The sequence below is a fragment of the Trachurus trachurus genome, assembly GCF_905171665.1.
Source record: "Trachurus trachurus genome assembly, chromosome: 23".
Taxonomy (NCBI): Eukaryota; Metazoa; Chordata; class Actinopteri; order Carangiformes; family Carangidae; genus Trachurus; species Trachurus trachurus.
The window spans coordinates 23,160,056-23,232,144 of NC_139912.1; the positions used below are offsets into that span (position 1 = coordinate 23,160,056).

The 72,089-nt window shown below is 43.1% G+C and overlaps 2 protein-coding genes across 5 annotated transcripts; both read left to right on the plus strand.

Annotated features, from left to right (window-relative positions):
* Positions 1–487: 487 nt before the first annotated feature.
* Positions 488–19,047, plus strand: caprin2 (caprin family member 2). The gene is made up of 22 exons (XM_083999448.1): positions 488–568; positions 981–1,048; positions 1,267–1,522; positions 2,251–2,313; positions 2,416–2,502; positions 5,887–6,125; positions 8,957–9,039; positions 10,229–10,342; positions 11,080–11,120; positions 11,205–11,432; positions 12,736–12,774; positions 12,866–12,994; positions 13,148–13,245; positions 13,982–14,045; positions 14,145–14,252; positions 14,346–14,447; positions 14,531–14,671; positions 16,007–16,151; positions 16,245–16,421; positions 16,589–16,650; positions 17,066–17,120; positions 17,865–19,047. The coding sequence occupies exons 2-22, from the start codon at positions 999–1,001 to the stop codon at positions 18,431–18,433; spliced, it is 2,850 nt and encodes a 949-aa protein (XP_083855574.1). The 5' UTR covers positions 488–568; positions 981–998; the 3' UTR covers positions 18,434–19,047.
* A 2,130-nt stretch (positions 19,048–21,177) lies between these two features.
* Positions 21,178–55,543, plus strand: ipo8 (importin 8; the record flags this gene model as incomplete). Of its 4 annotated transcripts, XM_083999162.1 has the most annotated exons (26): positions 21,178–21,492; positions 22,825–22,906; positions 23,931–24,087; positions 24,289–24,447; positions 25,409–25,565; positions 26,796–26,885; positions 28,641–28,735; positions 28,847–28,931; positions 29,021–29,155; positions 30,598–30,697; positions 30,959–31,035; positions 32,629–32,745; positions 32,879–32,968; positions 34,200–34,226; positions 34,926–35,091; positions 35,777–35,937; positions 36,094–36,219; positions 36,334–36,400; positions 39,282–39,407; positions 43,807–43,904; positions 44,042–44,137; positions 45,686–45,906; positions 47,479–47,684; positions 50,813–51,034; positions 54,123–54,252; positions 54,861–55,543. In XM_083999162.1, coding segments are annotated over exons 1-26 (3,075 nt in total). In that variant the 5' UTR covers positions 21,178–21,408. The 4 variants fall into 4 exon arrangements, with proteins under 4 accessions (XP_083855288.1, XP_083855289.1, XP_083855290.1 ...); XM_083999163.1 differs by lacking the exon at positions 34,200–34,226 and having other exon boundaries at positions 36,334–36,409; XM_083999164.1 differs by lacking the exon at positions 34,200–34,226.
* Between the last annotated feature and the right edge of the window lie 16,546 nt (positions 55,544–72,089).

Here is a 72,089-nt window from a genome sequence, read left to right on the forward strand (position 1 = left end):
TGAAATTTGAATTTTGGGTGAACTATCACTTTAATGTATGCTAAGTTTTAATTTGTAATGTGATCACAAACGGATTTACAAATAATTCTTTAGCCTACAAGTTCTTATTAATAATAAGTTCATCACATGATTTTACACAACTTAGCCTATGTATTGATTGATGCCAGAGATTGGTTAAATATGTTAAATCAAGATAGATAGATAGATAGATAGATAGATAGATAGATAGATAGATAGATAGATAGATAGATAATGGGGGTAATTCCCCTCAGACACACTCTGAATATAAAATCAATATTCAGTTATCCATCAATTTATCATCAACCATTGTGGGGTGTGTGTGTGCGCGCGCGCGCGAGTGAGACAGGTGCTAGAACCGGATGTGGTGGCTTGTTGTCGCCCCCGGTGGAGCTTGTGTGTGGGTATATAAAGGTATGAGCTGACACCGGCGTGGCCTCTGCGAGCTAAACATCACGGTCCGAAGGGGGCTCGGTTGGTTTCGGGGCTTTACGGATGTCCAGCGGCCGGCCTGTGAGGATTTAACGCGCACGAGCCAAACAGACACGAGGTGGGTCAGCTGTTTTCTTCATCTTCGTATTTTTTCTTCTAATAATTTGCTGAGGCATGTGGCGATTCAACTCCAAATCAGTAAAATATGGAGCAAAAGTTTGGAGTCAGCCAACATAAACGTGCGTCTTGTCTTGTCACAGGATATTTGAAGCAAAGTTTGGGTGGGTTTTTTTTTTTTTAATCGCCTGCATGACATCAGGGCTTGATTTCAGCATGATTCCTGCCGTGTCAATTCTTCCACTTCTTATTTAACTTGACATTCTGCTGATATTCTAGTCCCCACCCAACCCTCGGGATAAACAGGAGTCGTGGAGAGAGGGGGGATGCATCGTGCAACCAGGGGATATTTGATCCAGGGCAAAAAAAAAGAAAGAAAGAAAATGCGAGGAAATCAGCTGTTTTTCTCGCAGGGTTTTTTGGTGGAGCCGATGCCGTCTGCTTCTCCTGCTTTCATGATTCATCCAGAGAGAGCATGCTGGTCAGTATAGCCGGCATAAATGCAGTGTCACGGGGTTGGCGGCTGCCCAAACTGGGCTGAGTCCCACCTCCATCTCTCTATTCAAAGCGCTCAGCTTGGCACCAGCAGCATCTTTTTTCTCTGTTGCAGCTGCATGGCACAGAAACAGCATGGGCTCGCCGCTTGCATTTTCTTTGACAGCTGAAATGTGAGTGTGTGTGTCTCTCTTTTCTTTTCAGTGTGGAGCTCAACATGGTGCAGCTATCTCCTTCCCCTATCCTGGATGTCACCCTCCCACTGGAGCACTCGGAGGATGGTGGTAAGAGGCAGGAGGACCAGGTGATGGTTGGTAGCCCCAAGGTGGGCTCGCCTGGCGGGCTCAACACCTTCCAGCTCAGCCTGGATGTCTCCACCGCCTACCAAGGCTACGACACCTACATAGAAGACGGCCTCATCTGTCTCAAGCACAAAGTCCGCAACTTGGAGAAGAAGAAGGTAGGATGGGTGGAAAACCTCCATGTCTCTATGTATGAATGAATTTATATTTATTTAAGTGTCATGCACCAATTAAGGCACCCAGCCTATAAGGGCTTACAAGACACATTTCATATTTAGACAACAAACAAAATCATCAGAGCACAGACAAAACAAACAAAAACAAATCACATGGAATTCACATAAATAATTCACTTTTTCTTTTTGACCAGGCACTTTTTATGAAAGTAGCTCTAGTAAAGACTTCTTTTCTGAAGAACCATTCCAACTTTACCTCATCATCAACCCAAAACAACTCAGGTTTCACATTTTGCATTTTCTGAAACAAAAACTGCCTGTTCTGGCTTCGTCATATAACGGACAATGAATCCTCGATTACATTTAGATTACATAATGTGCATAGTCTGAGTTAAACCGACCTACTTCTATTGCCAGAGGGAGAATCCCAGCCCTCAACTGGGCACATAAAGATCTCTTGGATCTATCCAATGGCAAAGTTACATAAGAACATGAACATATACATATACATTTTTCAACTGGCAATAGGTTCTGAGCTTTGGTTTAAACCAGATATCATTAGCCCATTTTTCTTTATACTCGAGAAATAACTTATGCTTCACAAAATTAACATTACAACGCAAACCATAACCAAAATATGCTGTTGATCAGCGTAGCTAAAAATAGCTTTCATGTCTCTATTACATGTGTTGTGTGTTGTGTGTCCACAGCTGAAACTGGAAGACTACAAGAAGAGGCTGAACCAGGGCCAGGCGCTCAACAAGGATCAGATGGTAAGATGTGATGGTGATATATAGATATGATCTCATAAATGTCTTTTATCATGTCACGGGTCTGTGCTTAAGGTTTCTGCCCATACATCTTTGTTTTTCCAGACAGCTGTGGAAAAGTACGACGAGGTGACGCATAACCTGGATTTTGCACGGGAACTCCACAAAACCCTGGACGGCCTGACCGAGAGTGTAAGAGTCTTTGGTGATGGGACAGTTTTTGGTTTTTGTTTGTCTGGGCTGTGGTGACATGTCGTGTATAGTTTGAGGATGTCATGTAGCCAACTTCTTGTCTGTAACAACATCTCTGTCACGTCTGTCCGTCCTGGGTGAGGGATCCCTCCTCTGTTGCTCACCCTGAGGTTTCTCCTGGTTTTCCCTGTTAAAAGGGTTTCCCTGGAGTTTTTCCTCAGTGGATGTGAGGGTCTAAGGACAGAGGATGTTGCTACGATGCCATGTAAAGCCCTTTGAGACAAACTGTTTGTAAAAATGGGCTATACAAATAAAATGGCCTTGCCTTGCCTTTATCTCACAGCTGTCAAAAAGAGAAAATGAAAGTGCATATGTCTCCATTTTGTGGTTGTCACGTGCTTAGTTGGACATGCATGTATAACATCTTTTGAAAGGTAGTATAGTTTTTTTTGTGTGTGTTTTGACTCTAGGTTTGCAGTTAGGGCTTAATTAAAAAAGTCAATTGGTAGCCATTTTGATGAGATGATCACTAAAGCAGACAAATAACTTGTTATTTGGCTAGGAGTTATTTGTCAGGCTTTGCTGTTGTTGCTTTGATGTGATGGTACTGTAAATTGCTTAAATGGATATTTCAACATTTTGGCAAATCCGCCTATTGCCATAATCCCTATAGTTTTAGCAGTCGGTTACCTTTAAATGTCGGCGCATGCTGTTTTGAGATCGGCGGGGCAGAGCCTTGAGCAGTATTTCCACCTTTCCCTCATCAAACTCATCAAATACACAATCCAACCTGGACCTTATTTGTAGCGCTCAGAGATGACATCATCCAGGTCAGAGGTCAGTAGGTCAACCTGCAGACCCCGGATGTTGATAACAGGTCACCCCAGACTCGGAGGGGAATAGCACTAGCCTATCATAACTAAATATTGGTGAAATGAACGAGTTTCGCTGCAGATAATGTGTTATTTAGAGGCTGCATTCCGCTGCCCTGTAGACACGCATTATATGGATATACACGGCTCTTGGCTGGATCTAATTTCATCAAACGACTCGTAATGACACTAAAGTTATCTGGGTGAGTAAATGATTGTATTTTATGCTAGAAATAAGGTCCAGATTGTAAAAAAACGGCAAGTCCCCTTAAAGGTAACAAACCTACTCCTAAGACTATAGGGATTATGGCAATGGGTGAATTTGCCAAAATGTTAAAATATCCCTTTAAGCTCTGAAGTGCACTATGAAAAGATCTTGAGTTGTTGTAGTGCTTGTAAGAACCATTTCCTTGTATATTAGAAACATTTTTTTTTCTTGGCTGAATGGGGCCCAGCTCTTTAAACAGATCTTTGGGCATCTTCAACTTAATGCCCTGACAAATCGGTGCTGATTTAATGTGATGCATGCTGGTTAGAAATTCTGTCCAACTTCTGCTGGTGCTGCAGAACGTCGCCCCGTCACATGACTTTTAAAACCTTGTAAGATTAAGGCGGCTGCACCGGGCTGAGCTACACGTCTGTGATGACATAACTTCATTTTTATTAACTTCAGATTCCTTCTCTGCTTGTCTCTCCCAAGGAGGAATGCAGTTTATTTAATATCCTGCTTATGGTTTGCTTATGTTTCATTTTTTACATATGGCCACTGATACTATTTTCATTTCCAGCAGGGAAGTTGTATAACAGCCAAGTTCAGGAGTTCCTTATTGTAAAGGAAATTCTGTCTCTTATAAGTCATATTTTACCTTTTTTTTTTTTTTTTCTTTTTGTCCCTCTGAGCAGTCATTTTACAAGTACTTATGGCTAAAGTCAGAGGACAATCTGTGTTTGTTGTGGTGGTTTTGTCGGATGTAAAATCAAGATTTTAGCAGCAGCTTTGAATTGCATGAAACATAACCTGTTAAAAACTACAAATGAACCAGCACTGCTTTACTGTTGTCCTGCTCTCTGACTAGAGAAACCAAAACGTGTGTAAATGAGAACAGCTTTACTGGGGATTCAGCTGTATTAAAATACTGTACATGTGAGCACAGAGGGCAGGAGGGAAGCAGACGGATAAAGGGCTGAAACCAGCTGACACCAGGCAGAATGCAAATGGCCTGTGATGTGGTCCAGCCAAGCAGGTTTTGACCTAGTCTCGATTCTCTAATGAGAAACAAGGTCATCATTAGAGTAATCGATAGTAAACATTAGTAGCACCTCCACGTGGGCTGAGGTAAAACATGGATGGATGTAGTCTGAATTCTGTTACGCATGTCTGGATGGTATGTTTTTGATATATGCAGTTACTGCTGAAGGAAAATAAAACAATTTTGAGTGGTGGGGTAGAGGTTGGAGGTGTCACTCCATAGAAAAGGACCGTACAATCCTGTGTTCAGGATGTACAGGTTCCTGTTGGTAGGGAGACTGTGTCGAGCTCATCAAAGTTGCATGCTTGAATACAAAATCATTTCATTGTGGAAGCCTCATTAGCCTCTGCTGCTTCTGTTGGATTGTTCAATTTAAAATGTTGCTGTTGGCCAGCAGGAATTGAAATGTCTAAACTAAACCTCCACTATATCTTAGTGTATATACATGAATATGAACCAGAACACCATTAGAAACTGCCCACTTGAAAATGGTTGTAATTGGAACTAACTCTGCTTTGTCTTTTTTTTTTATTATTATATAAATTTGAATCATGCAATGCACATGAGCTTCTTGATATCAAAATCTTTCCAAGAATATTTGTTTTATTTCTTGTCAAAATGTCTCATTTCTAGTCAAAACTCATCCCTTTCCACTTAATTTTTATTAATTATAATTATTGATTTTTTTCACTTGTTTCAAACACATTCTCACTTGAAATAAGTAGAAAAATCTGCCAGTGCTTGTAATAAAGAAGAAAAACTTGCTCCACTATCGGATTTTTCTACTTATTTCAATTGAAAATATGCTTGAAATAAGTAAAAAGTGTCTAAAAACGAGCTGCTTTTGTTTGCTTTTTAAGTATAATGAGACTTGTTTTGACTAGAAATGACATTTTGACTAGAAATAAGACAAATATTATTGGTAAGATATTTGAGTTTTTGCAGTGTAACTATCTCCAGTCTTTATGGTAAGCTGATCAACTCCATGACTGTATTAGTCCATATCTGATGCACTTACACAAGCCTACATCAAACTACTTAAGGTCCAATTTCCCATAATGAACTATTCCCTTTCTCTTATGTTCATTCAGTACAGAAAATAATGCAAAATATTGATAACTGTAAAAAATGACACTGCAGAAATTTGAAAACTTGCCAGCATCCAACAGCTGATGCTAAGCTTCCAGAACACTGCAATTAGAAGTTGAAGCCTGAAACTAATGATGCCTTCCTGATTTACTCATCGCTCCGTTTCCCTGCAGCTGCTGAGAGCCCAGAAGAAGGCGGTGAAAAAGGAGCAGGTGGCCAAGGTGGAGGTGGAGAGGAGGCGCCTGAGCACGGTGCTCCAGGTCCAGCACCTCCTTCACAGCCTGCAGCAGGAGCACGTCAGGACGGACCTGCTGGCCGGCCACAACCAGGCGCCACACATCCCGGCCCAGCAGCTGCACAGCCTGAGTCAGCTGGCCGCCCTGCTGGGAGTCAAGAGGGACAACCGACTGAGGTGAGCATCATCGGTGTCATGAAGGGTCACGGTGTCGCAGAGTTGTTTTGGAGGCAAATGCAGAGACTGCTTGCCGAAAAGCTGCACCCGATGGGAACGTGCATCAGCAGTTTTGCATGAATTTACCTCTAAAACAACTCTTGTCTCGTAACGTTCTGTTATTATCTCATAGCGTGGTGAATGTGCAAGTCACAACTTGTCCATCAGAGCGTTGTGGAGTTGTTGGATTGTGTATTTGATGAGTTTGATGAGGGAAACCAAGAAATTCCATTACCCTCCATAGCGTAGCTCTGAGCAGCTCGCGGCTCTGCTCCGCTGTTCTAAAACTAGCTTGCACCGACAATTAAAGGTAACGAACCTACTCTTAATTTAGGGATTATGGCAATGGGGCCAATTTGCCAAAATGTTGAACTATCCATTTAAGTCTCTGCTGTGCCCTTCACACCTGGAAACAGATGTGTAGACCCTCAGAAACTTGAAACACTCTGAAGGCAGAACACTCGATGCATCTGGATCCATCAGCCTCCCATCTCTTGTTTTTATGGTGAGGAAGTCAATGATCAATCTCCCTGTTGGCTGTTTCAGTGTTGTCAGTCATTAGTCTTATGATAATGGTGTCATTTTGACAACAGTGTTGAAGTGATTGGTCATCAGTCATGTGTGACGAGGGACAGGGCAGAGGACACGCCCTTTATCTACATTATCAGAGCTGGGATAGTGCATCTTCAACAATCAGTGTTTGTACTCAGGCTGTATGAGAGTCCTTTGCCATGTTGAGGTCCTAGTGAGCAGTGTTGATGTTGTGTGCTTCTGCAACAAGACAGTGGTCCTACCTTTTTAAAGGGATAGTTCATCCTAAATTGAATTTCACTCATTATCTACTCCCCCTCATGTGGACTAAGGGCTGGTAGAAGTTTCAGAGTCCTCCGTGGCTTCTTTGAGTTACAGGGGGTCTCGGCGTAGCAGTGCATGTCCATATAACGGTTGCAAATGGATACCAACTGTCTTTGTAACAAAAAGACACACCAAAAAACATCCAAATACCTCCATGCTGCTCGTATGTAATGTCCGTCTTGTATTGAAGCCCCGAAATGCGAAATTGTCCCGAAAAAAATTAAATAAGTCTATATTTCAAGCTTGTTTTTTTAGCGGAAGCTCCTCTTCCCGGTCCGTCAAATTTGGACGAACCAGGGTCTGTCCTCTTCCCGGTTCATCCAAATTTGACGAACCGGGAAGAGGAGCTTCGAGAAGCTTCCGCTACAAAACAAGCTTGAAATATAGACTTTTTTTCGAGACAATTTCGCATTTCGGGGCTTCAATACAAGACGGACATTGCATACAAGCAGCATGGAGGTATTTGAATAATGAGTGAAATTTCAATTTTGGGTGAACTATCCCTTTAACTTACTGTCTACACTAAAGGTTGAGAAGTGTTACATCTGCTGCTGGTGGACACCTGTATTTTATCAATGTATTGCAAGATTTCTAATTTAATTTACAATGTGACAAGCTTGTACTCTGGTGTGAGGGTCATCAGTTTGTTCTTCCACACAGTGCTGTATCAGCTGGTTATGATACTATCTAATATTGATGGGGCAGTATCTTCATCCAACAGTGGGTCAGTGAGCAGTTCAGGCTTAAATGTCATATTTTGTTTTCATTATAGATAAAAGTCAGACATTATATTGGGTGGTTTGGTGAAAAGAATTGCTTTATTTATTCTGATAGATTAGCTTTCAGACCAACAATGAAAACTGGTAACTGAAAATAATGTTAATAACCTGCAGCAACGTCCTGATGTTTCTGCCTGGTCACATGACGTGTCCCTCACGTCTCCAGTGAGTTCATGGGGTTATTGACGAGTACGGTGACTCAGCACTTGCGTCACCAGGTGCAGATATTTCTGGACAGCCCCTGACTTTTCTTGACCAGTTACTGGGATTTCAGTACATGTCCAACCTTGTCTTCTCCAGCTCTCAGTACCCATACACACTCCACCCATTCATATTAGATAATGGCGGTTGATGCTATGAACAATCAAACTTGCAAAAGCGAAGGCTGAAAGGCCTCCAACTCAGCACAATAGTAAATAACAAAGCAACATTTGTTCTGCGCTAATGTCTCTGTTCTTCTGACTGCTCCATTGGCTGTATCTGGATTCCAAGCTGAGATGGAACAGTAACGGAGGGTGCAGCTAGTGATTTCTTATTTCAATCACCAACAATTTGCATTACCATGTCTTACTGTATATTTATATTGTTTGGCATCTTTTGACTGTAGGTCCTGCATCCTGAGTGATTAAGATGAGGCTAACTAAATGGTTGCTAAGTGGTTTAAGTAAGCATAGTCCTGTGTGCAACAAAGGACAATCAAACATCACAGTAGTAATAAAGTAAAAAAAAAAAAGGCTTACATTTATATAGTGCTTTTATCGATACTCGATACCCAAGCGCATTACAGAAACCATTATTCATTCATACACATTCACACCAGTGGTGGTGCTACATCTGTAGCCACAGCTGCCCTGGGGCAGACTGACATGGATGTGACACATCCAAGCTAACATGCTAAATATAGCATGATAGATGTGTATGGAAACATTAAAGTTTTGTTACATTGTCTACACAGGATGTGTTCTGGCAGATGACTGAAGTGTGGCAAAGGTTTCTGTGTAGTTTCTAGTTTCTGTGTAAGGTTTCTGGTAAGGTTTCTGGTAGTTTAACAAAGTATTTGGTAGTTTAAGTTCAAAAATATCTACACTGTTGGTCTGAGTTGCACTTTAAAGCACAATGTCGGCTCCTTGGTGTCGTCTTCTCTTCACTGTGTTGTAGTTTAGCGGCGCAGATGGAGGAGGCGGCGCTGGTCTACCTGGACCTGCTCGAGGGAAAAGACAAACCAGTGGCTGGATCCACATGTGAGTGTGTTCATGAATTCTTGTTCATATTTGTCTGAATACATGCTTTTATTTTGATGCTTTTATTTTGTGCACAGTCTAAGTGATGAACGTGCATGTTCATATAAAGGCATGAGCCATCAAAACTTGCTCAATATTTAAAGTATAAAGAATGAGCTTATTGTTGGGCCCACACTTTTCAGCTTGTGTGGCTTTCATCAGGAACATTTCCCTTATCTGTGCACCTTTTTTGGGGGGAAGTTGGTGACACTGTGGCAGAAATCCTTACACTAGACTTTAAAGTATGACAGCATTAGTGATGATGCTGATGCGGCACAGTCACACTCAGATTTACCTTTTTTTTATTTTTTTATTGCAGCCGAGCAGTGAATTACATACTGGGAAAATGTTAAAGGGACAACGAGGAGTTTTGGAAAAGCGAAGCGTTTTCACACTACATTTTTGAGCCTCCGCGCGCACCGTAAAATTCTTTTGACCGGCGCAAGACGGACTCGTGTTTTCATTCATCAAGAATTAAAGTCAGAGGTTCAAAGAGGTTCACATACCGTCGTAGTTCCGACCATAAACGGCGATTCAGCTGCGTTATTCTCATGATTCGTTGCGAAACCGAAAGTAAAAAACGCTGGTCGGCTCGACCAGCATCTCCGCCACCACTAATAATAACAAAATAACGATAGAGACAGAACGATATATTTATCGAAAATGGGCCCATTAACAAGTGTGGGTAGCGGAGATTCATCCACATTAACGTGAGACTTTTTTATAACCGAATAGAAACTCCTCGTTGTCCCTTTAAGCAAAATATGTCTTTGCGACCCTGCCAAGGTCTTTAATAAAGTCGTATTACGTACTGTGTGAGGTCTTTCCAGGAGTTCAATCTCAACCTCAATCTCTAAGCCTTAAATTGACAGTTGCTAAGAGACATAAGGCATTTTAATAATCGCATATAAAACTTAAGTTAGAATTATCCCTCTGAAAACTCTTGGAAGTAAATATAATTGCTACATTTCTTGAAGTAAATATAATTGATACATCTAAATGCTGAATTAAATGCCGTAATGGTGCGGTGAGTTCATGCTTATTTGTATTGCATGTAAGTGGATTCATGGAAGTTGAGCTATTTCAGGTGTTTGTGGCTAAAACTGAACTTTTTGATCAGTTGGATGTAATTTTGTCCTTTTTTGTTCAGTTAAGGCGTTAAAAGAGGAGCTCACCAGGCTGTTGAACTGCAAGTACTTCAGTTGTCTTCCACCTCCACCCAACAAGACTCCAGAGGTGCTGCTGACCTCCACTAGCCACAGCAGTAAGACAATAATGCTTACGCTTAAAGGGATAGTTCACCCAAAATTCAAATTTCACTCATTATCTACTCACCCTCATGTCGACTAAGAGCTGTGAGAATTTTCAGAGTCCTCCGTGCCTTCTCTGAGTTACGGGGGGGTCCACGCAGCAGTATTTGTCCATATAATGGTTGTGAATGGATACCACTTTTCTTCGTCCAAAAAGACACCAAAAAACATCCAAATACCTCCATACTGCTCGTCTGTAATGTCCGTCTTGTATTGAAGCCCCGACATGAGAAATTGTTCCGCCGGTCAGTGCAAATCACGAGAGGTTTGCACTGACACAGGAAGAGCAGTGAACCGAGACACTGGGAGCTTCCGCTACAAACAAGCTGAAAATATAGACTTATTTAATTTTTTTTCAGAACAATATCTCATGTCGGGGCTTCAATACAAGAGGGACATTACAGACGAGCAGCATGGAGGTATTTGGATGTTTTTTGGTGTGTCTTTTTGGACGAAGAAAAGTGGTATCCATTCACAACCATTATATGGACAAATACTGCTGCGCGGACCCCCCCGTAACTCAGAGAAGGCACGGAGGACTCTGAAAATTCTCACAGCTCTTAGTCGACATGAGGGTGAGTAGATGAGTGAAATTTGAATTTTGGGTGAACTATCCCTTTAACATTGCGTTCACTTTAATTTACTTCTGAAAATGGTGAATTAAGACTCAATACTTTCTTTCTTGCCACAGCCATATCGAAGTCCAAACCAAATGAACCTTCTAAGAAGGAGGTAAGACCAGCGTACTGTTGAAGTTGTGTGTGAGTGTCGGAGCATGCTTCTAGATCCACTGATGCTCTGTTGGTGATATGGCAGTTTTTCAACAGACTGTACCTGACTGACATGGAGACTCCTCCCACCCAGAACTGGAAGGAGGACTTCCAGGGCATGAGGGAGCGGGAGCCGCCCGACAGCTGGGACACGGAGTTCCCGGATGGACCCGCCTCGCCCCAGGCCGCAGTCCTCAAACCGTGGAGAGGAGCCGCCACGTTCATCCCCAAAGTCCCAGCTGCCGCCAAGAAACAGTCTGCAGGCTGCAAACAGGTGGGTGTCATAAAGGCTTTGCACTGCCTAGCTGTGAATGCACCTTTAATGAATAACACAGTGGTTTTTAGAGTGTGTGTGTATAGATGAATGGGCTTGTTTTTACTTTATCCTTTGGTGACTCCTAGTGGTTGCATTAAAAGAGTAATAAAAGCACTTGCATTGAGTACAACACGTCCTCCTTTTTTAGAGTAAAAATTAATACCACTTTCATTAGTTTACAACAGCTTCACGAGATGAATTACAAAGGAGATGCAATACAATGCAAGTCATAAACTAGAACAGACTTCTCAGGCCGAACGCTCTAAATCAAATTTAACACATCATAATCAAATGTGTATTTTCACATGAAATAAGTTTGACACAAATGTGACAAAGCATTAGTCACAAAAACTTACTACATTATGAGAAATCTCCAAAAAACTTTGCCACATATCAGTGCCGTTTTAGTCTCAAGTGCTGAGAATTTGTGGAATTTAGTCCTGCTCTCAAACTTTCTTAAACTTTCTCAAGTCTAAGAATCACTCCTACTCCAACAGAAATTTAAGAAACCTCAAGAGGTGTCCTTAATGGTTGGGCGTAGCCAGTAGGGGATGGCGCTGAGGCGAGAGAGATGCGTGTGTGAACCTGGAAGGACTTTCTAGCTTTGTGGTAGCGGGAACTGAGGCACTCAGAGTAGACAATAGAGACAAAGACAACTGATACCCATGCAGCACTCCTCCATGCATGTTTTTTATTGACTTTCTAGCTTTGTTTGATGATGAACAGTTGATCAAACGATATCGTTTGGACAGAGAGGGTATCATCCTTGTCACAGATTTAATAAGGGACGTCATCTCACCAACAATGTAATATGAATTAATGAATTGGGAATAAATCAAAAATAAATGTTTCCTAATTATTCCAATGTATTTTATGTTATTTTTGTAGATTATTGTCAAAATACTGTTAAATAGAAATATCCCAGAGAACAGTTAAATGGCCAGTGGGAGTGTATAAGACAGGACACAATAAGACAGGAGCTGGAGTTTAACAGAATATTGAATGGTCTTGTGCCCTATTCGTTAATTTTCTTCAATGCTGCTGTGTTCTCTGATGGATGGCGATGGATGGACCCTGCATGTCTGTAGCCATCAAATACGACCCACTGTGTTTCACTCACTTATTCTAAAGCCCAGTTTTGGCATGCCCCATGTTAGTCTCATGTCTGAAGTAGCCTTTCAACGTCTTGCTTGGTAATGATGTATGTGTCCTCTGGTCCAGTGGTCTCAGTAGAATACTGACCATATGATTGTTTTCCCAGAGAAAGGAGAGAAAAGCCAAAGGAGAGGAAATTGCCCAGGTGAGTGCACAACTGCTGGTTTTGAGATGTTGTGTTGTGTCTGTTGTGAACAATCTGCACAGTCTCTTCCTGTGTCTCCTCCTCCTAACAGGCACTACACATGGACATCCCCGTGGAGGTTACCGACTCCCTGTCCACCTTACCCAAAGACCCCGTCCTGAGGAAGCAGCACCTGGAGGACCTGATGCCAAAATTCCACATCGCCTTCAGTTTCATGCAGGTGGAATTTGGCTGTTTGCAAACCAACGTGCATTATGTAGCATCACACTTTCCTCTCCACCTTCACTCCCATGGTTAAAGCATGGCATCAGGTATTTAATCTGCTGTGCCAGAAGTGACAAACGGAGTTTTCAAATGATCCTGTCCTGTGCAGGACTCTCTTCTTGATGGTGAGAGGTCCCCCACCAACGGCCACCCTGGACTGACGAGGCGGTCCTCTGGATGTCCCTCTCCTCTGGGTAACTTGGCTGAGGGGGATAAAAAAAAAAAAAAAGCAAAACGATCCCAATTTAACGTCCATTGACTGGTTTATACTGTAGCTTTAACTTGTGTTACACTGTTTTCATCAGTGAATGCAGGTTGTTTGTGGAAATTTACACTTAGATCAATCTCTGTGACAATGGGGGAAATGGTAACTGGGTGGCTTGGGATTGCTTTGATGTTAAAGCTTATGAGGTGATTTCAAAATATCCAAAAATGGATAGATGAGTTGCAGGTTTCACTTTTTTATTTTGTAAAATGACAGAAGTCAAACAAATGCACACTTGGCTGTTGGCTCCATGGATGTGGAGACTGTTGTGTGTGTGTGTATAACTTTTGTAATTGATTGTGCAGATATTACCCTCTAAACAGCAACCGTCAAACAGCATTGCTATGAATTCAATCATGAGATGTCCTCCTGGGAAAATCTTAAATGCCAAATTCTAAATTATTTTGGCTGATACAATACCTCATCTCCTTGTCTTGATGGATGGTTCTCTGAAACCGTGTGGCTGCAAAGCCTGAAGAAGTAAATAAAGAATTGCAATACAGAGACAATCTCACAACCCCTCACTGGATATTTTAACACTTAATTTTCCCACAAGGCCACTCATGTCTGGCAGCCAAATGCTGTTGAAAGTTTGACTTTAAGCCAGTATAATTTAGGATTTTTCAAATTTTGTAATGTTTAATTTACAGTGATTACAGTTTGGTGTTTCAGTTTCAGTTGTCTCTCTTCAGCTCAGACTGACCTGAGAAGCCCAGTTGATGTCCTGCCCAAAGTGATGCATGTAAGCATTTTTTTTTTTAAATCTCTAAAGTCAGTTGTCATGTAAATGAAAATCTCTCTGACTTATCATCACTGCCTTCTTCTCCCTCCCCCTTCTCAGTCCACCCCGCTGCCTGCCAGACTGATGGAGCGTAAAGCCAGTCTGAGCGCTGGGGATCAGTGCCTGGAGACCTGTGACCTGGAGCTTTCCTCTAAGGACCTACCTCATGTAAGACGCAGCACACTGACTACTAGAGATGACATGTATTTTTCTAAAATCCCACAGCTTTAAGTGGCTGTTTAAGTTGTCTGCTCTCTGCAGGAGCCACTTCAGTTGGCTGAAAGAAAGGCATTTCCCTCGCCGCCGCTGTACCGCAGGGAGTCGACCATCTCTGTCGGCCTGGAGGAGAAGAGCCGTCCTCGTGTAAATGGACATTCGTTAGCAAAACGAGGCTTCTGCCCAATTCATAGATTTGATTTTTATATAATTATCTTCCTGTCTTCCAGACGCCGGTAAATGAGTCAGGGAAACAGTCGCCATGTAATGGGATGGGATCTTGCACCTCTACCCCCCCTCAGGGACAGTCTTTCGCTCCACCCCCTACCAGGAGAACTCTCACCTCTGCACAGTTCCAGAACATCCAGTCAGTAAGTCTTAACTACACGTCAGTCTTGTAGTGAAGGTTATGGCGATTTGGGCATAAAACCCAACTACAACACTGTCATGAATTAGTTTCCTATCTTAGACTTAGGCTACATGCTATCATTGGTTTGCCTATGCTACATGGCCTTATGGCCTCGATACACTGTGTGATTTTAACAGTCTTATAAGACTATTGCATGACACACTGTGCAACATGGATCTAATAATCTTTGGTACGACGTCAAGTTTGACTTGTGCAGACTGTACGATGACCGTCACCCCCCCCCCCCCCCCTTTTTCTTTTCTTTCTTTTGGACAACTTTTCTGATGAGTCTGTCCATGTTCCTCCTCCTTCTGCGACAGTAAAAGGGAACATTTACACTTTTCCAGACAAGACGACATAAACTATACATTTTTTTTTAATTGAATGACTATTTACTCCGAAATCATTGCTCATCCCTATCATCTGTGCCAGTGCCACCATAGTAAAACTGATAGACGTCCATCAGCTGAGTAGTAGACGTAGGTCGTAGCAGTTTTCTGACACCGTCAGAATTGAATCGCAGGTTGTCGTTGGTTGCAAGACGCTGAACACGGCCGTCCTAGAACCTGCCTCACAGTGAGACGTAAGACGGCAGATTTAGAGCCACGACCAAAGATTTTGCCACAATTCTCCTACGATGGTCGTGTTTTGTCTGCGACGGCCCAAAATCGCACAGTGTGTACTGGGCATTAGGTGCATATGAAAGTAGTTGGGGCCAGTGTTGGAGCTTGCAAAAACTTGCTTAGTGACCACACTTTGGTCATGTGACCCTTGTCTTTAACCTCACAGGCTGTTGCTGAGGAGACCTTAAAGGGGTGGTTCAACAATTCGCCTATTTCCATAATCCCTATGGCAATGGGCCATGTAGGTGAACGTCAACTTCTCCACAAGAGCATTTTGGCATTGTTGGAATGTGTAGTTGATGAGTTTTGAGGGACAGGGGACCTGTACCATTCACCTCTATTGTGTTCGCTGAGTAGCTCACGTCTCTGCCCCGCAGATCTCAAAACAACATGCACCGATAATTAAAGGTAATAATGACCCTACCTCTATGACTAGGGATTATGGCAGTAGGTGAATTTGCCAAAAATGTTTAACTATCCCCTTTTTTTAAAGCAATGCTGGTCTACTGGTTGGACTGTGAACATGCCAGTTTCTCAGTGACATTTTGTGACATTTTGTGGAATTACAGACATCTGTGCTCAATTTTGATAGACTCGAATGACATTCTCTATCAAGATGCATTATAGGACAATGATCTCGATCCAGGTCCAAGACCATTTTCCATTCTCTGCAGGTCTTCAAGGTGAATACGTCCTTACCCCAGAACGGGGACCTCAACTACAAACCAGAATCCCCAGTTTTCTCTGAGCCCAGGTACAGTACTGCCAGTACCCAAACACCACCTGAGTTTGCTCCTTCAGAAGACGAATCTCAACCCGGTATGTTGAACAAATGTTTGTGTTCCTAAACTCTCGACCCTCTGGAGGTGAATGGTCATCAGAGACCCACTTTGTGCTGCATCGTCTCACCAGGGTACCAGTCAGATTACACGGTGGGAAATGGTGGGCAGATCTTCCTTTCCCCCGGCCAGTCAGGTGGAAACGTGAGTCGCTCTGGCCAGCCGTACTACACCAGAGGATCTGTCAGAGGTATGGCACGTGGCGGCAAGGGACTGGCACAACCTTTCCGCTCTTCCGGTTGGCATCGAGGTATCTATCCTCAGCTTTCCTATTTCTTTTGGGTTTTCAGCACTCCTTATTTCCCTTTTTTTTTTTTTTTTTTTTTTTTTTTGCTTGGCACCTTGGGGGTCAGGTGTTGCAGGGTAGTCGCAGGTTGAAGCAGGTCTGAGGCTTAAACACTGATCTCTGCTCCCCAGGAGGACCCTACATCCCCCAGACTCATACCAGGGACGCTGGTGCTCTCCTCTACACGACCAGAGTAAGAAAATCCCTTTCTAGTGGTGTTATTAGCGGCAGGACATAGCTTCATATTCTAGACACAGTATTTCCTGTCATTTTGGATACATTGAGAACATTGCTCACTGTGTAGAAAGACTGGCAATGGAATGTAAATATTTAACTCTATGGGATGATTTGAGACTTGCATTGGGACATGCAACATATCTATAGTTCCCTTAAAGATGATCCAGAGGGGGGCGCCATGATCATCTTTTGTAGACATAACAACCCACACATGGAAACACCTACAAGTTAAACCCATCCAATTAGTTTAGCTGTTTGCTACTTATTGCACCAGTATGGAGTTTTAACCGATTAGACTTTAAGCCAAAAAACTGAATACTTACTTTCATCCTTGTGCTGTTTTTCTGCTTTGACCGCACATGTTTTCTTAGGACTCTGGATACCAACATGGCTACAGACGTGGAGGTGGGAGGCATAACTCCAGTGGTAAGAACACAAGCTCTAATCAAATCACACCAAAAGCGTCGGGAGCATCGGCAGCATGGGCAGCAGGCGCTTTCAACGCTCTGTTCAGCTCCAGTGGCCGGCGGCCAAAGGGGCAGGACTTTCAAGCAGCGCGGAAGATGTGTCCGCTGTGAGACTCCCGGTCTGCAACTGGCTGCCGCCCCCGCCGCGACGCTCCTCATTTGCATAAAGTTGAACTTCTCTCAACTTCTAATTTGACGCTCCTTCGCACGTCGAGGCTCCCGACGCCCCACGACGCCAGTCTCCATTGAAAATGAATGACTTCTGGCCGCCAAAACGCTCCTGACGCTTTTGGTGTGAACGCACAGTAACTCTTAAGAATCCAAACTGTAATCAATCCCTTTTGAGAAGAACTTCAGCCAGCAGCAATGATCTGACTTGAATTCTTCCCCAAGGATGGTCATTGATGGGATGGGTGTCATTTAAAAAATATTGATACGACTACGACTGCTGTCAACTTGCAATTGTTATAGCTCCACCACATCCCGCTCTCCTGGTTATGGTAGACATTCAGGTCAAGCTTGGAGAGTAGGCTACTTCTTGAACTTGTGTTGGATCAAGATCAGGTTTTAATACAATTCCCCCTAGGAATGGTGTGAATATTTTGGGTAGATGCACAGCAAAGGGGTAAACAAACCAAACCCACCTGTAAAACTCCTGTAGTGTATCATTACACCCAACATTTGTTTGGTCTGGACCCTTTAGCAGGCTGGAGTGACTCTTCCCAGGTGAGCAGCCCGGACCGGGAGGGAACCTTCACGATAGTGGACTCTGGAGATTCGCTGTCCGTGTCCACCTTGGAGGTCCCGCTCACCCCCCACGGCCACCACCACACCACCCTGCTTCCCATGCAGCTCTACCCGCTCACCCAGCCCCTGCGAGTGGCCTTCACCGCCTCCCGCACGGCCAACTTCGCCCCGGGCAACCTGGACCAGCCCATCGTGTTCGATCAGATGCACAGCAACCTGGGGGAGATGTACGACACCCACATCGGCCGCTTCACCTGCCCGGCCAGCGGCACCTACGTCTTCATCTTCCACATCCTGAAGCTGGCCATCAACGTGCCGCTCTACATCAACCTCATGCGCAACGAGGACGTGATGGTGTCAGCGTACGCCAACGACGGAGCCCCGGATCACGAGACGGCCAGCAACCACGCCATCCTGCCTCTCTTCCAGGGAGATCAGGTGTGGCTCCGGTTGCATCGGGGCGCCATCTACGGCAGCACCTGGAAGTACAGCACCTTCTCGGGTTTCCTGCTGTACCAGGACTGAGCTGAGGGCCCTCTTCTCCCAGTGTGTGGACTGTTTGCTTTGCACTGACTGGTGATAAAACTGACATTTAAGTGTTGTGGTCAGGCTGCATGCAAGTGTCATTTTCACCATTAAAAAAAAAAGCCCATTCATAACATGAGGTGTATTGGCGGCCAAATGGTATGATCTGTATTCACAACCATCATTTGAAATGGGGATTGTGATTACTCGACAAACGTACCAAAATGTACCAGAATCCCCATCGATGTGTAGTTCGCGATGGTGGTGCTCCATGTGACTGTGATACTAGTACAACCGGGGCCTCGATCACATTATCTTGCTGTAATCATCCTGTAGCACATCAGCTGTTTGGCCCACAGGTCACTGATTTCAGTGAGAATTCTGATGCAATGTTTTGAATTTGTGCCTTTTTGTTTTCTCTGAATGGCTTTGGATGTCTGACCAGATGTTAAATGGCTAATGAACTGAATGAATGGCTGACTTTTGCTGGATGAATTTATAATTGACTATCAGCACTTTGCTTGATGCTGGGTTTCCTATGCATTCAGTCTCGCCTCGCTGTATGTGGATGTGAATCTTGAGGAAGGAAAGATTGTGTTCTGGGTGGTGGGTAAGGTGTCAAACACTTTAAGGCCAAATTGTTGCACTAACAGACTACTGTGGAGACACGGAAGTGGTCCCTTGATGTGCCTAACGTAAAATAAAAAAAATAATAAGCAGTTAAGTTGGGGTGCTACATCTTTATTTGTCCTGTCCTTGCAGATGTAACTTAGATTTTTACATTGACATTAATTGAATGTACTTACTCCATTTGTCTATCCAGTCTTCATGCATGCAACACCATGTGGGGTCCAGCTTTGCAGCCTTAACGGCACATGGGGGAAAAACTAACTCATAATAATGAGCTTTTATTACAGTTTCCCATAAAACAAACAGGACAGACTGTCTCACAGCTACTACCATGGCTGTAGATCTAATGTCAAGTGCTAACATTGCCAAACTCATGAACAGTGTTTATTAATTGGTGTCAAACCATGTTCCCAAGATTATTACCATGAAACTACACAGCCAACAGAAATGGCTGTGAATTCCTGTGATGTGCTGATGTCTATTTTTTTCTTCTTTTTTTAAAACTATGTTCTGCAGATACATCTTAGTTCAGCATGTTAACGTTAAAAACACTGAGCTAATAACATGTGGGATCACTAGCAACAGTTCAGTACCACAGGGGTGGAGGATTAAATTATTTTAAAATTTACAAATCACAGTAGTGCTACATATATTATATCAATTGGATCATCACCACCAATGATGGACAACGATGGGCAGGATCACTGTCTCTGCTGTCAACCTGCACTACAAGGCGTATCAAACACTACAGGTTAAACAACAGATAATTTTACTTGCTGACTACTACTACTACTACTAATAATAAAATTGTATCCAATAAAAAGTAATAATGGATGATCCTCCTACCAGTTCTGTCTCAGTCAGCTCTATATTAGTCTATAATAGTCCATCAAGAACTAAACAATCCAAACAGGTTAAAACTTCCTTCTCTCCTTCATTGCAGCAAGTCTGCCAGCCACTCTGTCTCTGTCAGTGACCATGTCTCAACACTAAGCAGAATGAAGTCTTGTCAATTGCCTGGCCAGACTCGGGGAGAGACATCTCCTTACTGGACATTTGAAAAATTGACCTGCTGTATTGGTCAGGGGGTCACCATAGCCATGCCACCAGGATTTCTCAACTGTTGTGTTCATTTCAGTGCACACAGAAACCTCTTTTATTTTTTTCTAATTGCAATGAATCGGACATAAAATCTGGAAAAGCACACACTAAGTAAGACTGCATTAGATTCCAGCTGCAAATAGGCAACATAGGCAAAAATAAAAGAAAAACTGTATAACCCAGCATGTTGACTGGAGTGGAAAGGGAGTTGGTATGGAGCTGCTTATTGAGAGGTTATTAGCACTGGCGAACTTGTCATTGAGATTTTTTTTTTTTTTTTCAAATTCTTTATTGAAAAACTACAAAAATAAACAATACTGGCATTTTTCATAGTGCATAGTACCATAAGTGTCAAGGGAATGCCAGATGAACATCATTCGACATTAGTGCAAGTTAACTCACAATAGGAACATACACATTAGTGCTTCAATAGAATACATTTAGAGCAAGTGAAATAAAATTAAAATAAATAGTCAAAAATAAATTAAATATAAAATAGAATAAACATTGATTTCATAAGGGAGATTCAAATCAATTTTAGTTATTCATTTCAGTGGGAAAATTCTTTTAATTATCATATAGTTTCTGTGCCTTTATTTCTGTTACATGTTTTAGTGATTTCATGTACAATTTAAATTCATACATGAAGACAATAAATTTGGGGGATGACTTGTCATATTGAGATGTCTTCAGGTCCTCATGGAGGGGGACAGCTAGAAGAGAAAGGACAGAGTCGGTTCTCGCAGTAGCAGCCTGGATGTATTATATTAACACTAGCAGCCTGGCGGCAGCAGCAGCTCCACCGCTCCACCCATGGATGTATTATGGCTCCACCGCGGAGACGAAGAAGACGAGCGGACCGTAAAGCGGTTGTTTACCTGGCTTTACGTCCACCGACAGCTGGTTGGCGGCAGAGCGGGGCAGGGCCAGCGACGGTTCTCCTGGTTCTCCTCCTCCGTCAAGCTGCTCGCAGTCTGACCGAAACAACAGCGGCGGTGCCGGCAAGATAAAAACACGCTGCCGCTGCCTGAAACGCACGCGCAGCCGCTGCCGCTGCACGAGGCTTTTATTTTGAATGAAGTGACCGGAAGTTGTGGAAGTAAGTGTCGGAGGTTCGAGCCCGTCCGGGCCACAGACAGTGGATGCGGAGCCTAATAACGCTTGGCTGACTCCGGGGCTCCAACGTTAGCTAGCGCTACATGTCTGTGTTAACAACAGAGAAGGAACCGTGGAAGTGAACACACATGGATCCCAACCGGATCATCCAGGCTCTGAAGGGGACCATCGACCCTAATCTGAGGATCGCGGCCGAGAATGAACTCAATCAGGTGGCTGAGCTCAAGTAGTTTGTTGTTGTTTTTTTGTTTTCGTGTTTGTTTGTTTGTTTTTTGTTGTTTTATTTGCATAGCAGTTAGTGGGCATCACGGACCGGGTCTGGCCCAGACCTGATGCCGGTGTTGGTGGAAGAGGGCAGGCCGTGTTGTGGTGATCGAGCTCGGCCTCGGCCTGGTTGGATCTTCAGCTCCTGGTTTGGCAGTTTATATCAGGCCTGTGATCAGCAGTTTGACTAAACTGACTGCACATACACACATACACACACACACACGCACGCACACACACACACACTGTGAGTCAGGCAGCTGCGTCGGAGAACAATAGGAGTCAGATCTGACAGCCGTCATCAGCCGTCAGCAGCGCTGGTACCCAAACTTTAGCAGGACAACAGAGTTCACAGAGACACTACACACAGCTGCTGTGATATCAAACACAGACAATACAAAAACATCGATCATTTATTACCATTGTTTATATGTCACTCCCCATACCTTGTAAAGAGTGCAGTTATTTTGAACCCCAAACACTAGGAATGATATTATTTGAGATTTCATCAGTCATCCTTAGTTTTTTTGTACTCGGTGTGGAAGGGAGATTTTAGTCTCAATTTTTTTTAAATCTTTTGTTATTTGGATTGGTTTATTATGATTTAATAAGAGATGAATTGTTGATATTTCAGGTTTCACAATATGTTATAGGTAGTTTGATGGGTGTCTGACCTAAGTAATGGCTGAGCAGTGGTGCGTTGTGATAGATTATTAGCCTATTTTCATTTTCCAAAACTATATGTGTTTTTTTTTATTGTGCACACTCTAATGGGAAATTAAGTTGCTGGTTTTGAATTCTTACTATGGTTTTAATTTTGTTCCCACTGAAAATCTGAAAAAAGTTTTTCTTTTTTTTTAAAGAGAGAGAAATCAAATCAAATCAGTCTGTTTATTGGATAGAGGGCCATGAAAGATAACACATGTGTTTTACAGTGAAATAATCCTCTACTGACCCGAACCACAGTCTTTACCTGAACCAAACCAAGTTGTTTTGTAGTAGAAATTTTGTTGCCTAAACTGAAGTCACTCAGGTTTTCAAGCAGAGGGAGAAATCCGCAGCAATCTGCAAGAGTTTAGTGCAATATATTGAAAAAGTAAGAATTAAAAAAAAAAAAAAATAGTCACAGGAATTCAGTCACACTGTAAAAGGTTTAAAAAGACTCAATCTGCAGAGACCCTGAATTTGATCTGCATCAGTTTACTTCCATGAACACACTGTAAAAACTGTCTCACTCAAAAACTTCACTTGTGTCTGACTTTGTTTGCTCTGTGTTTCAGTCGTACAAGATCATCAACTTTGCACCGACGCTGCTTCAGATCATCGTGTCGGAGCAGGTGGAGTTTCCTGTTCGCCAGGCAGGTAAGAATCAGCCCAACAAACAGCATGACTCTTCTCATTGGCTGAAGGTTGTTTTATTGGCCAATAAAAAAAATGGTGTTTGACAAGTTTCCTCTTTGTTTTTGAAGTAACAGGGATAATAAAATGTTCTAGTATGTAATTTCTATATTGAGTTATGTTTCCAAAGAAATCCCTCAGTGATCCTTTTCAGAAGGAAAGAGTTTGTCTGAAGCCCAACATCAGCAAGCTGAGGGAAATGATATCAAGATTAACTGTAAATGATGATTAAATGTGTCGTCTTATTATTTTACAATTTTATAAGTAACACTTGGACTTTTTCGCCTGAGCCTTTCCATGTTTTTAATTGTTAATCAAAGCTTGTGCCTGATTTGACCACTGACAGGTCCAGATTGTAAGAACAGATTTGTATCCACATTATGAATAGGAGTTCTGCAGAAATGACATTTTTTTCTTGAGAAAGAATAAGATCCCTGTTGAATATAACAAGCAGCTGTTACATTGCTCGTTTAAAAACAATATTCTTTTCTTTTTTAAAGTATATTTTTGGAGGCTTTTTCACCTTTAATGGACAGGACAGTTGAGAGAGAGAGAGAGACAGGAAACGGGAGGCAGAGAGGAGGGGAATGACACGCAGGATAGGGCCGCTCGGTGCGGGATTCGAACCGGGGCCACCTGCAGTGAGGACTAAAGCCTCAACACAACTGAGCTAAACACCACCTCTAATAAAACAATATTCATTTTATGAGTTACTGTTTTATTATCTATTAATCAGTTAGCTAATTGGTGTTATTTGGGACTTTACATAAGTAAAGATACAAAGCATTAATACAAACAAACTAACCAGTCAAGGCCATGGTAGAGTCCCAACATATGTGTTCTCCAGGTTAAATTGCAAAAAGAGGAGAAGTGGAAACATGCTGACCTGACTTTGTGTTTGTGTTTGTGTCTGTGTTTGTGTTTGTCTCTGTGTTTGTGTCTGTGTTTGTGTCTGTGTTTGTGTCTGTGTCTGTGTTTGCGTGTGCAGCGGCCATCTACCTGAAGAACATGGTGAGTCAGTACTGGCAGGACAGGGAGCCGTCCCTGGGCGAGGTCGTCTTTCCCTTCAACATCCACGAGAACGACCGGCAGCAGATCAGAGATCACATCGTGGAGGGCATCATCCGATGTCCAGAGTCCATACGGTACACACACACACACACACACACACACACACACACACACACACACACACACACACACACACACACACACACACACACACACACACACACACACACACAGACAGAGTAGTACCTATATAACGAACACATACTGAATGATGCTGCGTGTTGGTACCTGGGTGATGCAGCTGGTGACCACATATGTTGTTATTGTGTCCGTAGCGCCCAGCTGACCATGTGTCTGAGAGCCATCATCAAGCACGACTTCCCTGGACGCTGGACTGCCATAGTGGACAAGATCGGCATGTACCTGCAGTCCCAGAACAGCGGCAGCTGGTACGGCAGCCTGCTGGCTCTCTACCAGCTGGTCAAGACCTACGAGTGAGTAACACGTTCATGTTTCTCTGCTCTGCATCATTGCTCTGCTTCATCACCCTCACATCAGGGCTGAAGGTTTGTTTTTGTTTTTTGAAGTATTCTTTTGTGGGTAGCTGTTGTTTTATTTTGACAGTGGGGCAGAGAGAGGAAGTTCAGGGAGAGAGAGGGGGTGACATGCAGCAGTGGACCACAGGTCAGATTCAAACCCAGGCTGCTGAGGCTGGGTCCAAGTCTAGATGGCACAGGCTCTACCAGCCAGGTCAACCTCTGGAGCACCAGAGGTCAAAAACAAAACATTTCCCAGAAACACGAAGAGAAACAAGTCAAACACAAAACTCAGTGACCCGTTCTATCAAAATGAGTTGGATGTTGCAACATTCTACTTTTAGATAATCAGCTGATAACGTGGAAAACCCATAGAAATTTTTTTTTTTTTACCCTAATTTCAAAGCAATGACATTCAAAAACAATCTCCCAAAGTTTCACAGTCCAGATAATTGAGAAAAGGCACGGAAATGATGATTAAAGTTGACTTGCAACTTAAACCTTCTGAAAATGAGCGTTGCTTCGGTGCAAAACATGAAATAGCTACAACTTTACCTGCAGTCTTCTCCCAATGTCACCACTGTGATTGTCTATATAGAAATATTCATTTCACATAACAAAAACAGTTTAAAGATTAAGCTTCACTCTTCACAGACATATTATTATAGTTAGGAGGACAAATCATATATTTACCTATCACATTCCAGGAAAATAATTATTAATAAGTTTAATATGTAAAATCTGCTGCAGGATGTTTTTTTTATTATTATTATTTCCTGTCACTCACAAGCTGCTTCCACCAGATGCTTTGTGCACCTATGCAAAACTATTCTCATAAACACCCTTCCATAGCAATATGTTCACACAGTGACAAAAATAGTTTCTGTCAGTTAACAGTGTGTGTGTGTGTGTGTGTCAGGTACAGGAAGGCAGATGAGAGGGAGCCGCTGTTGGCAGCCATGCAGATCTTCCTGCCCAGGATTCAGCAGCTCATCAGCCAGCTGTTGCCCGACGCCACCATCTTCTCTGTCCTCATCCAGAAACAGATCCTCAAGATCTTCCACGCTCTTGTACAGGTGTGTGTGTGTGTGTGTGAGGTTGCACACATTATATATCATTTATGTCAGGCTTTTAAACTGCTATTACTGTCCATGTGTAAACCTATGATACAGCTCTGGCATTTTAACCAGTCATGGTGATTATATTTTAAATGGGCATTAATAATCTAATGACTCAACCACAGATGGTATTTGAGTTGTAAAGAACTGAACACAACTGTGCTGTGTTTTTTTAATTATTTCCATAATTTTGCACATCCAGAGAGAGAAAGACTGCATTCATGTTAAAGGAATACTTCAACATTTTTGCAAATTGGCCCATTGCCATATACCCTATAGTCTTGTCTGCACATTCACCACGCTATGAGATAATAACGAAACGTTACGAGATGGAGTTGTTTTCGAGGTAAATTCATGCAGTCTCTGTATTTCCCTCTAAAACAACTCTGTCTAACGTTGTGTTATTATCTCATAGCGTGGTGAATGTGCAGGTCACAACTTGTCCACCAGAGTGTTGTGGAGTTGTTGGATTGTGTGTTTGATGAGTTTGATGTGGGAAACCAAGATATCCCATGAGCCTCCGTAGTGTAGCTCTGAGCAGCTCACGGCTCTGCTCCGCCGTTCTAAAAATAGCTTGCACAACAATTAAAGGTAATGAACCTATTCGTAAGACTATGGCAATGGGCCAATTTGCCAAAATGTTGAACTATCCCTTTAACAGAGTGACTTAAGATAATTCACTGTGTACTGTATGTATGTATACATGTGTGCTTGTACATTCACATGCATCCATGCATTTAATGAAGAAAAAAAAAAGATTCATCATTTTAACAAAATCAGGTCAGGTGCACTGCAGTGTCATAAAAATATCTATCAGGTTTAACCTTAACCATCCCATAAATCTCCATAGTTATATCTATCCAGTTATTTATGATAGATCCAATAGGCACCATCCACCTTTGTCTCAGAGCCTTTTTCCTCTGCTGCCTGTGACATATCCCATAAATATCTATCCGTACCTTTTTGTTTCTGGGAAGATGTAGAAAAAGAGACTGATCTGTGGAATCATTGTTCCTTCATTTGATTAGTGAGACCTGGATGAGACGACTTCCAGCTGATCTGTCTCTTTGTCTGTGATGGGATCTAAGTGTGAGGACTGTGGGCTGTTGTGTGTCAATGTCACTGTAATGATGACGATGATGATGATGATGATGATGGTAACAGCATTAACCTCTGTACGACCTGCAGTACTCGCTGCCTCTTCAGCTGATCAACAACACAGTCATGACTCAGTGGATGGAAATCCTCCGGGTCATAATGGACCGAGACGTCCCTGCTGTAAGAAACACACACACACACACACCAATTAACTACTGCAAATTTTACAACAAATAGTCAATGTGTTTTTTGTTGTTTTTTTCTTAAAGCTGAGTCAATGAATTATTTTTTTATTAGATTTTACCTATTAAAATATAACATTAACCATACATGAATGTGCTTCGAATGGGAATGTAAGATCAGGCCATCATTCAAGCGCTGAAAATATCTAATAAAATTTGAATGTTGAGCAGAAAGGAAAAGCAGCTTGGAGACTGACATTTTAACATCAATAAAACTATAGAAAATGTCAACAACCAAGCTTTTCCTATCAGGGTCGCCCAGCTTTGACTTCTACTCTACATACTTGCTTCATTGTGATGTCATTTTCTAATTTCTATCATGTACTGTTTGTTTAGTTCTCCAACTTTTCTAAATCTCTCTGCATTGTTTTGTTCCTTTTTATGATTTTCACTTTCATATCCTATGAATGTTTTATTTTTCCCTATTGTTTTATTTCCTCTTATCACTTTTTTTTATCTTATCTTCCAGTCTTATTCAGCTGCTCTTATCTGTTCTTACAGCTTAACCTTTTATGTCATCACTTGTTCCAAGTCTTCTTATCTCTTCTTATCTCTTTTTCATCCCCTTTAAATTATTTTTTATCTCATTTAACTGCAACTTTAGATATTATCGGATTAGCTTGGACTTTTAGGATTTTATGGCACCTGTTCCTTTTTGGGGTTTTTTTGCGTTCTTGTTAAAGGGATAGTTCACCCTAGAATGATATTTCGCTCATTATCTACTCACCCTCATGTTGACTAAGGGCTGGAAGAATTATCAGAGTCCACCGTCCCTTCTCTTAGTTACAGGGGGTCTCGGCGTAGCAGTGCATTTCAATGCAACGGTTGCAAAGGGACACCGGAGCTCTTCGTAAAAAAACACACACAAAAAAACATCCAAATACCTCCATGATGCTCGTATGTAATATCCGTCTTGTGCTGAAGCCCCAAATTGCGTAATTGTCCCGAAAAAAATTAAATAAGTCTATATTTTAAGCTTGTTTGTAGCGGAAGCTTCTCGAAGCTCCTCTTCCTGGTCCGTCCAAATCTCGTGTGATTCGCAGTAACCGCACTGACGCCGGCGCAAATCACGCGAGATTTGGACGGACCAGGAAGAGGAGCTTCGAGAAGCTTCCGCTACAAACAAGCTTAAAATATAGACTTATTTAATTTTTTTCGGGACAATTACGCAATTTGGGGCTTCAGCACAAGACGGACATTACATACGAGCATCATGGAGGTATTTGGATGTTTTTTTGTGTGTGTTTTTTTACGAAGAGCTCCGGTGTCCCTTTGCAACCGTTGCATTGAAATGCACTGCTACGCCGAGACCCCCTGTAACTAAGAGAAGGGACGGTGGACTCTGATAATTCTTCCAGCCCTTAGTCAACATGAGGGTGAGTAGATAATGAGCGAAATATCATTCTAGGGTGAACTATCCCTTTAATATTATAGCACTTTATATGAATGGTGGACTGTCTCTGATCCACTGCTGTTTGATCTTCACTTGTTTTCCTGGACATCTGCAAGTTTTCACAGTAATGCATTTTGTTATCAAAAGCCCTAAAAGAAATTAAAATAAATATTCACATTATTTATTAACTGCTATAAAATAGGATTTAAACCATTACCATTAACCTGTGTTTAAAGTTGTTTTGTTCCTTCACCTGTTCCACAAGCTCTTAGAACTGACCACCCAGTGTGTGTTTGTTAGGAGACGCTGGAGGTGGATGAGGACGACCGTCCTGAGCTGGCGTGGTGGAAGTGTAAGAAGTGGTCGCTGCGCATCATCATCAGGCTGTTTGAGCGGTGAGTTCAGAGTCGCTCTCACATCACCAGGAAAAAAAACAAACAACACGTCTTCTCGCTCTCTGAGGGACATTCCCAGCTGCTCACACACACCTCTGCTCTGAATTCCAGCTACGGAAGTCCTGGCAATGTGACGAAGGAGTACTTTGAGTTTGCTGACTTCTTCCTGAAGACATATGCAGTGGGCATACAGCAGGTCAGCACGCATCACTGAGACGTCAGAATGCTGCTTTCTAGGCTTTGTGTTTATCCGTTGCTGAGACTCTTCCTCTGTCGGACCCCCAGGTCCTGCTGAAGGTGGTGGACCAGCACCGACAGAAGCACTACGTTACTCCTCGGGTCCTGCAGCAGTGCCTCAGCTACCTCAACCAAGGCCTGTCACACTCGCTGACCTGGAAGCAGATGAAACCACACATGCAGGTAGGACGGACACAGGAGACTGATGAAGAGATAAATACATCAAAAAGATCATTTTGCATTTGATTGACTATCTTTAATTGAAAAGAGCTGAGGTTAGATAGGGTTCTAATCTTCGGCATCCTCGCTGCTGTTCTTTTGTGGTGGAAACACAAACAGGAAGTTGAAATTGGATTTCTGTTCCTCTTGTCCTGTAGTTCCTGGAACTGTGCTAAAATCAACTGAGGGGAGTGTGAGTGTGCAGCAACATAGGAGCTCAGCTGCCAGAGTTAAAATGGAGGTTTTTGTGGGTGAAGAAGAATCACCAGGCTCACAATGAGCATCTTGAATTCAATGTCTAGTCCAGTTTAGTTTAATTTAGTCTAGTCTAGTTTAGTTTAGTCTAGTTTAATCTAGTCTAGTTTAGTTTAGTTTAGTTTAATTTAGTCTAGTTTAGTTTAGTTTAGTTTAATTTAGTCTAGTCTAGTCTAGTCTAGTTTAGTTTAGTTTAGTTTAATTTAGTCTAGTTTAGTTTAGTTTAGTTTAATTTAGTCTAGTTTAGTTTAGTTTAGTTTAATTTAGTCTAGTCTAGTCTAGTCTAGTTTAGTTTAGTTTAGTTTAATTTATTCTAGTTTAGTCGAGTTTAGTTTAGTTTAGTTTAGTGAGTTTATTTCATGTTTTTTTTTTCAATTTGCAGAATTAAATACACGCATAGATAAACAGAATATGATTTAAACATAAATAAACAAGAAACAATGTTTTTTTTTTCCCTCTAAAGTATAAAAATCCAGAACAAATATACCTCGACTGAAAATGTGTAGGCTGAAGGTTCAGTTTATTTTGCCTACCCTTCTCACATTAACAGCTGTCATCAGCTTATTTCAGAAATTGAGAAAGAACAAAACATGTGTATATTATTCAAGCAGTGCACACATCTCTGTTGGAAGATGTTTTCAGTATGAACTCTGCCTCTCTAACTCCACAGCAGCCTGTGTACATTCCACTGTTTTCAAGGCCGCTTTGCAAATTAAAACTGGACTGAGACTCTCATAGAAAACAGGACATACTGTATAATCAGCAGGGTTATACCGGTATGAACACTCAGTATTTTTCCATCAGTTTTCATCAAGTTTGGGCTCATTGAAGGAGAAGAGGGAGAGCTGTTGTGGCTCAGAAAACAAAAATACAAAATCTACCACCACCAGTCTGTCACATGGCTAACACACACACACACACACACACACACACACACACACACACACACACACACACACACACACACACACACACACACACACACACACACACAAGATTCAACCACTGAGCCAATGTCCTAACCTAATGAAATGATAGTTGTTTAATACCACAGCCACTACCACTGCCTCTGTCCAGCAGGGCTCTGACTGTCTGATTTAAAGCCGCTGTCGTTCTCCTCCTGAGGTTGTGAGGATCTCTCTCTCTTACAGACCATGTGCCAAGAAGTCATCTTCCCCCTCATGTGTTACAAAGACGAAGATGAGAAGCTGTGGCAGGAAGATCCCTATGAGTACATCCGCATGAAGTTCAGTGAGTATCAAACACCTACTGTATATACCACTTTGTAGCGTCTTGTGACCACCACTTTAGTTCATCTCAGTAACCACGGAGACAGTAATGTGCAATAGGAGAAAGTCTGGGCCTGTGTGTTGATCTACACTCATGACCCTTCAGTTGTGTTACTGCCATTGTATTTGGTGCTGGAGGAAGGATGTCCTCCATGTTTTGGAACATGTTGTGTGACCCCATTCTTTGTGTGAGCAAGTGTATGTGTTTGTGTGTCTGTGGCAGATCTCTATGACGACCACGCCCTCCCGGCCACCGCTGCTCAGAGCCTGCTGTGTAAAGCTGCTCGCAAAAGGAAGGAGGTGAGGAGCCAAGTGCATTACTCAAGTGCAGCACTTAGACATAGTAGCTACCTACACTATATTATTTTATGACACACACTTGGCTTCACTATACTGGCCTGAACTCGCTGCTGGTGGGTTTATGTGTTTAAATCCTTTCTATTTTCTACCTCTGTGCTTTTTATGCCAAATGTCCCCTCCATTTAATGGTTCATCTTATTTATTGTTGTTACTAATCATGTCTTTCACTAACAATAGATCATATGTGTAATGTTAAAAGTGTTTGGTGGTATGAAGCTGAGCTTTTTAGCCCTTTTTTGCTCATTGTTTTGGTTTTCTAGATTATACGTATCACCATTAACCTCTGTTTCCAGTTGGAAGCTCTGCTAAACCCACTGTTAATGATTTATAATGGAGACTAGCCGGTGGAGCAGTTGGAGTCAAAGAACAGAGATTTCACTCAGGAGTGAACTGTCAGGTCAAGTCAGCATTTATTTATGTAGCACAGGCTCAGTGTGCTTAACAATAGAAGTGAGCACCATAGAAGGGAAAGTCATAGACCAAAAACATAACATGTGCAGACATTAATAAAGTAAATACATAAAAACTGATTAGGAAACTCAAGATTACAAAGTAAAACTATACAGATAAGATAAAAATCAGATGAGAAGGTCAGAGGAAAATTAGAAACAGTAATAATAAAAGGAAGTCTACCAACCAATTATGTAGCTTGTGCAAAATAAGTTTGAAGATGAAACAGTTGTACCAGACCAAATGAGACCAACACAGACCTAAGATGGACTGAATGTTGGACTTTATATACATTATAATTTCCTGGAGTGGGCTTCAGTGATGTGGATCAGGAGGCAGAGTCTGGTGACTTAGAGCTTGAATTGTCAAAATCAAAAAACATACTGTAACATGATGACAGTGACGGGCTTTCTGCTTTATGCATCAGCCTTTTCCACATGAGGTCCCAATTCCAATCCGCCCCCCGAAGACTCAAGCCCTGAACCCTCACTGACTGAAGTGACGTCAGCTCTAAGTGACAGAGTGTGAGAGTGTGTGAGGGTCCAGATGCTGTAAACATGACCCACTCTCACGACATGTTACCTTGACAACAAAATCTTGTTGACTCCGGTCTTGGACCGATAATTTACTGTACTTTCAACACGCACAAGATGCGTGAGGGGGACGGACTCAAAACAAAATGTTCCTGGATCAGATCTGATCATTAATACTGACAGTAAACTTCTTCTTTTCTTTCTTTTGTTTTTTGTTGCTCCTGTCCATTAACAATAAAGAGACCGGCGGAGCTCTCTCCGACTACTTACTTTTTCTTTCTTTTTTTAACACTCGCGTTCCGACGGCATCTCATGTGTTTGACTTCACAACGCTATGAACTGTGGGTAATTTGCTTACCCAAAGTCAGCATCGGTACTGACTGACGGTAAGGGGGCAGTAAGGGCTCATTCACTGACTCACTGACTTGATGATCTGACAGTGGAACAGCCCTCACACACTCAGGGACTTCCCATGAACGCGCCTCTCAGCCAGTGAGTCCGTTTAGAGGTCGGACTGGAATTGGGCCGTAATCCCTGTTTCTCCTGGCAGGTTCTTCCTCAGATGATGGAGTTCTGCCACCAGATCCTGATGGACCCCTCTGCTGACCCCCGCAGGAAGGACGGAGCACTGCACTGCATCGGTGCCCTGGCTGAGCTTTTACTGAAGGTACACACACACACACACACAGCATCTACAGACACGGTACACCTGTGTGTGTCTGATACTGACCGTTACATCGAGTCCTTTCACTGCTTTCTATGTGTTTTAAATCACCTCTGTGCTGTGTGTGACTCTACAGAAGCGAATGTACAGGGAGCAGATGGAGCTGATGCTGCAAAACTACGTCTTTCCTTTGCTCAACTCTCCGATGGGTTACCTGAGAGCCAGGGTGAGTGAACCCTCCACTCTGCTCCACACAGTTTGTTCGCTCTGTTGCAGAGTCTGTCACTGGCTCTGGAAAAGCCTTAAACCCAACAATGTATTTACATCACAAGAACTGGCTGACGATGGTCTCTGTACTGTTATTTAAAATACCGTATTGACCCGAGTATAAGACGGTATTTTTTCCCTCGATAAAGTCTGAAAAGACGGGATCGTCTTATATCTGGGGTCTAGACATTTATACATGCAAACCAAGTGTTGATGCCAAACGACTTCTCCCCAAGCGAGTCAGAGCTTTTCTTCCTCTCACTCTTCCACTTTAAGATAATGGTGATCAGTGTTCAAATTACCCAGCAACTTCTTCTTTTTTTTCTCTTTTTTTTTTTTTAACCTGGGGGGGCAGACACACGCAATTACCCTAACCAAGGCACAACACACTGACCAAACCAGGAAACTACTGTACCTGCTTATAGGTCTCTCCCTATAGGAGATATAGTTTATATAGATTCTTATATTCAAGAAAGTGAAAGTATAGAATACAGTTGTTTAAGATTGTTTTTGGTATTTTTTTTAATCATAATTTTTAAAAGAATAATAATTATCGGTAGAATATATATTTGTATCAGTATTTTTATCAATTACTAGACTGCTATAGACTGTAGTCCCTCCCTATCAATCTGCTTGATGGAAGTGACATGAGCCACCTCAGGCAGCTGTCAACAGTCTAAACCTGATGGAGGTTCAGATATGGTACAGTCCACCTTAGGGGTGTCTGAAAATCATATGGCAAGAGGAATATTATATTACAGTTACTTACAATTACATAGTATGAATATTTCAACCACTGCTGGTTTATTGCAATCTACTAGTTGTTATTTCACTGATACTGAAAACATTATTTTATTTTAGTGTTCAGTGGAAGCTGATTTCCCTTTTTCATGATGTTTGGTCTTGGAAAGGTATTAAAATCTGTTAAAAACTGTTAGCAAAAATACTCACTGCATGAAGAAGAAAGGGTTGTGATGCTCACCCAGGTCATTTCCATGTATAGCTACTGCTTCAGTATTGTCAGCAGATGGCGCCATGGTGCTGCCGAATAAAAACACATGAACTCTGATCACCACAGAACAGTAAATACTCCAACCTGTTGTCCACCTTGGAAAGAGTGGCTCATTTCTGCTTTACTTCACCATGTCTCTTTAGTGTGTTGATACTTGAATTGTCTCTCCTTCCTGTAGTCCTGTTGGGTTCTTCATTCAGTCAATGTAAGTGTTTCAGTCCCTTCAGCACCTTCAGCTTGTAATCCACACTGACACATCTGGTGCAGCAGCAGTGGACAGTTGTGGCGGTGGTGGTTTCTAGGAATAGGATGGATAGATGGATGGATGGATGGATGGATAGATGGATAGTAGGGCTGGGCCGATGTGCTTTTGTGCCGATTCGATTCTCTAACGATTTTTGGGTCCCGATTCGATTTAAAATGCGATTCTGATTAAACAAGTATTGCGATTCGATTTTACCAAGTATTGCGATTTTATATTTCAATTATTGTGATTTTCTTTCCTTAAACAAGAGCAGGTTGAACCAAACACTTGATAATACATCATAAGTCAAATTTACAAAAAACAATACACACATCACATCAGTTTGTCTGTTGTGTTCGTTTGTTCACATAGATATCTGTGAACAAACGAACACAACAGGCCGGTTTGACTTTATAGAGTGTAATGGCACTGAATACATGACCGTACAATAAAGATTGGTCGTCCCCAAAAAAAAAAATAATAATTTAATTTTTTTTTTTTAATTAAAAAAAAAAAAAAAAAATCAAACAAAAATCGCCAGAAAAGTAATCGCAATTAATATAAAAATCGATTTTTTTGGCCCAGCCCTAATGGATAGATGGATGGAGATGTGTCCGGCTGGCTCGTATTCACGCGCCGCTCTCTGCTGTGTCCTTGCAGTCGTGCTGGGTGCTCCACTGCTTCAGCCCGCTGCGTTTCCACGACGAGCTGGTGCTGAGGAACGCCGTGGAGCTGGTCAAACAGGACCTGATCGACGACAAAGAGATGCCCGTCAAGGTGGAGGCGGCCATCGCTCTGCAGACGCTGGTCAGCAACCAGGAACAAGGTCTGTGGGCCGAGTCCATGTTGTACCAGAGACTTCAATCTGCTGATTCCGATTTGACCAATTTGAAAAAGAAGCAAAAACCATGACTATTAGGATTCTCTCTGGTATTTTAGACAGATTGGACATTTGGATCACAGAGTCTGATTGACTTTATACAGGCTCAGTTGTAAATTCTTGGTCACCTTTTCTTCTTCAACCCAGAAAAAAGATTCCCTTTGTTCGTTTTTCAGTTTCAAAACAAAATTTAAAGGATGTAGAGAAAAGAATGCCTCGGTCAGCCTGCGTCGTCATCCTGGAGAAGAAAGCAAGCTGATTAACTTTGCATAAATGAGAAAAAGTAATTCGCAGAAACCAAATTTGAAATATTTTCATTTTCCCATTTTTAATTCATAAACAGAAAAACTATGTTTTTTTGTTTTTCGGTTTTTCAGTTTTTTGGTTTTTGTCAGAAATACAGACTCATTTTTCTTATTTTGTTTTGAAACGAGCAAAACCAGTTGACTTACTGAATTTGGGAAATTAATTTTTAGATTTTGAAAACGGAAAAACAGAATATTTTATAAAACTCTTCAAAGGTTGGAAGAGTTGAGTGGGGTCATGGGGTACCATAGATGGGGATTAATCAGCATTAGCTTTTCTAGATGTGTAAATCTGACACTTGCGCTCTGTGTTGTTGTTTGTGCAGCCAAGCTGTACATCCGGCCGTACATCCGGCCGGTCATGCAGGAGCTGCTGCACGTGGTGAAGGAGACGGAGAACGACGACTTGACCAACGTCATTCAGAAGATGATCTGCGAGTACAACCAGGAGGTGGCGGCCATCGCCGTGGACATGACGCAGAACCTGGTAGGAGCTTGACACACACACACACACAATTCTGAATCTGTAGCTGGATCTACCTCTGTGTTTTGGATGATGTTATGTTGGGAAGTGTGTCCAATCTGTGTGTGTGTGTGTGTGTGTGTGTGTGTGTGTGTGTGTGTGTGTGTGTGTGTTTGGCAGGCGGAGATCTTCACCAGAGTCCTACAGAGCGAGGAGTACGAGGAGAACGAAGACAAGACCGTCATGGCCCTCGGCATCCTCAGCACCATCGACACCATCCTCACCGTCATGGAGGACCACAAGGAGGTCTCACACACACACACACACACACACACACACAGACACACATGTACATGCGCACACACACACATATAGGTCTGTAATTACACATTTGAAACTCATATTGTTGTCATCTTTCAGATCACCCAGCAGTTGGAGGGGATCTGTTTGCAGGTGATCGGCCTGGTCTTGCAGAAGCCCATCATAGGTATGGCAGGTGTGTGTGCGCTGGCCTTCTCCTGTTTTTTTTACATGAACACACTCATCTACACATACACACACACTGAGACTCCTTAGGTCTAAACATCTTGCTGCTTTCACTCCATCTTGAAAATGTTGAGCCTCTAATTATTTAATCACAAGTTTGCTTCATGAATCCCTCTGCTCCTTGACGCGCTGCCACGGCCCCTCAGGCTCAACACACAACGTTTTTATTCATGTTCCCTTTTCCTCCAAAGAGTTTGTGTGCGTTTATAAAAGCCAATTTCGCTCTAACCAATCTGATTCAATAATTGTTAGCGAGTCTGTGGTGTTAGCCAAAGGTTTCCTACAATTTTCAGATTTGTAGATATTAATGTGGTTACTGCTGGAGAGCGGAGACTCTCCAGGGACTGATGCTGAGAGCGGAGCAGAGCAGAGCAGCAGCCCAAAGCATTGTTAGTAAAGGTTGCATGTAACCTGATGTGCTTCTGTATTATTTCATGCTTTTTATATCCAATATGTGATTTGAACAGAATAGTCAGTGCAAACATTTATTATTACAAATTATGAGTCATGTATAGGCTCTAATTTTACAGAGTTGCTAAAATAAAATGTGCGTTGCTGCATGTTTCTGAGTGAATATTTAGGAATCAGGCATATTGAGATAAGCACTTCCTGATGGAACTCATTCTCCAGTCCAGGAATAAATAGAACAACCTGCAGAGGACAAAAAGGATTAGAGCACACTGAATGATTTACAGCCTTTAATAGTGTATTTTTTGATATTTTGATACTGCTGAGTGCTGAGTCATGCTTATCTTTGTGTACTGATGATGAACGGATGTTCTCCATCAGTTACACTTACTTTTCTCTAAGAAATTGCCCCTTATTGGCAAGTATAACATAGTTCAACATTTTGGCAAATTGGCCATTGCCATAATCCCTATAGGTTTAGGACTAAGTTCATTACCTTTAATTGTCGGTGCAAGCTATTTTTAGAACGGCGGAGCAGAGCCGTGAGCTGTTCAGAGCTACACTACGGAGGCTCATGGGATTTCTTTGTTTCCCTCATCAAACTCATCAAATACACAATCCAACAACTCCAAAACGCTCTGGTGGACAAGTTGTGACCTGCACATTCACCACGCTATGAGATAATAACAGAACGTTATGAGACAGAGTTGTTTTCGAGGTAAATTCCTGCAAAACCGCTGATGAGCGTTTGGGGGCAGTTTTTCGGCAAGCAGTCTCTGTATTTGCCTCTAAAACAACTCTGTCTCGTAACATTCAGTTATTATCTCATAGCGTGGTGAATGTGCAGGTCACAACTTGTCCACCAGAGCATTTTGGAGTTGTTGGATTGTGTATTTAATGAGGGAAACCAAGAAATCCCATGAGCCTCAGAGGCGTAGCTTGCGGCTCTGCTCCGCCGTTCTAAAAATAGCTTGCACCGACAATTAAAGGTAATGAACCTACTCCTAAGAATATAGGGATTATGGTCCAATGGTCCAATTTGCCAAAATGTTGAACTATCCCTTTAAGACCGACTTGAAGAATGGTGAGCTGGTCCTTTAAGGTTCGGTTGAGGTAAAGTTCAGGGTGAGTGTTTGGGGTTTTGCGTGTAGTGGTGAAGGTCAGGGTTTGTTTAACTTAATACTCTCGCCTCAAGTAAAGAAAACACAGATGTGTGTGTGTGTGTGTGTTGTGTGTGTGTGCAGCAGTCTCTGTGAGTTGGGAGTGAAGACATTTCTGGCTTGTTCTCACTTCAACACACCTTCAAGGGCTGTTTGAGGATTGCTTGTGCGTGCATGTGTGCGTGTGTGTGTCTGGCTATTCTATATTTATATCAACCATGTTTGCGTGTGGATGCATATGAATGTGCAGGTGCTTGTGTGTGTGTGTGTGTGTGTGTGTGTGTGTATGTGTAATCCTAGTAGCTGGAGCGGTTTGCCTGGAGGATTGGCTCCTTCCTCCTCTGGTAATGAGTGGATTAACTGATAACCTCCTGCTGCCAGGATGGAAAGCCGCGCTCAGGCAGCGGCTGATAAAGCAGCGGGAGAGGGTCATAATAAACAAAATGAAACACGGAGAGGGCAAGATCATTTTTCTTCAGGAAATCTAGAACACACTCCCCACACACGCACACACATGCACGCAGCGCAGCTTTATTACAGGAACCCCTAAGGAGAGGGGGGGGAGGCGCTGAACACATCAGTGAAGTTTCCATAATCACACTGAAAAGCTTCCTTGGGGGCGTTCAAGCTCCTCTACAACTACAACTACACACTGTTTGTTTCTCCTGTGCCGACACAGTGCTGGGTGGACAATGAAAACCTATATTTTCACACATTTATACGATCCAACTATAATGAAATAATACAAAAAAGCCAAAAGACTCTACAGTATTCTTGTGGTCTCATATTATATTTTCTCTTCTACGCTTCTGTTAATTGTTTTTTATAGCAGTCAGTAAACAACGTGGTGCAATAACACCATCAGTTGGAACAGAGTGTGGTTTATGACAGTCTGTCATGGTAGAAGACTGGATGTTATCCACCATAGCAACTCCATCTGTGTAATAATGCCTTATTTATTAGCCTGGATAGCTGCTATTATTCTATTAGATTAGTCAGTCTCACAAAAAGAGCCTTCTTTATTTGTTTTAACTGAATAAATGGTCCCAACCTGTTCACACAGTGATGATATTATAACACCTTATTTTTGGGGAGGAGGAAAGTGATAGGGATTGGAGTCGGGAAAAGTCGGATGAGTTAATTAGTCATCTCAGTAACTGTTACAATTCAGTCCACTTCAACATTTCTCACTTGGAAATCTCTCTGGAGAACGTGTCGACATGTTAACGATCCTTTTCTCGTCGCTTTCGGCAGAATTTTACGAGGAGATCCTGTCGCTGGCGTTCGGCCTCACCTGTCAGACCATCTCCCCCCAGATGTGGCAGCTGCTGGGCGTCCTGTACGAAGTCTTCCAACACGACTGCTTCGACTACTTCACAGGTACCTCACACACCAGGCTCTGGCAAAAGTGATTCCTAAAATAGTAACCTGCTGTGTTTTAATGACGTTTAATGAAATTTAAATGGAAATGCATCTGATACAGGATACAGGCTCAAAATAATGACAACATACAGAAAATAAACACAGATATACCATTAGAAACTTCAATAACCCATACATAATATCACTTAAAGGGATACGGCAACATTTTTTTTCGTGTCTTGCCTCACTCCTGAGTCCATGACAAGCAGATAGACACCATCCTTTCGACTGTGCGTGCAGTAACAAGGGAGATAGAGCCGTATCGCCCGTAATTAGCTTAGCTCAAATGCTGTAAGTGTATAGGTAGTGTTAGCCTGCCTCCTACCCGAGCCGAAACCAGCAGTCAGAAGCTGATTTCATTTTAGCTCTAAACTCTGTATATATATCACTTTATCGACAGTTTTAGGCGAGAAAGTAGCCGTTTAGATCAGCAGTGTGTTGTTAATTTGTCTAAATACCAGCTGTTTACTATTTTGTTTGGACGAATTCGGCGCTACTCAAGCTAGCCGTTGTGACCAACGCACTTCCGGTTACTTTCACAAAATAAAACACCCGTTGCCCTTTACATACAGAAAACTATGACGATAGAATTTGTGCTTTTACTTTGAAATAGGAAGCTAACCTACCCTCGATGTAGCTAGCTTGAACCAAAATAAAGCGTCTTTGCTTGAACCCTCCGTTTTGACCGATCTCGTCCCGTTACCGGCATTTGACCGCTCAAGATGCCTTACCGGAGAGTTTTGTCAGCTCTGAGACGAAGATCGGCCCGCCGGTTTCCGTTGAGAGTTGCTGAAGAATTTCTCTGATGACTTGGTGGAGGCAGGCTAACACTACCTATACACTTCCAGCGTTTGAGCTAAGTTAATTACGGGCGATACGGCTCTATCTCCCTTGTTACTGCACACACAGTCGAAAGGATGGTGTCTATCTGCTGGTCATGGACTCGGGAGTGAGGCAAGACACGAAAAAAAAGAAAATGATGGCGTATCCCTTTAAGTGCATACTGCTTATCAGAATACTCCGAAAAATAATCTCACACATTACCTCAAAGAAAAACAACAACAACTAACAAAAAAACAAACAAATAAAAAACCAAGGCTACAATTTCATCATCCTTTATAGTCCAGGCAAAATAGCGTTTTACGACAGACTAATTGTCACAGAAGGTTTTTCACCATACATCATTTCTATGAGGTGTCTAGAACAACATACTAAAAGTCCTAAGAAATCCTAGTTGGGGAAATATGTTTAATTCGCATCATTATTTACTGTATAAAGTCTATGGTGCTGACAACAATACACCCCGATGGGGTTATTTTTTCCCTTTACTCCTATCACAATGAAACTTTACACAATGAAAGTATCCATGAAATGTAACATTTTTTGTATTACAAGTTTCTTTGAAAATGAATTTGAATATGCAAATGAGCCTTACACTAATCAAATATGCCCAAAATACACCCGAATAGGCTTCTTTTTTTCCTTTACTCCTACCACAATGAAACTTTACACAATGAAAATAGACATTAAAAGTAACTTTTTTTGTATTACAAGTTTCTTGGAAAATGAATTTGAATATGCAAATGAGCAATACACTAATGGAATATGCCCAAAATACACCCGAATAGGCTTATTTTCTTCCTTTACTCCTACCACAATCACACTTCACACAATAAAAGTATGTATGAAAAGTAACATTTCTGTATTTCAAGTTTCTTGGAAAATTAATTTTAAATATGTAAATGAGCTCAACACTAATTGACTTATGGTCAAGAAGCCATAAAGCCACAAGCAGCAACAGGGGCCAAATAGTGCTGTCACTTGCCACACTTGACTTATGCATACACACATGTCACTTGCCACACTTAAAAGACCTATATTGACCTTAAGAATTAATTGCACAGTCTTGTCTCCAGTTGCTTTCTAAATTATTTTTTTTATTATTAGCGAACAAGCCTTACCTAACGACTTTCCTCCCAGTTTGCAGAGAACATCAGATGAAAGTCAGACTTCATCAAAGTCATTTCAACGACTGTGTGTGATGTTATATTAAATATGCTGAACTATGTTCAACAACATATGAGCGGGACTAAGAACTAAGTTATTCTGCCCCTGTTTTTGCTGCTTGCGGCTTTATGGCTTCTTGACCAGGGGCGGAGTGGCCATCGGGAGGACCGGGAGATTTCCCGGTCGGCCGGCGGCCAATAAACCCAAGGGAGCCGGCCCGCAAGCTACTCTGCGTGGCCGTGTGGTGATCATGAGTTAAAAGTAACTATAATCACAAGACCCCACTACAATCTCCAAGCTCTACCCCTATGCCACATTAAAAGTCCACCCATTATTTGTACCTCTTCATGTCTCTCTACCTCTCACTCATGGTTGCGATAGTGAATCAGACTCTCATCAATCCAGCCTACTAAATGATTTTTGTTTAGCCTCCTATCTTTATATAATTATTTTACTTCAATGTTACAAAACCTCCATGACCACAAAATATAAAATAACCAGCAATTTAATTAGTTTGTTTGTTCTTAAAGTAATGTAGAATGGTGCAAAGCCTCATGGGAAATGCGTCAGCCTGTCACTGTGAAAGTTATCATTAAACTAGCGGCTGCGGCTAAAAACAGAACGACTCACGGAAGCTACCCAGCAAACCTGATCAGTCCTGCCCGTGTGTTGCGTTATCTATAAGTTATATTAATTTAACAAGACAACAAAGTCCGTGCTTTACTGTAAGTGGGCCAGGGGGCGGCGGTACGCGGACCGCGGTACCGTTACGAGCCGGAACCTCTCACATCACAGCAGCAGCTGCTCTGTCTTCTCCATGGGCACCGAAGCATGTTGGTGAGTAGGACAAGACCCGAAACGAAACCGTGGCGTTTGCAGCGCGCTGTCAGTAAAATCCATTTGTAGAGTAGTTGAGAAGGGGGAAATAAAGGAGTAAACATGACTGGATGTAATGTTATGGTCAGCAGTGTTAAGTAGGCTAAATCTGCTTGGGAGGCACTAATTGCAGCTCTTTTCACATTTTTAGCTAGATAAAAGTAACAATGTGTAAAAACATGGATGTATTGGTTAAAATGCACCAGAATATGGGAAATGGTGTAGCCTTTACAAAAAGATTTCTGGGGGAAGACCCCCAGACCCCCAATTAAGTTGTTTCACCCACATTTTTTTTTTTTTTGCTTCTGGCACTCATATATTTTGCCATATGGAATGACATATAGCTCTGTTTGAGCGGTGAGCGGTACAGAAATATGTAAATGGTGTGTGTGTGTGTGTGTGTGTGTGGGGGGGGGGGGGGGGGGGGGGTTGGGCCGATGGTGGGCCGGTGCGGTCAGAATTTTCCCGGTAGATTTTGGTGCCCCACTCCGCCCCTGTTCTTGACCATAAGTCAATTAGTGTTGAGCTCATTTACATATTTAAAATTAATTTTCCAAGAAACTTGAAATACAGAAATGTTACTTTTCATGTATACTTTTATTGTGTGAGTACGTTTTATAAATTTGATTGTGGTAGGAGTAAAGGAAGAAAATAAGCCTATTCGGGTGTATTTTGGGCATATTCCATTAAGTGTATTGCTCATTTGCATATTCAAATTCATTTTCCAAGAAACTTGTAATACAAAAAAAATTACTTTTAATGTCTACTTTCATTGTGGAAAGTTTCATTGTGGTAGGAGTAAAGGAAAAAAATAAGCCTATCCGGGTGTATTTTGGGCATATTTGATTAGTCTAAGGCTCATTTGCATATTCAAATTAATTTTCAAAGAAACTTGTAATACAAAAAATGCTACATTTCATGGATACTTTCATCATGTAAAGTTTCATTGTGATAGGAGTAAAGGAAAAAAATAGCCCCATTGGGGTGTATTGTTGTCGGCACCATAGACTTTATACAGTAAATAATGATGCAAATTAAACATATTTCCCCAACTAGGATTTCTTAGGACTTTTAGTATGTTGTTCTAGACACCTCATAGAAATGATGTATGGTGAAAAACCTTCTGTGACAATTAGTTCTATTTTGGGGTCCAAAATGAGCTAAATTGCCTGGACTATTATAATTATATAAAAAATCCTTATTTGACCAGAAATGATCAAGTCTATTTTTCAAAGAGTTCACTGACGGAGCCTGCACTACATCCTCAGGAAGCTCATTCCATACTTTTACAGCCCTTTAAGTGCAAAAAAATGTTTTCTTTTGTCACAACGACACCTTTTTGGTAGGAGTTTGTTGTTTCCATAATATCCATAATAGTTTAATATAATAGCCCATAATAATCTGCTGCAGCCTGACAGATAAAACGTTCTGTTCATGGACCTGTACAGTAAATGTTTCCATGTTTGTGTTACAGATATGATGCCTCTTTTGCACAACTACGTTACCGTGGACACAGACATGCTCTTGTCCAACCCAAAGCACTTAGAGGTCATCTACAGCATGTGCAAAAAGGTCAGACTGTGAATATCTTCACCCACTGCTGCTTATAGTTACATCAAATCTGCACAAAGACTCAAAGAGTTTTCCCCGAGTGCTGCTGCTGCTGCTGAGCCTTGACTATGTTTTTTGACCCTCGCGCTCTGCCGTAGGTGCTGACAATAGACGCAAGTGAGGACGCGGAGTGTCACGCTGCCAAACTATTGGAAGTCATCATCCTGCAGTGCAGAGGCAGAGGCATCGATCAGGTGAGACACAGACAGATGTTCATGTCTGTTTTCAGTCAACACACTCCACCTGAAAACACCTATCACCCATTTACACATATCCAATGTTTCCCCACAACCGACACCTGCCATCATGCTCCGTATGCGTTGATTGGAGCTCATCACCCGAGCACAGACGGTAGCAAGGAAGCTGCTACGTTTATTATTCGTTATAGCACAAGTGAAACATTGATGGGTTTTGTACGTGCGCCAGATGTGGTGAGAATCAACACTTTGAGCTGTGGTTGCTTTTCAAGGAGTTAATGTGCTAATGAGAAATGGAAACACATTTGGTGAATAAGTTCTGACAAACTTTGTGCATCGGAATCCACGTCTCCAGACAGCAGGAGACATGCAACCAGCTGACATGAAAGAATATTTACAAGTTGCCCAATTGTGGTAAAAAAATATCCTGAAGCTCTCGGTATGTTTTTCTCTTGAAGATGGCAAAAGCGTCTGATCTTTGTTTCTTCTCCAAGACCTTTTGGTCGTTGACAAACAGCTTGTTTTAATGTTTTCAAAAAATGGGATTGGACCCATTTTCCATTTCCATTGATTTTTATCTTTGAAATAGAAGTTTGTGTTTTCTTATCTTATTTTAAAAATTTCCAATTCTACAAAATGCAAATGTGATTTCAGTATTTAATGTTATCTGTTGTGTCAGTCTTTTATTTACCATTGAAGTTACTAGCTATGAATATTTATTGGGTGGATTTTAAATTTAATGCAAAATAATTCTATAATTTATTCACAAAATAGAAAATAGACTTAAAGGGACAAGGAGGAGTTTCTATTTGGTTATAAAAAGTCTCACGTTAATGTGGATGAATCTACGTTACCCACACTTGTTAATGGGCCCATTTTCGATAAATATATCGTTTTGTCTCTATTGTTATTTTGTTATTATTAGTGGTGGTGGAAATGCTGGGCGAGCCGACCAGCGTTTCTTTACTTTCAGTTTCGTGGCGAGTCATGAGAATAACGCCGCCGAATCGCCGTTTATGGTCGGAACTACGACGGTATGTGATCGTCTTCGAACCTCTGACTTTAATTCTTGATGAATGAAAACATGAGTCTGTCTTGCGCCGGTCAAAGAATTTCATGGTGCGCAGAGGCTTATAAATGTAGTGTGAAAACGCTTCGCTTTTCCAAAACTCCACGTTGTCCCTTTAACTTAAAATATGAATTTATTTGCCATACAAGTTGATATTGATAAGCCTTGGAAAGACTAACCTGAGAAAGATGCTTCTCTCATTCTCATTTTGTCGTTTTCATGTCATTACAAACTCTTGAAACATGGCTAAAGCAGCAGTAATTGGAATCAGATTGTTACATCTGTAAACTGACACATTTCATAATTGTTAGAAGTGTCTGTTTTTCACTTGCTGCTTGTAACTGAGCAGTGTGAATCTTAAAAAACAAAAAAAACAAACTAAACAAATACAGAACAGGAGTGTTAACGTCGCCACTGTGTTCAAACCCAACAGATCTGAGATGAGCCTGATTTCTCTCTGTGTTTCCCTGCTGCAGTGCATCCCTCTGTTCGTGGAGGCCGTGCTGGAGCGTTTGATGAGGGGGGTGAAGTCCAGCGAGCTGAGAACCATGTGCCTGCAGGTGGCCATCGCTGCTCTCTACTACAACCCAGCCCTGCTCTTCCACACTCTGGACAACATGCACTTCCCACACAACCCACAGCCCATCACTGCTCACTTCATCAACCAGTGGATGAATGACACGGAGTTCTTCCTGGGGTGAGGAGGAGGCGCCTGTTGTGTCTAACTGGTTACAGTTGTTGGTGTGATGCACAGAGGGAGAGATCTGAGGGACAAATGCTGCAGGGCAGGTGCAAGCTGGTTTTAAAAACAGCAGTTATGTTGTATTTTGGACGAGGAAATTCTGATACTTTTGAAAGCTTCATAATCTGTCATATTCTGAGTTTGAATTAATCCTCACAGGGATGTAATAATCTCTGATGTCCATCATCAATAAACATCAACTAAGACAGACAGAGATTCCTTCAATATCAAAGTTATCCAGTGGGAGGTGCACAGTGTGTACACACTGGATAATAAAAGAACAAGGATAATATTTAGGAAATTGATAGATGATCAGTTTTATATCCATCAATTTTAAAGGGATAGTTCAATATTTTTGGCAAATTGGCCCATTGCCATAATCCCTATAGTTTAGGAGTAGATTTGTTACCTTTAATTGTTGGTATTTTTAGAACGGCGGTGCAGAGCCGCGAGCTGCTCAGAGCTACGCTACAGAGGCTAATGGAATTTCTTGGTTTCTCTCATCAAACTGATGCGCTTTCGTGTTGGGGGCCGTTTTTCGGCAAGCAGTCTCTGCATTTGCCTTGAAAACAATGCGCATGAATTTACCTCGAAAACAACTCTGTCTCATAACGTTCCATTCTATTATCTCATAGCGTGGTGAACGTGCAGGTCACAACTTGTCCACCAGAGCGTTTTGGAGTTGTTGGATTGTGTATTTGATGAGTTTGATGAGGGAAACCAAGAAATCCCATGAGCCTCCGTAGCGTAGCTCTGAGCAGCTCACGGCTCTGCTCCACCGTTCTAAAAATAGCTTGCAGCGACAATTAAAGGTAACGAACCTACTCCTAAAACTATAGGGATTATGGCAATGGGCCACTTTGCCAAAATGTTGAACTATCCCTTTAAAGATCATGCTTGTGTTTCTAAATGTCAGTATTCATTGCAGGCACATACAGTCGAATCAGGTTCATGCTATGTACTTATCTCCATACAAATAAACAAATAAAATAAGTACATGCTGCAGTAAGGCTGCAGTCGCAGTAGACAGGTCTATTAACTGTGCTGAATTAGTCACCAGCCTTACTCATCTTGCTCCTGTTGTGCTGTGCTGGTGTAATTAGTCAGATTTACTGAACTTTCTGTCAAGTGTTCAGACACCAGGGGGAAGGACCGGATGAAAAGTTTGGGAGGAAATTCAAAGGAAAAGTCAGGGACGGTGGGTCATTGGAAACCGATGAGGGCCTCTGAGGTCCATGCAGGTAGATCCATAGGTTGTAATTGAGTTGTAATTGCTGGCTGACCTATGGCTGCTATTTCACGCTTGATGTTTCTTAGACATTGCTGTAGATTTAGACCAATCAGGGGGCTCAGTCTGACCAGATCAGCAAAACGTTGAAAGTTTGTGAATTTTAAACCCCTCACGGTTTTTGAAATTGGATATAAATTGATATGTGTGATTGAAAGTGCTTCAATTTCTATATTTTGTGCAAATAGATTTTTTTTTAAAAATAGATTTTGGCTCTTTTTCCTCCTCCCTCTCTTCAGCCTCCATGACCGCAAGATGTGCATCATCGGCCTGAGCGTGCTGATGGAGCTGCCCAGTCGACCGGCCGTGCTGGAGGGCAGCGCCGCCCAGATCGTCCCCTCCATCCTGCTGCTTTTCCTGGGCCTCAAACACCTCTACGCCTCCCGCCTCATCAACAAGCCAGACCTGCTGGCCCGCGCGGGGCCTCAGGATGAAGACCAGAATGGTGAGAACAGATCAGGAAAAAGGGAATAGAAGAGAGGAGGGAATGAGGCTGAAAGGGGGATATTTGTATAGAGCGCTGGTGGAGGATGAATGAGGATAGAAAGTGCGTTCGTGACAATAATGAAATGAGATTCTCCATTTTTGCCAACGTGGGATCCTCCGCTGCTTGAATCTTGATTCAGCCCCCAGCTCAAATTAGCTGCAGCACATTTCCTTTCTCACCCCTGTGGGCTCTGCTGTGCTTCAGCCAAGCAGAAAAGAATTAGACTCCGAAACCTCGTCTACCCGGTCTGAGCCCCACCAGCAGGCAAGACTGATAAATTAACTTAGCTCTGTGGTGACGGCTGTGGCTTTCTCCTGTGGACTGTGGTATTTAAAATGCATTGATTTCACCACATTAAAAGCTTCAGAATGGTGTTTTTCTTAATAGAAAAGATTAGACTTCCAGTCAAAGCTGGAACACGCTCTGTTTGACATGTGCTTTCAGTCATGAGGGAAGAAGGCAAGAGGCCGATGTTCTGCAGCGAGAATCCAGTGGTACAACATGATTTCCCTGTGTAACTGTTTGGTCTGTCGGGACCGTTGGGTATTTATCACTAAGTTCACAGTGAGAGCTCTTAATGTAATGCACTAAAACACAAGCTCACACACTTGAAATTTTAAATAGATTTTGATGTGGACATGTGAGAAACAACTGTTTTAAATCAGTTATAAAATCATTATCTTTACTGTTGATTCACTAACACAGCCAGTGCAAAAATGTCTTAAACTAGACCTATAATACATTCAGTTGTCATAGCTGACTGTAGGTAAGAGGTATTTCTAATACTTTGTCCTCTCCTTTATATCAGTGAAGGTATAATGGCTACTATTAGATGAAAAGCTGGAGCAGCAGAGGATGGATTTTATAATATAAGACTCAGATTTCTCCTAAATCCAAAGTGATGAATGTGTTTCTTGGCAGTAACCTCGTGCAGGAACATGATCATATTTCTACACTAAATCTTTCATATTTCAAAGGAGGTTAAATCGAAAGCAACTGGACTTTAGTGTTAGTTACTTTAGTGTTAGTTACTTTAGTCTATTCCTAGACAAATAACTAAGTCCAGTTGCTTTCGATTTAACCTCCTTTGAAATACTATGACCTGGAAAAATTGAGAATATGCACCGGCTTAAATCTTTCATACTTCCTTCTTACTGTGAAGTTTGCTTGAGTGTTGTCAGTCAGATTCACCAAACCCCATTAATAACATAAATAATCACTTTGCTCTGTACTGTCATTCACAAGCACAACACCTACTGTCCAACATCAGTAGACAAAACATCTGCATTTCCTTTTTTTTTTTTTTCCAATTCTCTTTTTATTATGATTTTCCATGGTTCACATGTTCATCCACATAAAAATTCACCATTCTCATCCATTCATCTGTAAATTACAACTGAATCACACAGCAATACATCCGTGACTCCACAAACATTACAGAAAACAATCAACAATACAAAAGATTAAATTTATAAAATACAAAATTAAAAACTAAACCCCATAGAACAGGAATGCTGGGGTGCACATTTGTGATACTAAAAAAACACAGATACTAAAGGGTTAAAAAAGGAAAAACAGGGGAAATAACATGAGACATGATATAAGACACGGCATTGGACAAACGATGTTCGAACTAATACATCTTTCCCATCTTTTCAAAAACAGACCCCGCTGTTGTCTTATGGCAAAAGTCATTCTTTCCATCTTAAAGGGACAACAAGGAGTTTCTATTTGGTTATAAAAAAGTCTCATGTTAATGTTGATGAATCTACATTACCCACTGTTGTTAATTGGCCCATTTTCGATAAATATATGGTTTTGTCTCTATGGTTATTTTGTTATTATTAGTGGTGGTGGAAATGCTGGTCGAGCCGACCAGCGTTTCTTTACTTTCGGTTTCGTGGCGAGTCATGAGAATAACGCCGCCGAATCGCCGTTTATGGTCGGAACTACGACGGTATGTGATCGTCTTCCAACCTCTGACTTTAATTCTTGATGAATGAAAACATGAGTCTGTCTTGCGCCGGTCAAAGAATTTCACGGTGCGCGGAGGCTCATAAATGTAGTGTGAAAACACTTCGCTTTTCCAAAACTCCTCGTTGTCCCTTTAAAAAAAAAAGCATCGGCATTTCCATTGTGGACTGGGCATTAACGACTCTTAGAACACGGCTCTCTTGAATACTCGATTCTGATTGGTCAATCACCAATATTTTGCGGTGTTTATTTCTCGATAGACCACCGCTGAGCGGACCGTTGCTAGGGACTCCATAGCAACGGCCGACTCTGCATGTCCGGTCACGGCCGCTGTTTTGCTGAGCCTCCTCCCGTTTGTGCATTTGATAATCAATCAGTGGATCAATGGATTACCACATAGATATATAAATGGATTACCATACACGTTACGATGTAATTTGTGTAGTCGTATGTCATAAACAAGAGATTATGGGGTGCGTTTGTGTCGCGGAGCTACAGAGAGGAGAGGAGCTGTGACACGGTCAGAGGTTCTGATGCAAGTTTACTTTTCAGCCACCATGTGGAAATAAGGAGCCTCCACTCTCCCTGTAACAGGTTACAAGTCGTTTATCTAACATCACAATTAGTCCGAAGCTGTTTAATGACGGTAAAAATGAAACATAAAGTAAATATCCTGCATACTTTCTCTTTTCTGTGCTGCGCTGATCAGGGCGGCGTCCCTAGCAACGGTCTAATTTTACATGAATAAAATCTCTTTTTATCATTATTTTGTGTTACATTATTGAATGATTTAGTTGTAGGCCTCGCGGAGGGGTTTCATACAACCTGTCGGGATAACAACCGACCAACTATACATTATCCCTTACAGAGAAAACAAGTATATGGTGGATTATCACAGACGCCCTAAATAGCCTATTATCAGGTGATAATAGTAGTTATTGTGGTAACTAGCTGGCAAGCTTAGCTGCTAGGAGGCTAACTGAAGCATTCCTTCATTCTGCTTTTATGTTAACATGGAAATTCAGAGAGGTCAGAAATCTGTTTATAACTGTAGCTGAGTAAAAGATCTTGATTTTGATATTAATGTCTGTTTTTGTTTTCTATGTTGACAGAGGAGATTCCCAGTGACGAAGATGAGGTGAACGAGAACCGGAACACCATGCAGCAGCAGAGCAGCACGCCGACGGACCAGGGCGGCGACGACGACGACGAAGACGAGGACGACTACTGGGATGACGACGGCTTCGAGGGGACGCCCCTGGAGGAGTACAGCACGCCTCTGGACTACGACAACGGAGAGGACGAGTATCAGTTCTTCACCGCTGCCCTGCTCAGTGAGTCACCGTGCAAACACCCCACAACTGTTGAAGCAGTGAAACCATCACAAAAGCAATCAGAGACTGAGTCATTCAATAAGTGACCCTTAAAGGGATAGTTCACCATGGATGCAAACAGCGCGCCGAAAAGCGAAACTCGCTTTTTTCATGTCCAATTAGGTGACTTGTGTGAATCGTTCAGATCCGAAGAGTTTTTGTTTTTGGGAGGGGGGGGGGGGGTCTCAGCGTCTCAGCTTGGGTCAGTAAAATGTTTTTCTAACAGGCTGACAGTGACAATCACGTGAAACTGAGGCGAACTCATTCATGGTTGTCTCTGATTATACTGATAACAGCCTACCTCCAATGTAGACGCGCGACATGCGCGCTCATTAAAGCGGCGCGTATCCGCGTACATCGGTGCGACAGCGACGTCGTTTTTCCCCCCGTGCATGTGGAGCTGTGCGCCGCGGACATGCACGGTTCCCTACGTTGCTGTGTCAGGCAGGTGTTTCCCTCGGAGCTCTGCCCCGTTTAGAGGTGAAGGAAGCCCTGAGTGGAAAGACGTCGCCTCCGCGATGTAGAATGTGTTCAATTAAAGTGAAACTAACACATTATATATATATATATATATATGTCCACACACTGAATGAAACATCCCATGTCTTTATCTATTCAGTTTATTTTAATAGTAATAATTATGACTAACATTCAGTGAAGACCTAAAAATCAGTAGCCTATCTCCAAAATGGAAATATTGGAAAAAAAATTTTTTTTTAAAGCATTTTTAATATAGAAAAATTGGCCTTCTGAAAACTATGTCTATCTATATGCACTCAATACTTGGTTGGGGTTGAACTACTGGAAATTGCCTTTCCGTGATATTGTAATGTATTTATTTGTTAATGGTGAGCACCCCCCCCCCCCCCGGGAAATTCCTCTCTTTTTTGGTCCTGACCCGTTTGCATCCCTGGTTCACCCAAAATTCAAATTTCACTCATTATCTACCCACCCTCATGTCGACTAAGAGCTGTGAGAATTTTCAGAGTCCTCCGTCCCTTCTCTGAGTTACGGGGGGGGGGGTCCGCGCAGCAGTATTTGTCCATATAATGGTTGTGAATGGATACCACTTTTCTTCGTCCAAAAAGACACACCAAAAAACATCCAAATACCTCCATACTGCTCGTCTGTAATGTCCCTCTGGTATTGAAGCCCTGACAACAGGAAGAGCAGTGAACCGAGACACTGGGAGCTTCCGCTACAAACAAGCTTAAAATATAGACTTCTTTAATTTTTTTCGGAACAATTTCTCATGTCGGGGCTTCAATACAAGACGGACATTACAGACGAGCAGTATGGAGGTATTTGGATGTTTTTTGGTGTGTCTTTTTGGACGAAGAAAAGTGGTATCCATTCACAACCATTATATGGACAAATACTGCTGCACGGACCCCCCCGTAACTCAGAGAAGGCACGGAGGACTCTGAAAATTCTCATAGCTCTTAGTCGACATGACACCCTCATGTCGACTAAGAGCTATGAGAATTTAATGAGTGAAATTTGAATTTTGGGTGAACTATCCCTTTAACTCAAACTTCTATTTTTGTCTAATCCATGAAAATGTTATAAAACAGAACTAAACACAATATATTTCATTTTTTTCTAAGATGATCATGATGGTTATAAATTAAGCTTATTCAAGGTTAAATGTCAATAGGCAACTAAATAAATGAAGCATGACTAGATGTATAGATTATACTGTATACTTAAAGTACACAGGGGGTTAGATAAATGCTGCAGAGACAGACCTGATCACTGGTTAGCAGTGACATCACCACTATAGTACTTCCTCACTTTGTAATTTTATATCAAACAGACATGAGGCCCATTTTCATAAAGACATTTCTGAATAAAGTCAACTGGATTACTGAATAGCTTCATCTCATTAATTTTGGTTATGTCACGGAAAGAATGTATGACAGGTCTGGCGGAGGTCTCACAGAGCGTGAGGTGGGTGGTCATACACAGAGAATAACAGATCGCTGTGTGTTTAATTAGTTGTTGACTATGAATTTGTAAAATATTTTCCAGTTCTGTTCCTCCCAGAAGGCGACAAAGCGAGTTAATTTCCTGCTGTGGATTTGATATGAGATCAAACTTCAGCCTCTCTGGGTCAGAGACGTGTTGCTCCACCTCTCACAAGTCTCACAAATTCTTCTTTTTTACTGAGAGAATGAGAGCAGCACATGAACATCTATGGGGCGAGTGTGCACTTTCTCCACACTCTCTATACACGTGGTAACGCAGATCCTGTCTTAAAGGACAATTCCAGGCGAATTCAACTCGGGGGTGTATGTTCCTAACATTTTAGGTCTAAAAGAAGGAATCTGAAGATTTTCAGTTTAATTGCTCCTGTTTTGCGGTAGTTGTGTCTGTCCCCGCATCACCGTTTGTGTCATAAACACAGAATATCAACTCTTTACTTGCTTCAAGTAAAAAAAACTTCTTGGCGCATGTTTGAGTAGCCACCTGACGCTGTCTGTAGAAAAAAATGTACACTTGAAGCAAGTAAAGAGTTGATATTCCTGTGTTTATGACACAAACGGGAGCTCCCACTGCACCTGAATGCACCAGCACGGCAACTTGGGTCTCGCACGAGACTCTGGGAGACTTTGAATTAGATCTAGTTTTACAAACATGTCGGCTTGCTTGAAGTAAATAAACTTCTCTGTGCATGTTTGAGTCGCCATCTGACGCTGTCTGTGGAAAAAAATTGCGGCTTTGAGGGATGTAAACAGCCTAAGCAGCGGAACTTGCATCCGCTCCCATTCATTGCTGCCGTGGCGATGCGGGGACAGACACAACTACCGCAAAACAGGAGCAATTAAACTGAAAATCTGCAGATTCCTTCTTTTAGACCTAAAATGTTAGGAAAATACAGCCCTGAGTTGAATTCGCCTGGAATTGTCCTTTAAAAGTCAAACTTTTCTTCACTTTCAAGGGCGTGTCTGTCCTGTTTAACGTGAAGTTGTTTCAGGTGAAGTTACAGCCTTTGTGTTAATGAGAGTCCTCCCAACTAACGTTAGACGTGTGTGTGTTTGTGTTGTAGGGGTCCAGAACACTGATGCAGCCTGGTACCAGAGTCTGACGGCTCCGCTCAGTGACGACCAGAAGAAGCAGCTGCAGGAGATCTACAGCATCTCGCAGCAGAGGAGAAGCACTGCAGCCAAGGGCCAGTGGTAAGAGAGACAGAGTGAGAAAGATAAAGAGACAGGAACAGACAGAGCAGCGTCTAGATCAGTGAGATGTTTCTTAACACATTTTAGCACAGGGTAAAGATTTCCAACTTTCTGATACAACACATCAAGACCTGTGGACTTCAGTCTATGGAGACCTGGAAGGGACATGTAGGAAGATTTTTCTTGATACCGAGAGATGGAGAAACATTTTGCTTTTCTCGCCCATGCAGCAACACCATCCACATCCTTCAAAATAAAAGCATTATCTTTGCAGGACAATTCAATTCTAAGTCTGTAGCCCCAAGTGATAAATATCAGAATTTCTCTCTCTACCTTCACCAGTATACATCACACTTTATATTAGAGATGCACCGATCCGATACTTGCTTCCTTTGATATGTTTCACCTATATCCATTTTTGTATTCACAATTCTTACTGCATTTAAGATCTCGTTAAACTGCTAAACTGTTTTTTGAGCTCTCACTCTGTCTTTTGTCCCTTCTGAGCCCCTGTAGAAGACATGTAGAATGAGCACCACTAAGAGAAGCCTTTAAAACACACGGTGTCGTTCAGTGTTAAGTCAAAATGAATGTTATTGTGTTTTCAGAGCGACCGAGGAGACGGATGAACTACAGAGTTGGAGGAGGGGGACAAAGAAGAGAGCAGCTGGTCTGACCTGACCTGAAGTGAATTTCAGTCTATTCGAAATGAAATCAGTCCAGATCAGACCATATCTTAATGGATCCCATCAAAACCAGGTCCCAGGGTGCCATTAGAAGAACTGGTTGGAGCAGCAGGGGCTGAATTGGCATAACAGCATCAGTTTGGGACCTAGTGCACTGTATAGATCCACAGCCCCTACTGGAATATTACTATCACCAGGAAAAGGACTGCTGGCCTGTGTGTGTATGTATGTGTGTGCGTGTGTGTGTGTGTGCGCGTGCGTGTGCGAGAGAGAGAAACTGTAAAAAATAGAAACACATCAAAGTGTGTGTTTGTACGTACTGTAAGCGCTTGTTTTCATCTCTCTATAGCTGAACACTTTTTATCATCTCATGAGGTGAGGGCCGATACAAAGCAAGAAGAGCCCGATTTCTGTCAGGGTGCCTTGTACAAAGACTGCAGATGGACGAGAAGATCGAGGTCATAGACTAGTGGCCTTCAACTATGACGTCACACATATTAAATGTAAAAGGGGGGAGGGGGATCTTGGGAGAAGCAGTTTTTTGTCTTTCCGTTTGTCCCCGGCTTTTGTTTTTGTAACGGTTTTCAGAACTAATTTAAGAAAATCATAAAAGTTCATGTAACATTTTCTGGACTTGTTCTCCTTCTTTCACACTTTTTTACCTTTACTGGACAACATAACGCAAGGCTGAGACTCATGGGATTGTCACTATTTTCAACTGTTCCAAATTGTAATTTTAAGTTGATGTCTCTGTGTGAAAAGTAACCCCCTAACCCTTTCAATCACGTTGCTGTATGTTGTGTTTGTTTTACATGCACACATCTGCGTTTATGTGATTGATGCCAAAATGGGGGTATGATGTCATGATTGACAACTGTCATTACGGGAGACTTAGAATAGAATAGAATAGAATAGAATAGAATAAACTTTAATGTCCCACAGGGGAAATTTGTTGTGGACTCAGTGCATGGTAAAAAGCTGCCTTAATATACATAAAATACTTAGTGATTGACTGCAGCTCCCGTCACAGTTACACTTTAAAATGTTTGCTAAATTTCCGCTTTTTTATGCCCATGTGAATACAAGAACAACATCATAATATAGTCTCTGATGGTGCAATGTTCAAAAGTAGTTTCCCCCTGATGGCACATTTGGCTATTTTTTGTTTCCTATATTTTTACTTATTCAAAAACAGAGGTCAAATATAGGGCATACATAGTTCAATATTCAAAACATGACCCCCTAAGAAAAAAATAAATAAATAAAAAACATATAAATCCCACAAAGTGATACCCCGAACAACCATTCCCCCCCTCACCACCCCTCAGCCAATCCGACCCCAAGCGCTAAAAGACGATCCAAAATGTCAGGAGGCTCGCTCCTTTTCCAGGAAGGAAAGCAGTGGTCGCCAGGGGTCTCATTTATAACCGTTGCGTACGCACAAAACGGGGCTGAAAGTGGCGTACGTGACTTTTCACGCCAAGGTTGTGATCTATAAAAAACAGACTTGACGGGAGAATGTGCGCAGCTCTAAGCAAACTCTGACCCATGCGTACGCTGGTTTGGAGGAAAAGGGGAATTGGCGACACAGACGGTGTGGTGGTGAACTGAAGTCAGACTCAGGAAATTATGATTGAGAAGAACGATTATGTTTTTATTATCGGCCGTCACACATTTAATTTCAACCCGTATGCGTTAGATCCATGTTGCCACGGTGATTTAATTCAACAGCGCCCTTATTTTGCATCGGACTGGTGTTTAAGAAACATCTTCTTAGAATCTAACTTAAAATTCAAAATCAAAATTCCTTCTCTATATTTAATCACCACCATCTCACCGTCATATTGTCCACTCCCAGAGCGCAGGAGGAGGAGAGGAGGCGCGGCTGCATGGGATAAATACATGGTGTAAATAACTATATGTTCCTGTGATACTGTGTGAACACGATCGAGAATCAATTAAATCTCAAACCCTGGAAAAAAAATCCAGTAATCGTCCCCACAATTGTTACATTCTGTTCTCTTGTTATCAAGAGAAGTGTCATGTTTTATCATTCCTCAGAATGTAACTGATTCCGCTAATTATTCAAAGTTTTATCGATCAGTCTAATCACTGTAAATAATACAGCGGTGAGCCCCGTGCGTAATTCTGCACCACGGCACCGCTGGAGGAGAAAGGAGGGAGAGGGAGAGACCATGATGAATGGTTAATAACTGGTTTCAGATTAAAACTGTTGTCATTGTTGTAACTATGTGCCGAACCGGGTCCAGCATGTGAGAGGGCAGCGCACCAAAACAACACCGCGTGCGCTCTGAGCCGCTGACGCCGTTAACAGCTGCAGCAACACGTCACGTCGCCACTTTCACACCTGCAGCTAATTCACAACAGCGACAGAACAAGAGCACGTCAGGCTCATTGACATGCAGATCGCATTCATGTGGTGGTTTGCATCGACCATCTACGGTTAAAACAGGGCGTGTACAGGGCGGAACGTGAAGCGGATTCAGCTGCGCACACTTGTAGGAGATCTCTGATTTATAAAGGGAAGTTTGCTTGCAAGTGTGCGTACGCAGGGTTTTATAAGTCTGAATATTTACTGGCGCACGCAAAACTTGGCTTTTGGGCGTACGTACACTTTTAGTAACGATCCCACGCACAGTTTTATAAATGAGACCCCAGATCCTTCCAAATTGTTCAGTTCTGTCTTTTCTAGAGTATCTGATCCTTTCCAGATGAAGGGTGTCTGTCAGCTCCGTCAGCCAACTTTTCAGTGTGGGCACCTCTTTCCTTTTCCACATTTGGTTATTTTTTAAACACATGAACACAGTTGCTGCCTAATCTCACCCAAATAGTTATTTCAGATAAAACTAATTGATTAGTTGTCCATGATCAAAACTCCAGTCTTTGCTTTGTCAAAGTAGGTTTGTGCCTGGGGCCTCATTTATCAAAGAGGGTGTAAAACTGCTACTAAATATTTGCGTACGGCGAAAAGACGAAAATGGCGTACACCCGAAATATTTACACCTTTTTCAGATCAATCAAACGGTGCGTACGCACAACTCTCCGCAATAAATCACACCGGACCCAAGAATGGTGCACACGTGAACACACCTCTTACTCCGCCCCCGGAACGCCTATATACAACTATATATGGTCAGCACGTGCATATTTAATTAGCCATGTGCTCTCTGTGGCGCAGCAACTTTTGTGACAACAAAGTGACAACGGAGACAATGGGCGGAGGACGGGGGAAAGAAGCGGAACTTCTCTGCTTCTCCGAAAGCAGATACACGGGCAATAAATCAGTCAGAAAAATGATCTTGCATTTTAATAAGCTACAATAAAAACAAAAACCTCCCAAATCTCAACAAAAGGGAGCAGAAAGAAGAAGAATCTTATGTAATCTGCCCCCTTTATCCCAGAAAATCTTTTTTTTTTTTTTACCTAGATGTTAAAACAATGTAGGAAGCAGGACGATAGTTACCATTATTTTGCAGGCCTTTCCACTACACAGTTACAGCTCTACTGGACTCGGTTTAGGTCATTTCCCATTCACAGTTCCTCCTCAGGCTGCGTTGTCTCGCTCTTTATTCTCTCCTCTCGTCAGCTCCGTGCACACGTGCACCTCGTTAACTCAGGTGACAGAATAATAACAGTCTCAGTAGCTGCAGATCAGTGGGCGCTGCTGCCGATGTGTTTTTAAACTTGGATGGTTTGATCCTTGTCGGACGTCACATATAGCCTAATCAAAAAAGCAAAATCCTCAATCCGCTCTGTTTATTAATTAACATATGTACTCCGCTCCTCTCTCCCTCTCACACTGCAGTTCTCTGACTCAGCAACGGTGTCGCCAATTCCTCCTGTTCCTCAAAAAATGCGTACGCCAGGGTCAAAATGGGTGTAAATGTCCGCACTTTTCCCCGTCAGGTTTTGGCTTGATAGATCCCAAAGTTGGCGGAGAAAAGTGCGTACGCACAAAACGAGGGGAAAATGGCGTAAAAAAAGGTGTATCCACAATGATAAATGAGGCCCCTGGACTGTACCAAATCTTAAACATTGGTGACACGTCAGGAAACAATTCTTATTTTGATATTGGTCACAGATTCAGGATTTTCATATCAATTTTCGCTTGAACTTCTATTAACATAAAGAAATAATGTATTGCCTGCACTGGAGACATGAAAGTATTTTATTTGTAGTATGGGGACATACAAAAAAAACAACTGTTGCATGAAGATGGTGCAGTGAAGATTTTAGTGCAGATTGAAGCCCAAAAATGTGGTATGATTTGTTTTCTTTCAGCCCTCTTTGGGGAGATGTGTGTGACAACAAAGATCACCCACTCTATCCTTGGGCAGATGGATGTGGGTTGTTAACTGAGGGTTTCTTCACTGGTGTTTATACTAATTTTCTCTTTGTGGCTCTTTGGTCATAAAGCACTATGGGAAATTGATTCTGCACGGGTGGGATCTATTCGGCCATCGTGGGTATTCCTCTTCTGCCTCCCCATCTCTGTCTCTCTTTGCAAACTTGGCAAACATTTGTTCTGCATGCGAATGACACTGGCTTGTGGTACATGGGGTTTTTTTTGGCTGACATATCTAGGTCAAACAAAGATGATGTTGCAGCAGTTGGAGATGTTATCAAGAGGAGAGTTGCAGAGGGGTAAGTAAAGTCCAATGAAAAATGAGCACATCTAATGAAAAGTCTTTAGTTGTGTAAACTGAAAATATTATCAGACCCACTTCCTCTCTCTTCACACATTGGTTTGAGTGATTGACATGGATCCTGATTATTGATTTACTGACTATTTCGTCATAATGTATTAACTCACATGGTTTCAACCACTTGAAGACCTTGCATTGCCCAAGAACCAAAGCAAAGTTAACTGCTTCATGCTCTCGATTACACAAGCAGTGCCTTGACTACAATGGTGCAATGTCCAACACCAGACCACGTTTAGCATGACTGCAATCAAAGAACACTGACAAAGTCAAGGGTGTTGATTATACATACCATCTGCCCCAGAGATGAAACCTGACAGACTGACAAAATTTTTGCTTCATTAACTCCTGTGGCGGTGAAAGCGCCGAATCCTAGCCACTAGACCGTCAAGGAGATGTGACGTGCTTTAGCATAACTACACAGAAAATTCAACAGCAATCAGGGTTGATTTTTGGCAAGTTATGACGCTGAAATTGCTGAAGCGTGAGGTTCTCAGTCGTCAATGATTTAACCCCAATTCACACCTTGGCTGGAGACATCTCTCTAACCAGTCGTTAGGGGAACGACTCACCAAAAGAAAGTCAGCAAATCAATAATCAGATTCCCCTGGAAAACAGGCGTTGGTGGTATTGTGGTAAGCATAGCTGCTTGCCAAGCAGTTGACCCGGGTTCGATTCCCGGCCAATGCAAGCTCTGTGGGTGGTTGTCACAAACTCTAGGCTTCCTTATGATGGTATCTTGTATTTAGAGTTCTGCGTCAACCCTATTGGGGAGACTTGAACCCATTACGCTTTGGTTTTCAATCAGCTCCAAAGAGGCGAAAGAGAAACAGTTGCTGGGATCTCACTCATGTGGCAAGGGGCTAAAGTCAGATTCCCTGACCGGGAATCGAACCCGGGCCGCGGCGGTGAGAGCGCCGAATCCTAGCCACTAGACCATCAGGGAGATGTGACGTGTTAGAGCATGATGAAACAGAAAGTGTAACGGCAATCAGGGTTGTGCTGTAGTAAAGTTATGAAGCATGAAGCAGTTAACTTTGGTTCAATTCCCAGCTAATGCAAACTCTGGGGAGGGGTTGGCACAAAATCTTGCCTGGCTCTTTTACATAGACCAGGTCCAGCATCACCTGATTCCCTACTGTGGATGTTGTGTGCTGTCAGCTAATGTGTATAGCCTTGAATGGAGTTGTTTAGAGGATTCTGCTTTTTACAATTACAGTGTTGACGATGGAGGAGGAACAGAGGTCACAGGATGGGACATCACTTGGCTAAAGCCAGATTCCCTGACCGGGAATCGAACCCGGGCCGCGGCGGTGAGAGCGCCGAATCCTAGCCACTAGACCATCAGGGAGATGTGACATGCTAGAGCATTACTACACAGAAAATTCAACAGCAATCAGGGTCGATTTTTGGCAAGTTATGACGCTTAAATTGCTGAAACGTGAGGTTCTCACTCGTCAATGATTTAACCCCAATTCACACCTTGGCTGGGGACATCTCTCTAACCAATCGTTAGGTTAATGACTCACCATAGGAAGAAAAACAAGCGTTGGTGGTATAGTGGTGAGCATAGCTGCTTCCCAAGCAGTTGACCCGGGTTCGATTCCCGGCCAATGCAAGCTCTGTGGGTGGCTGTCACAAACTCTAGGCTTCATTATGATGGTATCTTGTATTTAGAGTTTCGCCTCAACCCTTTTGGGGAGACATGAACCCATTACGCTTTGGTTTTCAATCAGCTCGAAAGAGGCGAAAGAGAAACAGTTGCTGGGATCTCACTCGTGTGGCAAGGGGCTAAAGTCAGATTCCCTGACCGGGAATCGAACCCGGGCCGCGGCGGTGAGAGCGCCGAATCCTAGCCACTAGACCATCAGGGAGATGTAACGTGTTAGAGCATGATGAAACAAAGTGTAACAGCATTCAGGGTTGCGCTGTAGTAAAGTTATGAAACATGAAGGAGTTAACTTTGGTTCAATTCCCAGCTAATGCAAACTCTGGGGAGGGGTTGGCACACAATCTTGCCTGGCTCTTTTACATAGACCAGGTCCAGCATCACCTGATTCCCCACTGTGGATGTTGTGTGCTGTCAGCTAATGTGTATAGCCTTGAATGGAGTTGTTTAGAGGATTCTGCTTTTTACAATTACAGTGTTGACGATGGAGGAGTAACAGAGGTCACAGGATGGGACACCACTTGGCTAAAGCAAGATTCCCTGACCGGGAATCGAACCCGGGCCGCGGCGGTGAGAGCGCCGAATCCTAGCCACTAGACCATCAGGGAGATGTGACATGCTAGAGCATTACTACACAGAAAATTCAACAGCAATCAGGGTCGATTTTTGGCAAGTTATGACGCTTAAATTGCTGAAACGTGAGGTTCTCACTCGTCAATGATTTAACCCCAATTCACACCTTGGCTGGGGACATCTCTCTAACCAATCGTTTGGTTAATGACTCACCATAGGAAGAAAAACAAGCGTTGGTGGTATAGTGGTGAGCATAGCTGCTTCCCAAGCAGTTGACCCGGGTTCGATTCCCGGCCAATGCAAGCTCTGTGGGTGGCTGTCACAAACTCTAGGCTTCATTATGATGGTATCTTGTATTTAGAGTTCCGCCTCAACCCTTTTGGGGAGACATGAACCCATTACGCTTTGGTTTTCAATCAGCTCGAAAGAGGCGAAAGAGAAACAGTTGCTGGGATCTCACTCGTGTGGCAAGGGGCTAAAGTCAGATTCCCTGACCGGGAATCGAACCCGGGCCGCGGCGGTGAGAGCGCCGAATCCTAGCCACTAGACCATCAGGGAGATGTAACGTGTTAGAGCATGATGAAACAAAGTGTAACAGCATTCAGGGTTGCGCTGTAGTAAAGTTATGAAACATGAAGGAGTTAACTTTGGTTCAATTCCCAGCTAATGCAAACTCTGGGGAGGGGTTGGCACACAATCTTGCCTGGCTCTTTTACATAGACCAGGTCCAGCATCACCTGATTCCCCACTGTGGATGTTGTGTGCTGTCAGCTAATGTGTATAGCCTTGAATGGAGTTGTTTAGAGGATTCTGCTTTTTACAATTACAGTGTTGACGATGGAGGAGTAACAGAGGTCACAGGATGGGACACCACTTGGCTAAAGCAAGATTCCCTGACCGGGAATCGAACCCGGGCCGCGGCGGTGAGAGCGCCGAATCCTAGCCACTAGACCATCAGGGAGATGTGACATGCTAGAGCATTACTACACAGAAAATTCAACAGCAATCAGGGTCGATTTTTGGCAAGTTATGACGCTTAAATTGCTGAAACGTGAGGTTCTCACTCGTCAATGATTTAACCCCAATTCACACCTTGGCTGGGGACATCTCTCTAACCAATCGTTAGGTTAATGACTCACCATAGGAAGAAAAACAAGCGTTGGTGGTATAGTGGTGAGCATAGCTGCTTCCCAAGCAGTTGACCCGGGTTCGATTCCTGGCCAATGCAAGCTCTGTGGGTGGCTGTCACAAACTCTAGGCTTCATTATGATGGTATCTTGTATTTAGAGTTCCGCCTCAACCCTTTTGGGGAGACATGAACCCATTACGCTTTGGTATTCAATCAGCTCGAAAGAGGCGAAAGAGAAACAGTTGCTGGGATCTCACTCGTGTGGCAAGGGGCTAAAGTCAGATTCCCTGACCGGGAATCGAACCCGGGCCGCGGCGGTGAGAGCGCCGAATCCTAGCCACTAGACCATCAGGGAGATGTGACGTGTTAGAGCATGATGAAACAGAAAGTGTAACGGCAATCAGGGTTGTGCTGTAGTAAAGTTATGAAGCATGAAGCAGTTAACTTTGGTTCAATTCCCAGCTAATGCAAACTCTGGGGAGGGGTTGGCACAAAAACTTGCCTCACTCTTTGACATAGATGTGGATGTTGTGTGCTGTCAGCTAATATGTATAAACCTTGAATGGGGCTGTTTAGAGGATTCTGCTTTTTACAATTACAGTGTTGACAATGGAGGAGGAACAGAGGTCACATCACTTGTGTTGCACTGGGCTAAAGCCAGATTCCCTGACCGGGAATCGAACGCGGGCCGCGGCGGTGAAAGCGCCGAATCCTAGCCACTAGACCATCAGGGAGATGTGACGTGCTTTAGCATAACTACACAGAAAATTCAACAGCAATCAGGGTTGATTTTTGGCAAGTTATGACGCTGAAATTGCTGAAGCGTGAGGTTCTCAGTCGTCAATGATTTAACCCCAATTCACACCTTGGCTGGAGACATCTCTCTAACCAGTCGTTAGGGGAACGACTCACCAAAAGAAAGTCAGCAAATCAATAATCAGATTCCCCTGTCGTTGGTGGTATAGTGGTAAGCATAGCTGCTTGCCAAGCAGTTGACCCGGGTTCGATTCCCGGCCAATGCAAGCTCTGTGGGTGGTTGTCACAAACTCTAGGCTTCCTTATGATGGTATCTTGTATTTAGAGTTCTGCGTCAACCCTATTGGGGAGACTTGAACCCATTACGCTTTGGTTTTCAATCAGCTCCAAAGAGGCGAAAGAGAAACAGTTGCTGGGATCTCACTCATGTGGCAAGGGGCTAAAGTCAGATTCCCTGACCGGGAATCGAACCCGGGCCGCGGCGGTGAGAGCGCCGAATCCTAGCCACTAGACCATCAGGGAGATGTAACGTGTTAGAGCATGATGAAACAAAGTGTAACAGCATTCAGGGTTGCGCTGTAGTAAAGTTATGAAACATGAAGGAGTTAACTTTGGTTCAATTCCCAGCTAATGCAAACTCTGGGGAGGGGTTGGCACACAATCTTGCCTGGCTCTTTTACATAGACCAGGTCCAGCATCACCTGATTCCCTACTGTGGATGTTGTGTGCTGTCAGCTAATGTGTATAGCCTTGAATGGAGTTGTTTAGAGGATTCTGCTTTTTACAATTACAGTGTTGACGATGGAGGAGGAACAGAGGTCACAGGATGGGACATCACTTGGCTAAAGCCAGATTCCCTGACCGGGAATCGAACCCGGGCCGCGGCGGTGAGAGCGCCGAATCCTAGCCACTAGACCATCAGGGAGATGTGACATGCTAGAGCATTACTACACAGAAAATTCAACAGCAATCAGGGTCGATTTTTGGCAAGTTATGACGCTTAAATTGCTGAAACGTGAGGTTCTCACTCGTCAATGATTTAACCCCAATTCACACCTTGGCTGGGGACATCTCTCTAACCAATCGTTTGGTTAATGACTCACCATAGGAAGAAAAACAAGCGTTGGTGGTATAGTGGTGAGCATAGCTGCTTCCCAAGCAGTTGACCCGGGTTCGATTCCCGGCCAATGCAAGCTCTGTGGGTGGCTGTCACAAACTCTAGGCTTCATTATGATGGTATCTTGTATTTAGAGTTCCGCCTCAACCCTTTTGGGGAGACATGAACCCATTACGCTTTGGTTTTCAATCAGCTCGAAAGAGGCGAAAGAGAAACAGTTGCTGGGATCTCACTCGTGTGGCAAGGGGCTAAAGTCAGATTCCCTGACCGGGAATCGAACCCGGGCCGCGGCGGTGAGAGCGCCGAATCCTAGCCACTAGACCATCAGGGAGATGTGACGTGCTTTAGCATAACTACACAGAAAATTCAACAGCAATCAGGGTTGATTTTTGGCAAGTTATGACGCTGAAATTGCTGAAGCGTGAGGTTCTCAGTCGTCAATGATTTAACCCCAATTCACACCTTGGCTGGAGACATCTCTCTAACCAGTCGTTAGGGGAACGACTCACCAAAAGAAAGTCAGCAAATCAATAATCAGATTCCCCTGGAAAACAGGCGTTGGTGGTATAGTGGTAAGCATAGCTGCTTGCCAAGCAGTTGACCCGGGTTCGATTCCCGGCCAATGCAAGCTCTGTGGGTGGTTGTCACAAACTCTAGGCTTCCTTATGATGGTATCTTGTATTTAGAGTTCTGCGTCAACCCTATTGGGGAGACTTGAACCCATTACGCTTTGGTTTTCAATCAGCTCCAAAGAGGCGAAAGAGAAACAGTTGCTGGGATCTCACTCATGTGGCAAGGGGCTAAAGTCAGATTCCCTGACCGGGAATCGAACCCGGGCCGCGGCGGTGAGAGCGCCGAATCCTAGCCACTAGACCATCAGGGAGATGTAACGTGTTAGAGCATGATGAAACAAAGTGTAACAGCATTCAGGGTTGCGCTGTAGTAAAGTTATGAAACATGAAGGAGTTAACTTTGGTTCAATTCCCAGCTAATGCAAACTCTGGGGAGGGGTTGGCACACAATCTTGCCTGGCTCTTTTACATAGACCAGGTCCAGCATCACCTGATTCCCTACTGTGGATGTTGTGTGCTGTCAGCTAATGTGTATAGCCTTGAATGGAGTTGTTTAGAGGATTCTGCTTTTTACAATTACAGTGTTGACGATGGAGGAGGAACAGAGGTCACAGGATGGGACATCACTTGGCTAAAGCCAGATTCCCTGACCGGGAATCGAACCCGGGCCGCGGCGGTGAGAGCGCCGAATCCTAGCCACTAGACCATCAGGGAGATGTGACATGCTAGAGCATTACTACACAGAAAATTCAACAGCAATCAGGGTCGATTTTTGGCAAGTTATGACGCTTAAATTGCTGAAACGTGAGGTTCTCACTCGTCAATGATTTAACCCCAATTCACACCTTGGCTGGGGACATCTCTCTAACCAATCGTTAGGTTAATGACTCACCATAGGAAGAAAAACAAGCGTTGGTGGTATAGTGGTGAGCATAGCTGCTTCCCAAGCAGTTGACCCGGGTTCGATTCCCGGCCAATGCAAGCTCTGTGGGTGGCTGTCACAAACTCTAGGCTTCATTATGATGGTATCTTGTATTTAGAGTTCCGCCTCAACCCTTTTGGGGAGACATGAACCCATTACGCTTTGGTTTTCAATCAGCTCGAAAGAGGCGAAAGAGAAACAGTTGCTGGGATCTCACTCGTGTGGCAAGGGGCTAAAGTCAGATTCCCTGACCGGGAATCGAACCCGGGCCGCGGCGGTGAGAGCGCCGAATCCTAGCCACTAGACCATCAGGGAGATGTGACGTGTTAGAGCATGATGAAACAGAAAGTGTAACGGCAATCAGGGTTGTGCTGTAGTAAAGTTATGAAGCATGAAGCAGATAACTTTGGTTCAATTCCCAGCTAATGCAAACTCTGGGGAGGGGTTGGCACAAAAACTTGCCTCACTCTTTGACATAGATGTGGATGTTGTGTGCTGTCAGCTAATGTGTATAAACCTTGAATGGGGCTGTTTAGAGGATTCTGCTTTTTACAATTACAGTGTTGACGATGGAGGAGGAACAGAGGTCACATCACTTGTGTTGCACTGGGCTAAAGCCAGATTCCCTGACCGGGAATCGAACCCGGGCCGCGGCGGTGAAAGCGCCGAATCCTAGCCACTAGACCATCAGGGAGATGTGACGTGCTTTAGCATAACTACACAGAAAATTCAACAGCAATCAGGGTTGATTTTTGGCAAGTTATGACGCTGAAATTGCTGAAGCGTGAGGTTCTCAGTCGTCAATGATTTAACCCCAATTCACACCTTGGCTGGAGACATCTCTCTAACCAGTCGTTAGGGGAACGACTCACCAAAAGAAAGTCAGCAAATCAATAATCAGATTCCCCTGGAAAACAGGCGTTGGTGGTATAGTGGTAAGCATAGCTGCTTGCCAAGCAGTTGACCCGGGTTCGATTCCCGGCCAATGCAAGCTCTGTGGGTGGTTGTCACAAACTCTAGGCTTCCTTATGATGGTATCTTGTATTTAGAGTTCTGCGTCAACCCTATTGGGGAGACTTGAACCCATTACGCTTTGGTTTTCAATCAGCTCCAAAGAGGCGAAAGAGAAACAGTTGCTGGGATCTCACTCATGTGGCAAGGGGCTAAAGTCAGATTCCCTGACCGGGAATCGAACCCGGGCCGCGGCGGTGAGAGCGCCGAATCCTAGCCACTAGACCATCAGGGAGATGTAACGTGTTAGAGCATGATGAAACAAAGTGTAACAGCATTCAGGGTTGCGCTGTAGTAAAGTTATGAAACATGAAGGAGTTAACTTTGGTTCAATTCCCAGCTAATGCAAACTCTGGGGAGGGGTTGGCACACAATCTTGCCTGGCTCTTTTACATAGACCAGGTCCAGCATCACCTGATTCCCTACTGTGGATGTTGTGTGCTGTCAGCTAATGTGTATAGCCTTGAATGGAGTTGTTTAGAGGATTCTGCTTTTTACAATTACAGTGTTGACGATGGAGGAGGAACAGAGGTCACAGGATGGGACATCACTTGGCTAAAGCCAGATTCCCTGACCGGGAATCGAACCCGGGCCGCGGCGGTGAGAGCGCCGAATCCTAGCCACTAGACCATCAGGGAGATGTGACATGCTAGAGCATTACTACACAGAAAATTCAACAGCAATCAGGGTCGATTTTTGGCAAGTTATGACGCTTAAATTGCTGAAACGTGAGGTTCTCACTCGTCAATGATTTAACCCCAATTCACACCTTGGCTGGGGACATCTCTCTAACCAATCGTTTGGTTAATGACTCACCATAGGAAGAAAAACAAGCGTTGGTGGTATAGTGGTGAGCATAGCTGCTTCCCAAGCAGTTGACCCGGGTTCGATTCCCGGCCAATGCAAGCTCTGTGGGTGGCTGTCACAAACTCTAGGCTTCATTATGATGGTATCTTGTATTTAGAGTTCCGCCTCAACCCTTTTGGGGAGACATGAACCCATTACGCTTTGGTTTTCAATCAGCTCGAAAGAGGCGAAAGAGAAACAGTTGCTGGGATCTCACTCGTGTGGCAAGGGGCTAAAGTCAGATTCCCTGACCGGGAATCGAACCCGGGCCGCGGCGGTGAGAGCGCCGAATCCTAGCCACTAGACCATCAGGGAGATGTGACGTGCTTTAGCATAACTACACAGAAAATTCAACAGCAATCAGGGTTGATTTTTGGCAAGTTATGACGCTGAAATTGCTGAAGCGTGAGGTTCTCAGTCGTCAATGATTTAACCCCAATTCACACCTTGGCTGGAGACATCTCTCTAACCAGTCGTTAGGGGAACGACTCACCAAAAGAAAGTCAGCAAATCAATAATCAGATTCCCCTGGAAAACAGGCGTTGGTGGTATAGTGGTAAGCATAGCTGCTTGCCAAGCAGTTGACCCGGGTTCGATTCCCGGCCAATGCAAGCTCTGTGGGTGGTTGTCACAAACTCTAGGCTTCCTTATGATGGTATCTTGTATTTAGAGTTCTGCGTCAACCCTATTGGGGAGACTTGAACCCATTACGCTTTGGTTTTCAATCAGCTCCAAAGAGGCGAAAGAGAAACAGTTGCTGGGATCTCACTCATGTGGCAAGGGGCTAAAGTCAGATTCCCTGACCGGGAATCGAACCCGGGCCGCGGCGGTGAGAGCGCCGAATCCTAGCCACTAGACCATCAGGGAGATGTAACGTGTTAGAGCATGATGAAACAAAGTGTAACAGCATTCAGGGTTGCGCTGTAGTAAAGTTATGAAACATGAAGGAGTTAACTTTGGTTCAATTCCCAGCTAATGCAAACTCTGGGGAGGGGTTGGCACACAATCTTGCCTGGCTCTTTTACATAGACCAGGTCCAGCATCACCTGATTCCCTACTGTGGATGTTGTGTGCTGTCAGCTAATGTGTATAGCCTTGAATGGAGTTGTTTAGAGGATTCTGCTTTTTACAATTACAGTGTTGACGATGGAGGAGGAACAGAGGTCACAGGATGGGACATCACTTGGCTAAAGCCAGATTCCCTGACCGGGAATCGAACCCGGGCCGCGGCGGTGAGAGCGCCGAATCCTAGCCACTAGACCATCAGGGAGATGTGACATGCTAGAGCATTACTACACAGAAAATTCAACAGCAATCAGGGTCGATTTTTGGCAAGTTATGACGCTTAAATTGCTGAAACGTGAGGTTCTCACTCGTCAATGATTTAACCCCAATTCACACCTTGGCTGGGGACATCTCTCTAACCAATCGTTAGGTTAATGACTCACCATAGGAAGAAAAACAAGCGTTGGTGGTATAGTGGTGAGCATAGCTGCTTCCCAAGCAGTTGACCCGGGTTCGATTCCCGGCCAATGCAAGCTCTGTGGGTGGCTGTCACAAACTCTAGGCTTCATTATGATGGTATCTTGTATTTAGAGTTCCGCCTCAACCCTTTTGGGGAGACATGAACCCATTACGCTTTGGTTTTCAATCAGCTCGAAAGAGGCGAAAGAGAAACAGTTGCTGGGATCTCACTCGTGTGGCAAGGGGCTAAAGTCAGATTCCCTGACCGGGAATCGAACCCGGGCCGCGGCGGTGAGAGCGCCGAATCCTAGCCACTAGACCATCAGGGAGATGTGACGTGTTAGAGCATGATGAAACAGAAAGTGTAACGGCAATCAGGGTTGTGCTGTAGTAAAGTTATGAAGCATGAAGCAGTTAACTTTGGTTCAATTCCCAGCTAATGCAAACTCTGGGGAGGGGTTGGCACAAAAACTTGCCTCACTCTTTGACATAGATGTGGATGTTGTGTGCTGTCAGCTAATGTGTATAAACCTTGAATGGGGCTGTTTAGAGGATTCTGCTTTTTACAATTACAGTGTTGACGATGGAGGAGGAACAGAGGTCACATCACTTGTGTTGCACTGGGCTAAAGCCAGATTCCCTGACCGGGAATCGAACCCGGGCCGCGGCGGTGAAAGCGCCGAATCCTAGCCACTAGACCATCAGGGAGATGTGACGTGCTTTAGCATAACTACACAGAAAATTCAACAGCAATCAGGGTTGATTTTTGGCAAGTTATGACGCTGAAATTGCTGAAGCGTGAGGTTCTCAGTCGTCAATGATTTAACCCCAATTCACACCTTGGCTGGAGACATCTCTCTAACCAGTCGTTAGGGGAACGACTCACCAAAAGAAAGTCAGCAAATCAATAATCAGATTCCCCTGGAAAACAGGCGTTGGTGGTATAGTGGTAAGCATAGCTGCTTGCCAAGCAGTTGACCCGGGTTCGATTCCCGGCCAATGCAAGCTCTGTGGGTGGTTGTCACAAACTCTAGGCTTCCTTATGATGGTATCTTGTATTTAGAGTTCTGCGTCAACCCTATTGGGGAGACTTGAACCCATTACGCTTTGGTTTTCAATCAGCTCCAAAGAGGCGAAAGAGAAACAGTTGCTGGGATCTCACTCATGTGGCAAGGGGCTAAAGTCAGATTCCCTGACCGGGAATCGAACCCGGGCCGCGGCGGTGAGAGCGCCGAATCCTAGCCACTAGACCATCAGGGAGATGTAACGTGTTAGAGCATGATGAAACAAAGTGTAACAGCATTCAGGGTTGCGCTGTAGTAAAGTTATGAAACATGAAGGAGTTAACTTTGGTTCAATTCCCAGCTAATGCAAACTCTGGGGAGGGGTTGGCACACAATCTTGCCTGGCTCTTTTACATAGACCAGGTCCAGCATCACCTGATTCCCTACTGTGGATGTTGTGTGCTGTCAGCTAATGTGTATAGCCTTGAATGGAGTTGTTTAGAGGATTCTGCTTTTTACAATTACAGTGTTGACGATGGAGGAGGAACAGAGGTCACAGGATGGGACATCACTTGGCTAAAGCCAGATTCCCTGACCGGGAATCGAACCCGGGCCGCGGCGGTGAGAGCGCCGAATCCTAGCCACTAGACCATCAGGGAGATGTGACATGCTAGAGCATTACTACACAGAAAATTCAACAGCAATCAGGGTCGATTTTTGGCAAGTTATGACGCTTAAATTGCTGAAACGTGAGGTTCTCACTCGTCAATGATTTAACCCCAATTCACACCTTGGCTGGGGACATCTCTCTAACCAATCGTTAGGTTAATGACTCACCATAGGAAGAAAAACAAGCGTTGGTGGTATAGTGGTGAGCATAGCTGCTTCCCAAGCAGTTGACCCGGGTTCGATTCCCGGCCAATGCAAGCTCTGTGGGTGGCTGTCACAAACTCTAGGCTTCATTATGATGGTATCTTGTATTTAGAGTTCCGCCTCAACCCTTTTGGGGAGACATGAACCCATTACGCTTTGGTTTTCAATCAGCTCGAAAGAGGCGAAAGAGAAACAGTTGCTGGGATCTCACTCGTGTGGCAAGGGGCTAAAGTCAGATTCCCTGACCGGGAATCGAACCCGGGCCGCGGCGGTGAGAGCGCCGAATCCTAGCCACTAGACCATCAGGGAGATGTGACGTGTTAGAGCATGATGAAACAGAAAGTGTAACGGCAATCAGGGTTGTGCTGTAGTAAAGTTATGAAGCATGAAGCAGTTAACTTTGGTTCAATTCCCAGCTAATGCAAACTCTGGGGAGGGGTTGGCACAAAAACTTGCCTCACTCTTTGACATAGATGTGGATGTTGTGTGCT

Coding starts and splice junctions, on each gene's coding strand:
- caprin2 (XM_083999448.1), top strand. CDS start 999: ATGCCGTCTGCTTCTCCTGCTTTCATGATTCATCCAGAGAGAGCATGC. Junction 16,152..16,244: donor AGAAGACGAATCTCAACCCG/GTATGTTGAACA, acceptor TCGTCTCACCAG/GGTACCAGTCAGATTACACG. Junction 16,651..17,065: donor CTCTCCTCTACACGACCAGA/GTAAGAAAATCC, acceptor ATGTTTTCTTAG/GACTCTGGATACCAACATGG.